The 60,948-nt window shown below is 31.9% G+C and overlaps 4 protein-coding genes across 5 annotated transcripts; 2 read left to right on the top strand and 2 right to left on the bottom strand.

Annotated features, from left to right (window-relative positions):
* Positions 1-391: 391 nt before the first annotated feature.
* LOC123661101 (heme transporter hrg1-A-like) lies at positions 392-2,436 on the bottom strand. The gene is made up of 3 exons (XM_045596101.1): positions 2,157-2,436; positions 1,716-1,889; positions 392-1,052 (listed from the first exon to the last, which is right to left on the bottom strand). Exons 1-3 carry the CDS (start codon positions 2,278-2,280, stop codon positions 895-897), a joined length of 456 nt encoding a protein of 151 aa, XP_045452057.1. The 5' UTR covers positions 2,281-2,436; the 3' UTR covers positions 392-894.
* Positions 2,437-15,110: 12,674 nt separating this feature from the next.
* Positions 15,111-17,203, top strand: LOC123661222. Its single transcript, XM_045596208.1, has 3 exons — positions 15,111-15,902; positions 16,425-17,120; positions 17,183-17,203. Exons 1-3 carry the CDS (start codon positions 15,111-15,113, stop codon positions 17,201-17,203), a joined length of 1,509 nt encoding a protein of 502 aa, XP_045452164.1.
* A 6,690-nt stretch (positions 17,204-23,893) lies between these two features.
* Positions 23,894-28,493, bottom strand: LOC123661143 (zinc finger protein 540-like). Of its 2 annotated transcripts, none has more exons than XM_045596137.1 (4): positions 28,185-28,493; positions 27,696-28,114; positions 24,831-25,303; positions 23,894-24,144 (listed from the first exon to the last, which is right to left on the bottom strand). In XM_045596137.1, exons 1-4 carry the CDS (start codon positions 28,305-28,307, stop codon positions 23,909-23,911), a joined length of 1,251 nt encoding a protein of 416 aa, XP_045452093.1. In that variant the 5' UTR covers positions 28,308-28,493; the 3' UTR covers positions 23,894-23,908. The 2 variants fall into 2 exon arrangements, with proteins under 2 accessions (XP_045452093.1, XP_045452094.1); XM_045596138.1 differs by having other exon boundaries at positions 27,699-28,114.
* Positions 28,494-32,706: 4,213 nt separating this feature from the next.
* Positions 32,707-41,444, top strand: LOC123660763 (V-type proton ATPase subunit D). Its single transcript, XM_045595797.1, has 6 exons — positions 32,707-32,844; positions 32,934-33,051; positions 34,259-34,406; positions 35,956-36,171; positions 38,187-38,317; positions 40,546-41,444. Exons 1-6 carry the CDS (start codon positions 32,804-32,806, stop codon positions 40,633-40,635), a joined length of 744 nt encoding a protein of 247 aa, XP_045451753.1. The 5' UTR covers positions 32,707-32,803; the 3' UTR covers positions 40,636-41,444.
* The last annotated feature ends 19,504 nt before the right edge of the window (positions 41,445-60,948 follow it).

The following is a 60,948-nucleotide window of genomic DNA, read 5'->3' as shown; positions in this document are numbered from 1 at the left end:
TGTATTGCAATAAGGAACCAATATACATAGTTTACTACAATTTTTTATACAATAAAAATAAAGCCTGATTTCTTACCACCACCATTATAATTTCAGTCTATTAATTACATAATATATAAATAAATTATATCACAAATTTTAATTCTAACAAAAATATTGACAAATATATAATATAAGAAATGGATATTGAAACTATTTTAAATGAACTTCACATGCATCGAAATAATAATATTTAAAAAAAAATAGTTTTAAGAGCACAGTTCATAAGAAAAAAAAGGGTAAACAGTAATTTTTTTTTTTTTAAGAAATGTAAAATAGTTTATTTCTACTCAATCAGTATCATTATTTGCTTTTTAAATCTATTAGAATTACAGAGTAAAAAGAATTTATGTAATATCATAAGAATTTATAATTTCTAAAATAATAATTGAAAATATCAATAAAATATCACTACATTAGTTAATACAATCAATAACAATATTTAATTACATCACAAAATACATACCAAGACATACATAGGTTGGTATGTATTTTAAACGCCTCAAACTCAATAGCCTAATACCTACGATAATTTCTGTGTTGAGGGTCCGCAAAAACATACAATACACAAGCACAAATGCCCAGACCAAGGCAAACATCTGTATGGTCAGTACAAGTGTGTGTCATGTGCGGGGATCGAATCTGCACCCGCCAACGCAACAACCATAAATCAGTGCTATGACCGTTGCACTAATGCATCGTCAAATGTGCACAATAATGCAACTATCATTTTTTTATTACTTTTGAACTCACATTTAAAAAAAAAATTCAAATTCTAAATACATATTTTTAAGTAGAACTTAATTATGAGTTATACATTTATAATCTTTGAAACTAAAACAGGTATTTCATTAATTATGTTTCTTCAATGTTTGGGTTTTCGGAGAACAACTGGTGGTCATTGTAAGTGCGGAGGTATTTTTTAGTGACAAGGTACAACATAAGACCCCATTTAAGCATCATAAAGGACCATATCATGCGGATGATTATACTCGTCTGTATCGGTGTAATATCTGTGGATTAAAATGCAAATGTCATTCTTATGTACTAGAAATTGGCAAGATTCTTTCTTGTGGCTGCTGTATGAGATTTTGAGATAAGTAGATTAACTTACAGCTAGTCAGCCGAAAATCATAAAAGTTGGTCAGAAATCAAATGAGAATTCTCTTTCAATAAAATTTAAGAATTTAAATTCCTTTTTAAATTACGTTAGTGTAAGCTATTATATATACGATTTTATATTTGTTTGTTGATGAAATCTATATAAATAAAAATGAATGTTGCACAACTCAAGAATGGCTCAACCGATTCGGCTAATTCATTTTTTTGTACGTTTGTTAAGGCCTTAATACAAAAAAATAAAAACAAAATCTATAATAATAAAAATCCATTAACTTTTGACAGAACGAAGTTTGTCCGAGCAGCTAGTAAACAATAAATATAACACCTATTTTATTTAGTACTAGCTGTGCCTTGCTGTTTCACATTTTCCAACCCCATAAGAATGTAAGAATAAAAAAAGAATCCGGTATTCTAAATCTCCAGCTATGTACATCCCAGTTTCATTAAAATCAGTGCAGTAATTTTTGTGTGAAAGAGTAATAAATATCCATCCATGGTAACAAACTTTTGCATTTATAATACTAGTAAAATATAAATATGCAAATATTACTTACCGGCCTTGTAGTAGATCTCTAAGAATAAATAAAACAATGTAAGAGCCACTCCAGATACAAATCCAACCATACCAAAGTCACCAATATATTGAAGGGCTTTCCGAGAAAAGTTTACATGTAAGGATTCCTTCAGATAGTGACAGTGTAGCATAAGACTCAAAGACGCATGAATGGCTGAAATATAATAAGTGATGAGACCAAACAGCTCAATAGAATTAGTGTTAAACAAATAACGAAGAAATTTTAAATTATGATTCATACATTGACATCATAGATACAGAAAAATCTTTAAATATGTAAAACAAACATTACATTTTTGTTTTGTTTTATATAGTTCTATTTAGTTTATTCTAGAGATTAGTGCGTAATTAAGATATGTGATTCAAAATCAACTTAGATTAGGAATTGCATTTGAATGTATCTTAAAGTCAAATCACTTACCGGACAATAAAGCCCACATCCCTGCCTCAATGTTTGCGTAAACAATGCAAAAACATATAAAAGCAGAAAATCCTAATACTGCACCTATAGCGCTTAGCGCTAAATGAATTTTGGTGCGCAACATACTTTCTTAATAATTGATCCTAATTATAAGCTAAATGCAAAACACAGCTTTAGGTACATTTATTGCATTAATCTAACGAAAAGTTCTAGACACAAACACTTTATGCGATAAACATTGACATTTGACAACAAAAGTGTTATTTATTGACATTTAACAGTCATAGCGTAAAAACATGAAATAGTAGTAGTAATTATCAGGGAGTTATACATCTAGGGTAGGTTCTAAACATAATTCTACTCTACATTTTATCTAACCATGTAATATAATTATTTATTTCAATAAATAGCATACAGTCTTTGCCTAAAATTCATAAAAATTATAATTTAATGTTATTAATGTTAATAAATTTGGATAGGAGAAATACCAATTCGGGGTTGTTGTAAAAGTTTAGTAGAGAGGAATAGGGCTTGGAATACCGTTAAAAATTCGGTAACGTTAATTTGCCAAGGTCGGCATAACGTTATTTTTGGAGTAACGATACTTTAGATACCGGTATTTTTCACCAATTTTACCGTTATATTTTTTACCGGTAAAAACTCAGTTAACGTTATTTTTAACGTTACTTATCTATACCGTTACTGTTAATTGCTACTGTTAACGTTATACGTAACGAAATTATTACGCTCGTACAAAGTAAGAAAGAGACAGATTAGATTTGTAATTTTCTTTATTGGTTTTTGAATTATTACAGAATACGCCGTTTGTTTAGTGTGCACATATGTGATCTATTTTTAAAACAATGATGGAATATGAAATAAGCCGTTCGTTGTGTATTATTATTTTTAATAGATATGAAAAAAAAGAAGAAATTTTCAATTCGATTGAATTCTTTGTAATGTGTGTTACGTCATAATTTACTTTTATTGGGTTGACCGATTTCGATAATTCTTTTTTTATTCAAAAGGTGGTGCTTATCATTATAGTCCCATTTGAATTTGATCAAGTACTTTTCGAGTTATATCTAATAATGCGTATTTTACTATGTTTTCGTCTATAAACGTTATTTTACTCGTCGATGTAATTAAAGTTGGTTTTTTCTTTCGTTTGCGAGTAAACACAATTTTATTTATTTTATTTTAATATCTTTGAATCAGTTGTTTTTATTACCAACTGAATTCTAGTACTACATTAATTTATTGATGAAAAAATGATACAAGTAGTTTTTCTCATTAGGTGTTCTATCCTATATTCGGTCCCGTCAAATACGTTTGCAATTATATGGGGAAGGGGATTATCGCAATCACGGAAATAGAATAGCACCCGCTGAGAGCGTCCTTTAAACTAATATGTATTTATTTAAATAAATAGAGACACGTATACTTTCGAAATAAAAATATTCTAGGAGGATGGGTGGGCTTTGGTTGTTACAGAGTAATGTCTGTTAGGGGATCATTGAACGTGTGACTTAGCGTGACAAAGGGGGAGGGAGGGGTCCCAAATGATACAAATTTGCGTGTTATATTTTATTTTAAAATTAATAAAATTAATTAACTAACAAGAAGGTACCGCGTACTTGATGTCACTGATTTTGTTGTATATTTCGCTATCGACGCTAGCGCCCTTTTTCAGCTTTGCACGTGTAACTAGCTACCTAGTATAATAATAATATTTATCTCAGCAACAACGGGGGGCGCGAAGCGAAGGTCGAGCGGGTGGTGTCGCGTCGTCGGTATCTGACCCGTCATCTATTCAAATAAATAAAATTGGTGTCTGTTTGTAATATTAAAATAACCTCTTTTTACTGAATGGGCGTATACACGGTACAAATACTAAAATAATATTTTTTGCAATTTTCGGCTGTCTGTCTGTCTGTCTATTTGTTCCGGCTAATCTCTGAAACGGCTGGAGTAGGTAAGGAGTAGGTAACTTAGGCTACTTATATTTTAGAAATTTATTTATTTTGTGTTTCTGCGAACTGAACAATAATTTTTTATAAGTTCCACGCGGACGAAGTCGCGGGCACTGCTAATTGAATAATATTTTCGCTTGCTTTTTTTAGTCTATATAAATTAATTGAGCGCTGACTTTTTAGCTACTTACCTATTTGTTCAAACGTATATACACACAAACGTATATAATAAATATGTATAATGTATAACAATAAAGTATCAAATTTTACATAAAATGTTTAAATCATTGACGTATTTTAGTCAATTATCTAATTAATTAACGCATTTAGTAAATATCATAAATATTTAATCAATTAACAAAATTAATTAAGGTTTTTGTAATTAAAACTGTATCCGTATAGCTTTAGAATTAGTGCAATATAAATTTAGAAGTTAATTACACATGCATTATTTAGAAGTTAAGTATGAATAGCTTTCTTAAAAGTCAACACGGACTGTTTTTGTAGACCAATGAAAGAAGAATAATTCTACCACACATTTTTTGTTACATCTCAAAGTGTTTAAGCAGTGTTTTAGATAAAACTTTTTTTTTATACAACTAGGTCGGCGAACAAGCACTAGCTACATATTTACCATATATGTACTAATCTTCGAATAAGCGCACGGCTCACCCGATGGTGACCCTGTTGGATATATTTATTTGGAAAAAGTATTAAAATATCTTAAGAAATCATCATACCACCTTTTAAGACAATAAGTCTTTATAACTCTGTAAAACTGAAAAGATCAAATATTCTCTAAAATTTCAGACTTTCGGACTTATCATTTTAAAACTCTTATTAAGACATGAAGATTTTTTTTCAACAAATATTGAGACCAGGTAATCGATTTCCGTAGATTACAGCCCTGCAACACTAGCAGCATCACAAGCGTTTTGTCTACCATATGTCTATTGCTTAATTTATGCATTTAAAAGTTCGCAAAACAGAACAAATCCAGTCAAGGTCAGATAATATAAAACTTGCGTAAACATTAAAAATCAATATGTGAATTAAATAGTAGGTATAATTAAAAATTGTTATGCAGAAACTAAACGTTATAAACTTTTTCTTAAATAATAGATCTAATAATTCCAATAATTGCTTTTCAATGTTAATTTTTTGTATAAACTTATAAAGTCTGATCGTCTCTTAATGAATATCATATATATTAATACCTACGCTAAGGTTTAAGATGTTTGCCTCCCTTTTTAGAAAAAAACCTCACAATCACTCAGCATAAATTATATATCATTTTATTATAGATAATTGCTTGCTCTACTGACATGAGCAACTAAAAAGTCGTTATTGCTTTTGTTTTTGTAAATTAATTAATTATTAAAATTATGTAGGTATATGACGGCTTTAATTCTGAAACAGCGTCAACATGATTGAGGGTCCGTAATTTTTTTATTGTTTAATTTCAAATCAACTCACCTATAATAATACTTTTTTTGTAATTTTGTAAAGTGATAATTATTATACTTATTGAATGCGAATTATTCGCACGGGTATAGCTAGTAAAGGGTATATACTACAACGATAAAATTTACGAGGTGACTGTCGGTACTCGAACCGAAGCAGAAATTAGTAACCAAGAGCGGATCCAGCTTTGGCGCCGGGGGAGGGGATCACATAGCCGTCACAAGAAGTTATAATTTAATTATTAATTTTAATAATAATAGATACACTTAAAAAATAGATATTTTATTAATGTAGGTATCTAAGTACTGCACTTAAAAATTAAAATAAATCCTAAAAAAAAATTAAAATAACCCTTAAAATATCTGGATCCGCCCTTGTGACTTGTATGTAACCATGTAATTGCAAAAGGAGCAAATATTTTGGAAGGTATCCCGGAAAACAGCTTATCAAAATTTCTAAATGACAGTAATTGAATCTTATATGCGTTAATCTATAAAAAACCCCTTAAATGAGTATATGTCACAGCTATGAATATACATATACATAAATAAATTAACAAGCTAAATCTAAAATATTTATTATAAATATATCTTAATATATAATTTGGATATATTATCTGTCTGATGATGATGATGATGACTGATGATATAATTTGGGTATATTATTAATATATCCGCCAACCCGCAGTGGAGCAGCGTGGTGGATTAAGCTCCAATCCTTCTTGTACGTATAGAAAGAGGCCTATGCCCGGCAGTGGGATGATACAGGCTGAATGCATGCGACATGCGAATGCATGTAAATGTAGTAAATAACTAATAAATTTACCTGTAAATATTATTTTGCTTAGTAATGCTTTGTTTTAACGGCAAATTGATTTAATTCGGTCTTTTTTATTTGTCTTAATTTTGATTAAATTTGTTTTTGTTTGTTTTGATGTTTGTCTCATTTTAATTTTATGGTATTTAAACTATTGTATTTTAATTATTTTGTTTGATATTTGTGTTTCAATTTATGAAAATTTAATTATATGTATTTACTGACTGAATTTTGATTAACTTAATTTAACTTGATTGGATTTTATACGACATAATAGGGTTATTATTATTAAATGTAATGTAAATTGATGTCATTTAATTTGTTTTGTTTGATTTATAACAACTTGTTGGTTTTACTAGTTAATTCAAATTGATGTATCTCGTCTGGGCTTAGTTTAGTTTAATTTGAGTTCATTTTATGAATTACTGGCGACCCGCCCCGGCTTCGATCAAAACAAAAGATAAACAACAATCTACTAGCCCGCTGGCGCAGTTTGTAGTGGCCCTGCTTTCTGTTCCACGGGTTGCGGGTTCGATTCCCGCCTGAGTCTGGGTGAAATATTTGTATTTTATATTTATATATGTATTATTTCTATGAATATTTATAAAATGTATTTTATGTATTTTATATTTATATATGTATTATTTCTATGAATATTTATAAAAAAAAAACAATTATCAACAACAAAAGATATGTACCTACTCTATTCAGTTCTTTTTTTGAACTTAAATACTTAACCTTAAAGTACGATTTTCGATAATTAAAAATACTTGCCCCAATGATAAATTGCTTTAACTCTAAATTCAAACTAAAAGAAATACAATTGATAAATTATGGTTTTAATCTAATCCTATCCAACCTAAGTGGGTGACCGATCTTACCTCAGTATTTTTAGTATATCATGTTTTTTGGAAATCATATTTAAATACGAATGACATATTAATAAAATATGAATAATATTTTCCGATTTTACCGAAATAATAATAAAAATACGAACTGGTTATTTAAATAAAAAATCATGAGTGAAATTAGAAATAAAAAGAAAAAACAAACAATTCTGGAGACGTGGGGATTTGAACTCTGGTCTTCTAGATTACTTCCGACCGGCCGACTTCCAACCGAGCTATTACAATTTTATTAACAACTTCGAAATTTACCTTTATATTATAACGATATTGTAGCTATTTTTTCAGAGCCTAAAAACCGGGATAAAACGATATTTTCTAAAAATGAATCTTAGCTATATCAATTTATCGCTCCCGAAATCCCCTGCATACATTTCATGAAAACTGTTGGAGCCGTTTACGAGTATCAATATTAGTAGTATTAAAATAATTGCTCGTTTAATAGTATTAGATGTACTATAACTGAGGTTTAAAAATTAACGTCATACAATTGCGAGAAAACTTGTTGCGCTGAAAACTCTTGTCTTTAAAAAAGAATTCACTTTTGGTATTTAAATACTATCATACCATTTAGAATATATATTTTTTATTTTATCTATTCTCTATCTATATATTATTATTAATTTTTTTTTTATTTTGAGTATTTGCTATTGTATAATCAAGTTTTCTTATAAGTATTGTTACACTACTTGTGCCGCGACTTCGTCTGCGTGGAATTAAAAAAAAATGTTTAGTTCGCAGAGTTACAAAATAAATAAATTTCTAAAATAAAAGGAACCTAAGTTACTCCTTATTACATCAGCTATCTGCCATTGAAAGTCCCGTCAAAATTGGTGCAGCCGTTCCAAATATTAACCGGAACAAATAGACAGATAGACAGACAAACAGACAGACCGACAAAAATTGTAAAAAAAATGTATTTTTGGTATATGTATTATATATATTTGGTATACATCCATATGAATTTAGTAAAAAGCGGTTATTTTAATATTACAAACAGACACTCCAAATTTATTTATTTGTAAAGAGTATAGATGTATAGATTAACAGCATAACTACATGTCGCGTTTGCTTCAATATGGTTATTCATTTAGAAATGTAGTCTAATAAAATAACATAACATTAAATTTTCTATGTATCGTAACATATAAAAACTGCTAGCAATTCTTAATAAATAAATTACTTGCAAGAGAAGAGTCATATACTAAGCATCATATTTTTAACCGACTTCCAAAAAAGGAGGAGGTTCTCAATTCGACTGTATTTTTTTTTTTTTTTTTTTTTTTTTTTTTTTTTTTTTTTATGTATGTTACATCAGAACTTTTGACCGTGTGGACCGATTTCGACAAATTTTGTTTTAATCGAAAGGTGGTGTGTGCCAATTGGTCCCATTTAAATTTATTTGCGATCTAACAATTACTTTTCGAGTTATATCTAATAATGCGTTTTTACTTGACGCTTTTTTCGTCGACCTACGTTGTATTATACCGCATAACTTTCTACTGGATGTACCGATTTTGATAATTCTTTTTTTGTTGGAAAGGGGATATCCCTAGTTTGGTATCGTGATAAGGACACCAGGATCTGATGATGGGATCCCAGAGAAATCGAGGGAAACTCTCGAAAATCCGTAATAACTTTTTACTGGGTGTATCGATTTTGATAATTTTTAATTTAATCGAAAGCTGATGTTTATCATATGGTCACATAAAAATTTTATTGAGATCTGATAACTACTTTTTGAGTAATCTTTGATAACGCGTAGTTGCTTGACTATTCTTTCGTCGATCTACGTTGTATTACTTGTCGATGTAATTGAAGTCGGTTTTTTTTTTCGTTTGCGAGCAAACACAATTATATCATTAAAACCCACATTAATTTTTGACTATTGAAAAAAAGTAGCAGTTAGAAATTGTCAAGAGATCAAAAAAAAATACATATTTTAAAGACGAGAGCGTTTAAATTCAGAGTGGAACAAGAATCAAAATACTTATTACTAAACTAGCTGTGCTTGCTTGACTTTGTCCGTGTGGAATAGTGACCGTCATGTTCAACGTGATTCTTTAAATTAGTATAACTTTTTTATGAATGTTAAGCTAAGCTTGCCACAATATATTAGTTAAACCGCATTTAAATCGGATAAGCCGTTTCTGAGATTAGCGTGCACAAACGCATAGACAAACAGACAAAAGTTCTGACAATGATTGTTTTGGGTGCTATTTGCGTCGATGAAGATCCAAATAATATTTTTTTCTCTTATATATTAAATGTTCAGACAGCGATCCACAGTCCAGCGATTACATTTTTATTAAAATTATGTATTAATTAAACATTTATTTATTTAACGTTAACACCAACAAGACATACACTAACAAGAACAGAAAAAGAATGAATTTTTACAAAAATATTAATCATTGGAAAAATACTTAGCAATTAATGACAAATTTACTATAATTGAAATTTATAATTGGAGTGATAATTTATTGAAAACATTGCTTTTAGGTAGTACCACAATTTCCTGACAGAAAAAAAAACAAGACAAGCTGCTATACACACATTACGCTGACGTATACGTATCTATTATTATATATCTACGTGCTAATTAATACAAATGTGAATGTAATTTTATGTACGTTCGGCTAAGTTCGGACTATTTTTCGATGACTTACAAGTTTATTAGAATATTTTTTTGAGTAATGATTCGAAAGGTAATTTTTCAATAAATTTTGTTACGTTTTTATCTTATTTCTTAACACGAAATAAATATTGTTTAATGGAAACTTAAAGCTAAGGTATGAAATAGAAAGATGTCTATGTGTGTAATATGTCACATTAAAAAAATAGTAGGTACCTCTATTATGCACAAACAGCTAAATTGAGGTAGGACACAGCAAATAACTCCAGTTAAATTATAATTGTAATATAGGTATCCTCATTCCTTAGGTAAAAAATTATAAAACATAATATATGTATTTTGAATAAATGAAATAAACAAAAACTTATTCAATAATTGTATTAAGAAATATTGTGTTATTTATTGTGTACTGTACACAAAAATATGAAACGGTACATGGATAACACAATATTTCCCGTATAAAAATAATTTTTAACAAAAAAAAAACCGACTTCAAAAAGGAAACTAAAAAGTGAAAAATAAATTTACTTAGTACAAAGTAATTCGTATTTTGATTTAGTTAATCAGAAATGATTAAATAAATATTTTATAATATTGAAGTCGGTGCCAAGTAAAACCATAACTACTCTAGTATCTACTCATAAGTTGTATTCAGTTTTCTTTCATAATTTGTTTCATTGACTATTAGGTTGAATACTGTTATTATTCTGTTATTGTTTTGACATATCTAATAATATTTTTTGTACTTGTTTGTTGTGTGTGTGCTGTTTGTATTTGTTATTGTAGCCAGGTTGTTGTAGTATTTACTTGGCACCAACTTCAAAATTATAAAATATTTATTTAATCATTTCTGATTAACTACATCAAAATACGAATTACTTTGTACTAAGTAAATTTATTTTTCACTTTTTAGTTTCCTTTTTGAAGTCGGTTTTTTTTTTGTTAAAAATTATTTTATTTTACAATTTTTAGTGATGGGTACACCTAACAAGAATGCTTTTTCTCTTATGTCGGGGGTTCGGAAACATACACAATACACAGGCACAAACACCCAGATCATGACAAACATCTATATGACCAATACAAATGTCTGTCGTGCGCGGGGATTGAACCCACTAACGCCAGCGCAACAGCCGGTGCTGTGACCGCTGCGCTAATGCGTCGACATACTATGAGTAAAGTTCGCTATCAGGTGTACGTAATAACAACCGGGACTGACAGCCTAGCGTGTTCTCCGAGGCTAGGTTGGGGGAACCACAAGGATTAACAACTAGACCAAAAATAAATATTTATATAAACATAAATATCCAATGCGAGCTGGAATAGACCCCGCGACCGTCGGTGTTTAGGCGCCGCCGCCACGGCACATGCACCATTATATCAAAGCGGTCGTCAAACAGCAAAAGGTAACTGCTGTAAATTGTTGAGAAATTCCCTCGAGTGTTTATGGGCTCCATCATCAAACCTGGTCCTGCGACACAGATGATCACACAGCAGGTAATTGCTATAAATCGTTGAAAAGTTCCCTCGACTATCTTTCGTATCCATCATCAGACTGAAATGGCACTTATAACTCATATATATGCAAAGTTCTCATCAATAGAAACGAATTAAGTTCAAACAGCAGGTAATTGCTATAAATCGTTAAAGAGTTCCCTCGACTATCTTTTGTCTCCATCATCAGACTGTAATGGCACTTATAACTCATACAGGTGCAAAGTTCTCATCAATAGAAACGAAATAAGTTCAAAAAGCAGGTAATTGCTATAAATTGTTAAAGAGTTCCCTCGACTATCTTTCGTCTCCATCATCAGACTTTAATGGCACTTGTAACTCATATAGGTGCAAAGTTCTCATCAATAGAAACGAATTAAGTTCAAACAGCAGGTAATTGCTATAAGTCGTTGAAGAGTACCCTCGACTATCTTTCGTCTCCATCATCAGACTGAAATGGCATTTATAACTCATATATATGCAAAGTTCTCATCAATAGAAACGAATTAAGTTCAAACAGCAGGTAATTGCTATAAATCGTTAAAGAGTTCCCTCGACTAACTTTTGTCTCCATCATCAGACCGTAATGGTACTTATAACTCATACAGGTGCAAATTTCTCATCAATAGAAACGAATTAAGTTCAAAAAGCAGGTAATTGCTATAAATAGTTGAAGAGTTCCCTCGACTATTTCTCTTCTCCATCATCAGATCGACTCCAGACCTTTATTAAATAGTAGTGATTTATAGTACCTAATGAAAACATGATTAAATTTACTAGTCACCCTTACGATTTTTGAAAGTTTCCCTCGATTTCTCTGGGATTCCATCATCAGATCCTGGTTTCCTTATCATGGTACCAAACTATGAATATCTCCTTTCCAACAAAAAAAGAATTATCAAAATCGGTTCATAAACAAAGAAGTTATCTCCGAACATACATAAAAAAAATATATATATATATATATATATATACGGTCGAATTGAGTAACCTCCTCCTTTTTTTGAAGTCGGTTAAAAATAAATTAATCCATTCATACACAGTATAAGATAATTATTATTACTTTTAGAAACTGATTCGCTAGCCCGGATTAATTATTTGCAATGTAATTTGATATATCGCAGAATAATTATTCCAGCGGGATTGTGAAGAAATAAGCTAGTTGGTCTTCGTGGTGTTTGTAGTGTTGGCAGTAAATATATTTTATACGTGTTCTAACAAATAGTTACATCCGATACAATGTATTAATGAATGATTAAAAAATATATACAAAATAAATCCTTTAAACGAGAAAATAATATCTTTAAACAAGCAATTTTTGTATATATATAATATCAATCTTGGCTGACGGCTCCAACTAGTTAGCTAGGATTCATTTTTAGAAAATGTCGTTTTAACATTGTTTTCTTGCAATGAAAAACTGCTATAATATCATTACAATACTAAGGTAAATTTTGCCATCCCTTAAAAGGTTATAATAGCTCAGGTGGGAAATCGGGCTATCCAGAATTTAAATGACCAAGGTTCGAGTTCAGATGTGTCCAGTCAGATTACTTTTTATTTCTTACTTTTATCTAACATATCGAGCAAACCTCGCTCATCCAGGTACCTACTATATAATTAGGTAATAAAACAAAATTTTGTTTTAGTTTATGTAGTCTCATACAGTTTAATTTAAAAATAAAAACAATTGCAAGTTCTGAAAAAGAAAACCACGAATCATTATGTACCTAAATACAAAATGAATATCTAGAAACACATATAATATGCGAAACATAAATTTTGTTTGATATATAGGCGCATATATTATTTTATTTCTTATATGTATAACATACTAAAATATTATTTTATGAATTTCAACAATAATGAAATAAAATTAAATAATAAAATGAGAGAGATATAAATCGGTCACTCGGACTGCGGACAGTACTCTACTCTTTTGAGTTCGCCATTATAATTTCGGAATACATTATACCTACCTAATGTTCGAATTAAGAGTACGTAAACGGTTGAAGTACATTGATGTTCGTACCTACAGTGTTATAATCCAATGACACGCGCTGTTGCCGCTTTTATCAATCCTAGCGCGTCGAGTTGAAGGTCACTTGCACGGAGCGGCAACGTCGTAGAAGTATCGATAAAAATTTCGTTAATTCTTGATATTAGAGGTAATGTTATCAGTATCGTTAAAATTCTATTTAACGGTAAAATTTAACGTTAAAAAACGTTTTCGTTACCGAATTACCGTTAAAAGTTTTAACGGTAAAACAGGTATCTGTTGAAATTAACGCTATTTACCGGTACTTTATAATGGTAATTGGTAACGGTAACAAGCCCTGGAGAGGAAACATTCATAGGAAGAGGGATGTTCAATTCAGGAAGAAGTTTGTATATAGTGAATGAGTTGTTACGACAGGCGAAGAAAATATGGTCGAGGGACCCCTCTTCAAAACCACACTCGCACAGAGAGGAGTCTCTTATTCTAATTTTATTTAGAAAGACTGGGGTACAGCAATGGCCTAAACGAATTCTACATAAAATAGAGACAGATTTTTTATTCAATTTTTTGAACTTTGAAAACCATGGTTTTCTTGGAATGATGGGTTGGAATGAGACATAAAACCTTCCTTTTATTTTGTTGGTCTTATCCCAGTCGTTCTGCTAAGATTGGTATGCTTGTCTCTGAGGAAGATTGAGGATGTCGTAAGTTTGATACCTGTAGTATTTATTGTCCACCTGATGGAAAGTAGCCTGCTTCGCAAGAGAATCCGCTACCTCATTACCTCTAATGCCTGAGTGTCCTGGGATCCAAACTAAAGTAATGTTTAGGCCTTTACTTGAACTTTTTGTTATATTTGTCTACAGGTAACAAAACCCAAACAATTGTTCTTTCTTGCATCAAAAACTAGTTTCCTCCTTAATTTACATAATCTCATACTTGACACTGGCAGAATGTTGAACAACGAACAGTTGCGACGCTGACATACCATAAATTAAAGAAGAAGAAGAAGAAGAAGAACATGAAATAGGTATATTAGACTTTAAGTTCTTAGACTTTGGTAATCTTATCTATGCCGTACGTCCATACATAAAGTACAAACTTTATTGTTTATTTGTTACATAGGAAATATTAGTCGTGGGTCGTAACGTCTTTTATGTGTAATCGGTTATACGTAGTTTCGTGGATACGCGTAACTAGTTTCGAAACTGCTTATTTTTCGTAACTAGTTATTTTTGTATACAGTATCAGTACGGGACGGCTGTTAGATTGTGTGTATGCCCCATAATATATACTATGATCTGTGCTATTCATTATCTATGATCGTACTCTTCCGTCTTCCCTCTCTGTGACACGACTGTAATAAAAGTGAACGTATAATATTTCTTAATTAAATAAGTTTATAATATAATAAAAGATACGCAGTGAACGTGTTCTTATTTCATAACTCAGTAGTGGTCAGTAATTCTTGATAACGCTTATAAAAATCTCAATAGGTTATGGGACCAGAATATCAAGAAGCCATTTTGAGTATAATAATTTGTAAGTAGATATTTCGAAAATAAACCAGCTTTCTTTAAAATATAGAGAAGAAAAGTAGAATCACGTTACTGCGAAACGTTCTGTGTCCGGAAGACTAAATAATTCAAGCGCATCACTCTTATTATAATGGATTCATCGCCATCGATTGCGAGTCACACGACATCGTACGCGGCGAACTTTGAAAAGTTGGAAGGCTCATCCAACTTCCATACTTGGAAATTTTCCATCAAAAATATTTTAATACTTGAAGGATTGTGGGGCGTCATTGAGGGACAGGACAACGACGTGGTACGCCAACAGCGCGCACTTGCACGTATCTGTTTGTCTGTGAAGAAGGAATTATATCAATATGTACGAAACGCAAAATCGGCAGCCGCAGCTTGGAATAATCTCTCCGAGGTATTTGAAGATAGGAGCTTATATAGACGTGTTTTGCTGTTAAGGAAGTTGCATCGTGTTGACTTTACTGTCTATAGTTCTATGAATGCATATATTGAAGATGTCACCACACTAGTTCAGCAACTCCATGACATCGGGAGAATAGTAGAAGATGCTGAAATTGCTGAAATACTCCTTAGTGGATTACCATCACAATATGACACTCTTGTATCAGGTCTATCAACGGCAACAGTGACAAATCAAGTAACAAGTGAACTTGTCAAAGCTCGTCTACTTCAGGAATATTCAAGGAAGACTTCATTGGAAGACACTGCTGTTTTCGTAACGAAGAAAGCAGCTCCTTTATTTTGTGAATTCTGTAAGAAGAAAAACCACAGAAAATCTCAGTGTTTCAAGTTGAAGCGAATGAAGAAATATCCAAGGTCTGCTGGCACAGAGACAACTAGTCTAGCATCTGCGTTAATAGCTCATTTGCCTTCACAAGTTTTTATTCTTGACAGTGGCGCTAGTAGTCACATGGTAAATGATAAAAGACTTCTTTATAATTTTGCACCTTGTAATCAGTCTATTACTATTGCGAATAATGAGGTCATGTATTGTGAAGGGCTAGGGCAAATTGATTTAAGTTTTAAACGGCAAGTAAGTCCATTGTTATTATCCAATGTTATGTTTGTTCCCCAGTTGTCTTGTAATTTAATTTCCATTTCAAAGTTAGTTAAGAGTGGCCATAAAGTTATTTTTGATAGCAAGGGCTGTCAAATTTATGACAAAAAGAGTAAAACCACTGATATTGATAACCTAATTGCATATGCTGAGTGTCGTAATGGTTTGTTTGAACTGAATGCATGTATGAATGTGAATACTAATAAATTCTCGCCAATGGATTACTCCTTGTTCCTGGAAGGTAGCCAGGAATCACCGAGAGCCACAGTAGCAGCAGGCTTGTCAGCAGAACTATGGCACCGACGTCTAGGTCACCTTAATCTCCAAGGTATGAAATGTTTGCGGGATGGGGATGGTGCATGTGGTATAATGTTTCAGGATGAAGACCTAAAAAGCTGTATGCCTTGCCTTGAGGGGAAGATGTCGGCCGCGTCTTATCCCAGAGGCCAGGCAACACGAGCTAACCAACCACTGGAACTTATACATAGCGACGTCTGTGGGCCAATGCAGGAGCCAAGCTGGGGAGGGGCGAGATACCTAGTCACATTCACAGATGACTACTCAAGAAAGACCTTCGGTTATTTAATGAAGCAAAAATCTGAGGTAATGTCAAATTTCACTACTTTTAAAGCATATGTTGTAAAACAATTAGGGCTATCAATTAAAGTTCTGAGGTCCGACAACGGTGGTGAATATATAAATAAAAATTTCTCTGATTATTTAAAAAGGGAAGGAATCGTACATCAAAGTACAGTCCCTTACTGTCCACAGCAAAACGGGGTCAGCGAACGCCTTAATAGGGTGTTGCTTGACAAGGTCAGATGTATGCTTAGTGAGTCGGGTCTCTGCCAGCGTTATTGGGGAGAAGCAGTAATGACTGCTATATATTTAAAAAATAGGTCCCCTACTACTGCTTTAGCAGGACGTATGCCTGAGGAGGTATGGACAGGGTCCAAGGTAGACCTCAGCCATCTCCGGGTATTTGGCTGTATTGCATACTGTCTGATCCCATCACAGAAACGTCGCAAGTTAGATGCCAAAGGAAAATTGGTAATCTTTGTTGGTTATAGTGAGGTAACTAAAGGCTATCGTTTAAGCGAGCCATCTAGTCCTAACACCGTGATATTGTCCCGTAGTGTGACTTTTATAGAGAATAAATTTTATTATAATAATGGACCTTATAATTGTAATAATTTGAATAATAATAATCATTACTTTATCTTGAATGATAATTCATCTAATAATAATATAATGTCAATTGATAATTGCAATGCTAATGTGGAATGTTCTGATAAAGGGGAAATTGACAATGTTTCAACTAATGTGTCAGACGGAGTCGATGGCGATGACAATCAGACACTGAGCGAGAGTGACCCTGTCTCCGGGGGTGAGTCTGTTGATGGTGGATGTAATGAACGTCTTACGCCATCTAGCTACGAGCCACATGGAGGGGAAGCTGTACCAGGCAGTGATGCTGCAATGGGTTTGTCTGGTCGTTCTATTCGTGAGCGACGTCCACCACAAAGGTATGGAGATTATGATTATTCAATGTTAACTCAGCATACCTTGTTCGAGGAACCAAAGTCATATGAAGATGCTATTGTGTCACCATATCGTGATGATTGGATGACTGCAATGCAAAGTGAACATGACTCCCTGGTTTCAAATCAGGTATGGAGATTAGTAAGTAGACCTACTAACAAAAATGTTGTTAAGTGTAAGTGGGTGTATAAGGTAAAACATGATGCTGATGGAAAATTTGATAGATTTAAGGCGAGGCTAGTGGCCAAGGGTTTCACTCAAAAGCAGGGAATAGATTATAATGAAACTTTTTCTCCTGTTGTTCGACATTCATCTATGAGAATATTATTTTCTTTGGCAAATGAATACGATTTGCATATTGATCATATTGATGTAAATGCAGCTTTTTTAAATGGCGACCTTAATGAGACCATTTATATGGAGCAACCTGAAGGGTTTTCTGATAGTAAAAATAAAGATAAGGTTTGTCTTTTGCAAAAAAGTATTTATGGCTTAAAACAAGCGAGTAAAATGTGGAATGAAAAAGTAAATGGTGTATTAGTTAATAATGGTTTCAAACAGTCTCTATGTGAACCATGTATTTATACAAAAAGGTCACAAAATGACTTTGTAATTGTTGCCTTATATGTGGACGATTTTTATGTTTTTTATTCTAAAAATAGTTGTATAAAGAACCAATTACTTACTGTTTTAGAGAAAGAATTTAATGTTAAAAACCTAGGTCCATTGAAAAACTGTTTAGGCATGAGAGTCACTAGAGACATATCTAAAGGAACTTTATGTTTAGATCAAACTGAGTATATTAAAAAATTGTTAATACGTTTTAATATGCAAAATTGTAAACCTATTGCTACACCTATGGCTTTAAATTCAAAACTGACTGTATCTAAAGATAAAAGTGCTTGTATACAGGATGAAACCTATGACTATAGGCAATTGTTGGGTGGACTTATGTATTTATCTGTATGTACCAGACCAGATATAGCGTTTGCTTGTAGTCAGTTGAGCCAGTTCAATAACAGTTTCGACAGATCCCATTGGACTGCGGCGAAACGTATACTTAGGTATTTAGCTGGTACAATTAACTACTCTTTATGTTATGTAAAAAGTGTTAATTGGGATTTAAGGGCATATACCGATGCCGATTGGGGTAGTGACGAAAATGACCGAAAATCTTATACTGGGTATGTCGTAAAGCTGGGAAATAATACTGTGAACTGGGAATCTCGTAAACAGCGATGTGTCGCACTGTCGAGTACAGAAGCAGAATACCTAGCTATAGGTGACGTTTGTAAAGAAATTTGCTTTATAAAGAATTTACTTTCTGAAATAATAAATACAAATATTCCTTGCATTGTATTTAATGACAATCAAAGCGCACAAAAACTTTTGGAATGTAAGGAATTTTGTCACAAAAGGACGAAGCACATAGATATTAGATATCATTTTGTGAAAGATTTAATTAAAGGTGACTCTATTTCAGTAAAGTATTTATCTACAGACAAGATGATGGCTGATGTATTGACAAAACCTTTGTGTGTACAGAAACATTGTAGCTTCATTGAGAATATGAATGTACGAGTGATGCCTACTATCTCTACATAGTAGATTTTTGTATTATTTATATAATAAAATGACTTGTATTGTATTCATGTAAAGCTGACGCCTACTGTCTCTACATGGTAGAGTATTAATGTGTATTACATGTTTGACATATTCTTGTATTCATTTTGTTTTGTATAGATGTTATGTTGTATGTAATATTATATGGCATAAGGGGAAGTGTTAGATTGTGTGTATGCCCCATAATATATACTATGATCTGTGCTATTCATTATCTATGATCGTACTCTTCCGTCTTCCCTCTCTGTGACACGACTGTAATAAAAGTGAACGTATAATATTTCTTAATTAAATAAGTTTATAATATAATAAAAGATACGCAGTGAACGTGTTCTTATTTCATAACTCAGTAGTGGTCAGTAATTCTTGATAACGCTTATAAAAATCTCAATAACGGCGACGTTATATTACTTTTGTTTGTATTATGGTTATGAAGTAGTTATATGTTATAACTTGTAACATATACGAATGCCGTTACGTACGTTAATATTGATGGATAGTATAATTAAATTAACTTCCCTTCATATTTTATCCAGGCTTACGACTGGCTGCAAAACATGTTATTTAAATTACTTTTTGATTTTTGTATAGACATAATAATCGATGCAGGCGTATTAAGAAGTTCATTTGATTTTATGTACAGTTTTTAATTATTTTTCGAAATACATACATACATACATATAATTAAAAATACAACAAAAAACCCATACTATTTTAGTATATACTTCAACACGAGACAATAACATTAATCGTTAATAATTAATCACTCGTCAACTGTCTTAACTTAATGCTAAATAGTAAATTCGAAAATATTTAAAAAGAAACACGACCGAAATTAAAATTTCTTTAAAAAAACTGTGCGTATTAAAATAAACTTAAGCTCATAGTCAATTGCGTACAAAATCCCATGAGCATATTCGAAAACAAAGATGCATCTATAGTACTTATAGCCATCTCTTTTTATCGTACGCGTAAGCGTATCTGCGTATTGTAATGATTAATATTAGTAACCTGTTACGTTATTAGGTAAAACGCTTATGCGCCGGTCGTTGTGTCAAGTTTTTGATAAAATTGCGTACGCAAAAAAACTGCGTACGTAAAATAATCGTTACATTCGTATCGGCGAAACTACGTATATGGTTATTAGCTTCGTAACTAGTTACTGAAACCGATTACGTTAAATAACGCCCACCGCTAGGAAATATAGATTTGCTGTTGTTACATAGGAATTTGATTTTCTTTGTGGTTACGGCAATAAAGGATATAGCCACCCCCTCTTTTCCCGTGGGTGTCGTAAGAGGCGACTAAGGGATAATACAGTTCCAGTACCATTTTGGAACTTAAAAAGCCGACCGACGCGATGGCGGTATAACCATCTAACTGTTAGCTTTGAAATAAACAGGCCGAAGACGGGCAGTAGCGTCTTCGGTGCGACAAAGCCAGTCCTGTGGTCATCAACCCGTCTGCCCAGCGTGGTGACTATGTGGTGAATTCACGCCATTTTTGGCGTAAATTTGTGGAGGCCTATGTCCAGCAGTGGTCTGTGATAGGCTGAAATGAAGGGCCGCGCGGCGCCTACTATTAACGAGTCTCTACAGCTTGATATTTCATGGTACTTGTAGTAATAGTCAATTTTCATGGTAACACGTGCGATTTTATTGTTGTCGTTTTATATATTGAGTTATTGACTTCATTGTAAAACACGTGCCATGTCATTTTTAACTGACTTCAAAAAAAGGAGGAGGTTACTCAATTCGACCTTATATACATCTGTAGAGTACACAACAACGATGAACTCGTTAGAAGATTTAAAGTCATGCATCATCATCGCAGCTGACAAAATAAGAGAACAGCTCACACGGCGAGTCACTCGATCAGACTTGGAAAAAGGGTTCGCGATTGTACTTATCAGGAACTGTGGCCGACAGTTTGAGCAAAATTTAAATTGTTTCTTTAAACTTTTACTCTGAACTCAATATCTACATCTTTACACTTATTACCTTTCACCTGTATAATCATTATGTGTAACACAGTATTAAAATAATTTTATTTTTCATACCTGTGTGATGTTCATTTGATTAAAAAAATATTCAAAAATAAAAGAAATCGAAAGTGATGATTTAATTTAATAAATAATAAACTATAGGTGAAAAATTACAAATTATGTAATGTCAAACTAGGTGGGGGCAGGGGGGGAGGAATAAATATGACCATCAGTGACCAGGACCAGGTGACCAGGAAGGGGTCAAAATCGTGAAATTCGTGTGACATTTATGGATGGTTCTAATTGATTCTTGTTTGAAAAAAATCTGAACTATATAATATTGTCTTACATGACATATTATTTTATTTTCAAAGTTGATAGAATTTAATAAGGTATGATGAACGATGCAATATTAAGGATACCCGAAAGATTCATATATAAAAGCTTTGCATGTTATGTTATAGCGTTACATAAATGTAATAAATACATAACAAAAACTTCCACTATGATTGTAACAAAAAAAAGTTATATTTAGTTCTGCCATAAGGCGTTTTATTTCCAGGATATTTTTTTGCGGTGAACAATACCTTTTTATTTATTGGAAATGACTTACAAGCTAATAAAATATTTAAACAGTAGAAATAATCTTGAAAATTAATTACAATTTGAAGAATAATATTTAAACAAACATTGTATTTTCGTACGATACAAAGCCAGAACACAAACATTAAAAAGGCAATGTATGTACACGAATTTAAATTTCTTTTTATTTACATAAAAAAATAAAAAATATATCAGTCTGTATAAGTTATAATTACAGGACCTCTAAAATTTTTCAACAGATATATCATAGAACCAAAAAACTGACAAAAAAATAAATTTCTTCAATGTTACTTAACAAACAAAACAAGTTGGGAATCATCCCACACAAAAGCAGTGGTAGGGTCAGCAATATAAACGTGCTTGTAACGTGTGGACACTTTTATGTTATAAGACACACATTTTGAGGATCTAATAGGCAAGCAAAATATGTTAATTTAACCATAGACTGTGGAGAAAAAGTTATTAAACAGTTATTAAGCCAATTAATTCCTACATGGAAGTATTTACTGATCTGGATTAATGCAGAACATGTAAATACGAAAATAAGATCATGAATGCTGGTATATGCTACGTATTAGGAAATCTTATTAAAATAGTGTTACAAACTGACGTTCTGGCTCTGTATTGAATAGAAATACTAAATTAACAAAATTACTATATTTACGTAATAATTATATTTCCATGTATAACAAACACAATGTATTCATAATAATAATATAAAATAAACTTAATTTTTTATATTTAACAATCTTTTAAATTGTGACCAATTTATAGAAATATTCACATATAACTATAAAGATAAGATATATATATATATATATATATATATATATATATATATATATATATATCTTATCTTTATAGTTATATCTATATATATTATATCTTTTAGGTATATATATATATATATATATATATATATATATATATATATATATATATATATATATATATATATATATACCTAAAACATATTTTATATATATATCTAAAACATATTTATTAGAATAATTGCACCCATCTTAATGTAACATTTATTTAGTACACCAACCAAATAAAATTTAAGGCCAGCAAGTTTTATTTCACTAAATATAAAATTTTGCGATAGTAGCGCCATTCATATTGATAAACCCACATACATAAAGATGGTTTTCCTTAATTCTATACTCAATAGCAGATTACTGATTACTCAGTTGTTGCCGAGGGGCAAGTGTAACGTCGGCGGCGGCGTCGCACGCAATAACACAACACGTAACCTATGTTACAACTTTGTAATAGATATACAGATCCGTATCTGTATATCTTTAACGGAGTTGTAACAGAGGTTAGATTTCTTGTAAAGTTCCGCATTTCGGAATCGGACGAGAACTTCCGTTAAAACTCTATTATATAATAAATATAGTGTGCAAGTTCTAAGACAGAAGAATTAGGCCTTAAATAAGGTTTGGCTGATAATATATAAATAAATTTATTACAGTTAATAATAGAACATTCATGTATAACACAATGTACCTTCTTGTAAAAAGAACAAAATAAAATATTTCCTCATATAACATTTTTAGAAAAAAACAACCCAAAACCATATGTTTGGTAGCGAGAGGAACGTGGTGTGTAGAATCACATCCGCCATTGAAAAGGGAGGATCTTCCGACCAGACGGAAGTTGTGTCTAGTGGGCTAACGCCCAAACGGTTATTGTCGGGTTCTTGTATATATACCCAATCACTCTGATAACTTTGATAGCGCGAAAGAGGATACGTCAGTTTTCTCTAGTTTATATGCCGCGTGATAGATGTCGCTACATATGTATAAAAAATTATATTGAATACTTTATTTTCTTTCAAAAAAAGAATTATAACTTTTATATTTACATACTGGCATTCTCAATTGCTTTTTTATTATTACTTAAAACAAAATATTAATTAACAATCTAACATTTTTGTTTAGAAACAAGAATAATTATTATTACATAATTCATAATAATTATTCTTGTTTATACATAATACATAAATATATAATTTATATTATTGTATATATAATAATATTTATAGCATTATAAATTGCACACTAATATAGTGTCATGATCACAATGAATAGACATTTTTTAATATTTATGGTTTAAGAAGTCTTAAGTAATTTGGTTTTAATTTTCCTAAAGTAGCTGCGTCAATTTCAGACCTTCTATGTATCCTTAAGTGGCTCTTCATATTGCACCGCTGAGCGTATCCTCGGCTGCATATTGGACATTTGAAAGGTGTTTCACCAGTATGGAGTCGCATGTGCTCTTTTAGATAATCTTCATGATAAAAACTACTGTCACATTGAGTACATGCTGCAGGTCTCAGACCTAGAAAAAAAAGTATGTATGTCAGCTTCGACATGCAACTGGATTTTACTCTTTAAGAACGATTATCGTCATATTTAAAACTATATTTATCTTTTTCTCATGCGCTACGTTGCACGGTAAAATATTACATGTCACATGCAAGTGACGCGTCAGTGTTTTCAATCTTCAAAAACATTTTTAGTATAAACAAAAAAAAAATAATGACTATGTATAACTTACTGATTAGAATGTGCTATATCCTCAGGAGTTAAAAGAGGTTTTTATGTTTGGTTTTACCTTAACTAATAAGCTTTTACAGATAATGAATATTTGACAAATAAAGTAGAGTTTGATGGTGAAATAGAAAATAGAAATAAACTTTTATCTATTGGATACCGTTATACAGCAGATTGCTTTATCAGAAACTACTGAAATAATAATAAACAATAAACGCTTCTCACTAAATGGCCGTCCGTAGGATTTTCTCCTGTGTCGGGGGGTCTCGAAACACATATAATACACAAGTACAAACGTCCAGACCACGACAAGTCCCTGTATGGTTTTTATCAATTTTTTCCACGAGCAGCGATTGAACCCACGAACGCAGTTACCAGTTCTGTGACCGTTGTGCCAATGTGTCATCAATAGACGACGGAATAGGAGAATAGGAAATTAGTAAAATAAAATACAAAAAAAAAAAAAATCACCTGTATGAGCCGATCTCTCATGTACTGTCACAGATTTATTACACATGTATGTTTTATTACAAAAACTACATTTAAACTGTTTCTTTGGTTTCAAGTGTTTGTCATGTACTTTCTTATTGTGACTACTCAGTTCCCCTTTAAAAGCGAAACCTCGCCCGCATATTGGGCAAATAAACTTTTTATCTTCACTATGTTTTCTTTTCACGTGTCTGCTTAAATAGTAATCAGATACAAATGTCCTCGAACAGTGTTCACATTTGACAGATTTTCTGAAATGTGTATTTTTCTTGTGAACGGTTAAACTATCTGCAGTCTTAAATACTTCACCACAAAGATCGCACAATTTTTTTTCCTTCGATTTTGGTTCCTTCTTTTTGGGTATTTTTATTTTAATCCTCTTTCGATTATCAGGTTTTGGTGACAGCAACACATTTGCTTTTTCTTTTATTTGTATAGTTTTTTCAGAATTATAACTGAAAGAAACAATTACTAAGATATCATAACTGTTTAGTTTCTTGCATATCATTCTCAGCACATCTTATACATTCACACAATAACTATCAACAGCTTATTTTGTGAAAACATTGAAAAAGACATTCTCCCTGTCTGAATAATTTTATAATAGATGACATACTCAGTTTTGTCCTTAATTTTACTACACTTATTCCATGTACAATAAGAATTATATTTTAATACACAAACCGGCATATTTAGCGGAACATAAAATAAAGGTTTGATATCAGTATCATATAAGGTTGCTGGCTGGTTTATACGTCATTTAGTTTAAAAAGAAATATTTTCAAATTAAGAAAACAACTGAACATTACATTTTATGCAATTGTTTTAATTTTTTTGAAATACACCTTATCTGGAGCGATCTTCGAGTATTTCTTCCTTCTGAGTCTGATTTAAAATTTCATTGAAATACTGTTTTTTGTTAGTTTTTTTTAATCGCGTATCTTTTTGGAGTTGAGGACTGAATTATGCCTGACTTAGCCCCAACGGAGATTGCCAGGGCACTAGAAATGCGAAGCAATGGTCAAACCTACAGAGTGATATCCAGAGATCTTCGTCGACCAGTTTCAACGATCCATCGCAGTATCCAACGGTTCAGGGAGACCGGTACTTATGTACAACAAGCCAGAAAAAGACGCACTTCGAGTAGGGATGATCGTTTCATTCGGCTTCGTGTACGTAGGAACCCCCGTTTGACAGCCGTCCAAGCCCGACATGAGTTAGAAGCAGTGCAGGGTGTAACCGTAGGTGAGCGTACGGTACGAAGAAGGTTCGAAGAAGCTGGTTTGGGTTCATTTGTGCCCGCCAAGGCTCCAAGGCTCGAGGTAAATCATCGTAGAAACAGGTTAACTTTTGCTCAGGAACATCGACTTTGGAACGCGGACCAATGGAATAAGGTATTGTTTAGTGATGAGTGCAGAATTCCCTTAAATCAAATTGACGGCAGGCAAATATAATACACAGACGCAAAGCAGAATGATACATTCAGACAAATTTTGAAACTACAGTTGCATACGGTGGTGGATCAATAATGGTTTGGGCGGGTATTTGTTTGGGAGCTCGCACAGACTTGGTAGTGATTGACAGAGGGAGTCTGACTGCAGACCGATATATCAGAGAAGTTTTAGAAGAAAATGTCGAACCGTTTTCCCCATATATCGGTGACGATTTTGTTTTTATGCAGGATAATGCTCGGCCGCATACCGTTCGGGTAACTCAAGCTTAATTTAATGATATGAATATCACTGTTATGGAGTGGCCGGCGAGATCACCAGATATGAACCCAATAGAGCACGTTTGGGACTTGCTGAAAAGAAAAGTTAAGTTCAGAATTCCAGCTCCTGCCAACGTGGGTGAACTGCGAATCGCCGTAGTTGAGGAATGGCGAAGACTATCCCAGGAGACCATCGATAACATCATTCTCAGTATGCCTAGACGGGTAGAAACTTTAATAAGAGCACGTGGAGGAAATACGCGATATTAATCACCATTTTTCTAATTTAACTAACTGTTATTTTAATATTAATTTTCACTTTTCCCGGTTACATGAAAAGTTCAAAAATGTACCATTTTTCACAAATAACCTTTATTCGCAAAATCTGTTCTTAATGCGATCTCATTTTAAGAAAAACAAATAAAATTTTAAATAACAATAGAAGTATAGTAAGTAGATTTTAAAATAAAACCATATTTTTTTAATTATGGACCTTTTTTTGTGTTCCGCTAAATATGCCAGTGTGTTTATTATCTTATTAATATTTATCTTTTTATTAACTTAAGTACGTAACTTCTCTATCAAATTAATATCATTTTATTTTATTACACATTATATTATTACACATTGTTCAATTAAAGAAAGTACATACTTTAAGGTTAAGCAATAAACTGTGATTAAAAAAACTATATGTATAACACTAGCTGTGCCCCACGGTGTGCATTTTTTGATTTGAACCAGTAGTTCCTGAATTTAGGGTGTTGAAACAAACAAACAAATTTTTCAGTATTATAATATATAATACTAGTGACCTGGCACTTAGAGCTTTTTAGTTTGAAAATATTTATATCTAGATCTAGCAGGCTACTAAATAATAAGTAAAATGAATGTTATTATGTGTAGTGGCAATAATATACAATGAATGTGACTACTTTAAGATAAAGCTTACTGTAAGTTAAAAATATACTTATTAAAAAATGATTTTAGCAATAGTTTATCCATATTCAGCTATAATAGCAATTTATTTTATTTACTGAAAAAAAATGCATTTTAAGTTGTGTCACTTTTTATAAAATTTGGTGAGTTAACGTCTGTGCCAAAATAAAATAATAAAATATAAAATTGATTTATATTACCACCAAGAGTCCCCATTCCATAAAAATTCACCTTCTAGTATAGATGACGCTATTTTGTTAGTGAACTGTTTACGATTTACTTTTAAAGCATGATGCCTCGTTCTTTTTGGAATTTTGGATGCATTTTCTTTCTTCATCTTAAATTTTAATTTTATAGGTTTCAAATCCTCATTTTCATCGCTTGGTGGATCATCATCGTGTATATATTCATATTTAATATTATCTAATTCAATTTCTTCTTCCGATTGCTCATTACAATTAAAACTATCAAAGTCTTCACTGTCGTGTTTCAAATTGTCCAGTCCATTTTCTAATATTTTACACGTATCTTTGTATTTATTTATGAAATTACATGTTGCATCTAGTATATCATTGCATTTTTGACATATATAACGCGGATAACCCTCAATATCTTCTATCTGTAAATAAAAATGTATATTTTTAAACTATCCTTTAGCAATATTTTTTAGTTAAAGTGTATATACTTGCCTTTTCTTTTAAACATAAGGTAAATTTATATTGTATGTCGTTACAATCATCGTCATTCTTTTCGAATATGGGCAAATTAGCCCCATTTTCTAAACATATTCTGCATAAAGTATTTTCATCCATATTACTCAAAAAAGACAACAGAATATTTATACTATGATAATGATTTTACAATAACCATATTTTATACACTTCTTTGAACTTCATTTTAGGAAAGTTTATTTATTGCAAACGTTTTCTGCCAGTTTGGCAAATACTATATCAACTTGTTTGGCAACAAAACTTAATTGCTTCGAATTTGGTTTTGACAAACAACTGTCAAACGGATGACTTTAGCCCGCGTTCCATTATGCGTCCGTAACGCCCGCAAAGCCCATTCTATCAGTCCACCTAACTCCGTGTTGCCCGTGGTCGTCGCGAGCGATCGCTCGACGTCATAGATAACTTCACTGTTCGCGACCACATCGCCCACAAAATATAGGTGGGTTGAAGTTGGCTTTCATCAAAACGTGACGGAAATTTTAAAATAAATAACTGTCAATGTCAAATTGTGTATGTTAGGTACCTATCATTCGATTCTGCAAAAATGTAACGATTTGAAGTTGGCTTCCATCAAAACGTGACGGGAAATTTAAAATAAATAACTGTCAATGTCAAATTGTGTATGTTAGGAATCCATGTTGAATTGAGTTTTACTCCAATTCTCGCGACATTTTCATTCATAAACCCCATCGCTGCATGTTTTTACGATGCCGCCATATTGCGAGCACACAGCTGACACCTGACAGCGCCCAAATATGCGTTCCACTTATAAAATTCACCTACAAGTACAACGCCCGCGACGTTTTTTATCTTAGTGGAACGGCAATTTTAGCGGTCGTGATCATTGGCGTTGTAAGCTTTAGTTGGAACGCGCTCGTTATAAAGGTCCATTTATAACAGAACAAATATGTGGTGTATGATTGATTTAAATAATTAAAACAATGGTTTGAATAAGAAATATTTCAGAAATATGAAATTGTAAATTTCTATGAAAATTTTTGCGTCTTGTTAAGTTCTTTTATAATAACTATTGGAGTTTTTTGAAGTTTACTGCTTATGAACTGATTTTCATATAAAGCCTCCGGTATGAAAAAATATGAGGAGTAAAATTTACTGATCAAACGACCTCGTTACGTTACGAAGTTTTCTACTAGCGCTATCTATCGGAACCCAACAGGGTTCGGATAGATGGCGTTATTTGATTCGATTATTGATCATTTGATATGGTATTAATCCTTTGATTATATTAGTAAGCCTTTTTTGTGCCCATTTAGACAGTCGATCTGAAGGAGTTAGCTCGAGTCGTGCATCGGAGCACACACACATACACACACATACACTTTTTTATGTTTAAAATGTTGGCATATGCAGAGTGACTATCTATTCATAACATTTGTATGTATTACTAGCTGACCCCGCAAACGTTGTTTGGCCATATATGTTATTAATCCCCTAATTCCCCCCTTTTTAATTTAGGGGTATAAAAAAATAGATGTTGGCCAATTCTCAGACCTACCCGATATGCACACAAAATTTCATAAAAATCGGTCCAGCTGTTTCGGAGGACTATTGTAACTAACTAGACGTGAGGCGTATTTATCGGAACAGATAAAAATAACAGGTATTTGAAAGTAACAAATAACAACTGTTATTCTGAATTTGAAATACCTGTTATCTAAAATAACAAACAGTAACAGATACGTAAATATCAAATACTTATACCAAATACTATTGTTACTTGTTACCGCAACTGTTATTAGCAGTCTGTTATTTCTCGAATAACATTTCTTATCTCACTCTAGCTCATAAGTATCGCTCCTTGCAAAATAGAGAAACACCTAGTATTTTATTACACAATACACATGTTTACCTCTCAGTTGCACTACAATGCCTATACCATGCCAAAAAGAGAAGCACCTAGTATTTATTACCCCAAAAATATAGTTGATAGTTTCTAAGAACAAATCTCATTGAATAATTAACTCCCAAATGTGGTCATGTTATGTATTGTCTTCATAGTCGGATACATTGTAAGAATTGTAGTGCCATATTGTGTGTTACTAATAAATAATATTTTATGAATCAAGTAGTGTAAAACCAATTTTATTATTTAAATATAAGTATTTTAATAGCTAAATATTGTTAAATAAAATATGTGTCACTCGTTTGAAATTATGCTGTGTATCCAAACGTTGGCTCATCCCGGTTTGACATGATTGGTCAATAAATTAACCTTGTAAATTCAACTTTACGACATAAAAAATAAGAATGATATTCAGTTGTGATTATGATTGATAATGTTTAAACCATGGAGCATAGTTTAAACTGTGAAATTCCCTCTTTATTAAAATTTCATAATCGAACAAATTACAAAGCGTTTTGACTTTTGAATTTTGGAAGTGATTGAAGAAATTATAAGATTTTTGTATTTCTTGTTTTTTAAATTAGTTTAATAGTTAGTTAGTCAGTGTTGTTAGTTAGTAATAGTTAGTTAGTGTTTATATTCATTGTATACAATGAATATAAACACTAACTAACTATTACTAACTATATAGTTTAGATTTCGATTAAAAATAGTGTATAGTTAGTTCTATTATTTGCTAGTTTTCTTATTATTTGTTAGGACTTAGGTTTAGGTGTACGTAAAATTTTTAACTATTTAGGCATAAAAATATCTCTTAATAAAAACATTGAGTAAATCGTCGAAATCGGTCTACCCAGTGAAGAGTTGTGAGGTAATACCTACATTAAAAAAATACAATCGAATTGAGAACCTCCTCCTTTTTTGGAAGTCGGTTGATGAAGGGAGTTGTTCAGTTTACAATTTACAAGAACAAAGTTCGTTACCCGCATAAACTTAAATAACAGGCTGTTATTTTATAACAGGTATTGGTAACTGTTATTTTTTCATAACAGTAACAGATATAACAGGTAACATGTTTCACCTGTTATAGCCCACGTCTATAACTAACATTGTGACACGAGAATTCTATATATAAGATAAAACAGAAGTAGCATTTTGTAAAAGGTAGCGTTCAAGTATCAAGTATCGGATTTTTTCTTCCTTGTAAAACGTTAAACGGGTTTTGTTTCAATTATTTAATATGTGTTCGACTCCTAACTGCGTTCCTTCAAATGGATATTTCTGTATTGTAGTGTATTTATAGTTATGAAGTAATAATGAGCTGTATTTACTGCTTCACTTTTTCACGTAAAATTTCGTTTATGGTATGCCTCCATGTATTTGGCCCGTGTATGGGCCATACAAACTTTTGTAAACTAAACTTTAATAAAATATTGTTTATTTTATTTTTTTTTGTTATACATATAAACAACATTATCTGGGAGTTTGTGCTAGTCTATTGATTAAATTACTATTTTTAACACTGTAGATTTTTTGATGTAACCAACTATTTCAGTATAATAATAATATGAAAATATGATACTTACGATTAACAAAAATTGTATAAAAAAGGTTAAAAAAAAATTATATTTTTCATTAATTTGTCATATTTATCTGAATTTAAAGAGAGTGCCACGATATATTTTCAAAAAGTACACTTCAGTTTACCGGCCTCTATCTAGGCTCTCTAGCTTAAGGGGCCTACTCAAAGCACTGCCTGCAGGGCCCTGCTTGCAGTGCCACTGCCGATCGTATTGTATGTATGCATGCAGGGCCGATATTTTAATTGTTCACCCTGTCGCAGGGCCGCAGTGTCGTTCTGCCAGCCCGACACACGATCTCCCCACTCCGTAAACTGCAATCAGGGACATGTGTAGCTCGGTCGGGCCGATTTAGACCACCATTTTGTATACGTCTGTACATTCCGACGTTTGTCTACTCTATTTGATCTGTGGTTTTTCTTACATAGTTACTGTGGAGAGGTCATTGATCTAAATTTCAAGTCTTCATAACTGGCCCAGTAGCAAGGAATCTTAAAGTAACAATTAATCTTTCTCTTGCGCTTACAGTATCTCTCATCAAAATAATTTTTTTTTTTCAATTAGTGGTGTCACCATTTGCAATAAATCTTAAAAGACTGATTCATCTATTCTAAGATAGTTCTTATAGTCATGAGGTTCTAATTCTTTCAATAAATTGGCGTGACTCAATGTCTTACGCAGTAGTAACCATTTTTTACACCAGTGCTTCCTTTTTTTCTTTTGAACGCTACAAGTACTCAATACAGCCAAACCCAATGCTATTTTTTGGTGTTTGAATAATGTAGGAGCCATTTATAAAAACTGACGAATTTAGGCAAGGACAAAGAGAACACAAGTGAACACGACAACGTATGCCGCGTAAATGATTTGCAGTGCTTTGTGGAGCAACATCCTCTGCGGCAGTAACTGCAAGCAGGCCCTGCAGGCAGTGCTTTGAGTAGGCCCCTTTAGGTATAACAAGAATGTAAATCGGATACACATACCAGCATAAAGATTAAACGAGTAAGATCACAAGACCAACCATAGACTCACATTTATCACCAACTTGTCTTCTGTCATCAGGTGATTGGGATTGGGAGTAAAAATCCTGAAAAGGGATTAAATATAAAACGCAAATATTTTTCTAAATCAATATGTCTGGAAAAGATAGACTAGCGATTTTCCCGTCTCGGGGGTAAGTTTATTGATGATATAACCACTTTAATACTTTATTTGTTACAAAACAACTTTTTGGGTAATACGGTGCTATTTTTTGCGTTTTAGGGCTCAAATGTTAATGAAAGCCCGTCTCGCAGGAGCACAGAAAGGCCACGGTCTTCTGAAAAAGAAAGCGGATGCTCTACAAGTTAGGTTCCGTATGATCCTGAGCAAAATTATTGAGGTAAGATTTTAATTATTTTGTCACTGCAGTGTAATGATAACTTTTACATAAGTGAAAAGAAGGATGTGGAATAGTTTTAAAATTATATCTTAAGATTAAAATTATTAAATAGCGATCATAAGACTGGAAAAAAAAATTGTTGATGTCAGTTTAATCAAATGTTCTAAATAAAAAAATAAAATAAAATAAAATTGTTTAACATAAGTATTTATTCTTTAGTCATTAATTTATCAGTATGATTTTATTTTGGTTTGTGTCTGTGTAGACATTATTTACAGACTTAAAATTTTGATGACTTAAAATAGTCATTATTAAAAAAGGGTTAATAAGAAACGGAATAAAAATTTGTAATTCATGTTCCATTTTAATAATTTAATATTTTTTGCGATTATCTTAAGATTAAAGAAGAATTAGTTATCTCTTATTGATTAGGAATCTACTAATATATTTTTGTGTTTGTTCCTGCTGTTTCTGTTATATGAGTTAGTAGAAATAGACAAACAAAATAAAAAATAATGATTATTGGCATAAGTACCATGTTTGAAGTAATATAGTAACAGGTTATATTTTGATATTACAATAGGACAAATGCATGTAGTTGTAATATTTTTTTTTTTGTAAAATTTTAAAATATTCATTGCCTTTTTTTAAATATTGCATCAGAATAGGTCAAGAGGCACTAGAAAACTTTAAAAATACTAGGTCTATTTTGCCTAGTTCTCAAGTTTTGCTCTTAGTAACACACTTGGTGATTTGTTTTTATTTTAGTATTACAGTAGAATTTCAAGTGTCATAAAATATCAAATTTGTTATTATTTTGTGTTTATTTATTTTTAATATTTTCAAACAGTTTATCTTTTCTTTAGTTCATTTTGTCAAACAATTGTGTCAAATTAACTATCAAACTAACCTAACCAAATTAGGGGAAATGTTAGTTTTATCGGGTTTCATTATCTGCTAATTAGTAAAATTTATTGTTTTCTTAGCTAAGAAGCTTTGATATCACTCATATATTCTTTTTTTCATATTTCTTTATACTCAGAGTTTCTTGTAAATTCTACATAGAATTGGTTATTTTTCTTCCCTTAGTAAACACCATTTCTATTTATTTGTAAATGCTTCACAGAAATAGAGAAAATGTATATCTTGTTTCGTTAGTAAAAACTTTCTTTTCTTGGTATTTACATTTATAATTTCATATTTCCAGACTAAAACCCTTATGGGTGAAGTAATGAAAGAGGCTGCATTTTCTTTAGCAGAGGCCAAGTTCACCACAGGTGATTTCAACCAAGTGGTATTGCAAAATGTCACTAAGGCTCAAATAAAAATCCGATCCAAGAAGGATAACGTTGCTGGTAAGTTCTATTCAAAAGTTCTATTCAAGTTATCAAATTATAACATTTAGGACCTGTGTCACCAGTTGCCACAAAATTTGATAAAAGAACATATCTAACAGATAAAATGTTATGATATATTTACTCTTTTTTTACCATTGAATTAATCACACTATATTTTTGCATATCTCTATTTGCAATTGTGAACTTAAAAGTTGTAGATTAATAATTGATGCAAAACAGGCCCTAATGGCCTGGCCCTACCTCCTGCTGATTAAGTCTATTCGTAACTTATGTGGAGGATAAACTTTATACATATTTTTAAGTAGCTGAGCCAGTTAACTTCGTACAGCCATATTCTTTTTGTTAATATATCAATTATTTATTATTTATTTATTTACAGAAGAAAAAAAAAGATACAATTTATGTGATAAACAGTGCAGCAAAAACAATGAATAGTTTAACAGTGCACTGTGTTTCTAAAGTTAATAATACTAAAGTACATACGATATTATATACTAACATAAAAATATGATATAAAGCTATACAAATATAGATTATTATACATGTGAATATAATTGGAAAGAAAAAAAAATAACATTAAGTGGTTAAAAAATAGTAGATAATAATCATAATAAAAATAATAAATGCGGTCATGTCAATCTCTCTAAGTTGGTCTAAAAAGAATTTTTTAAATATGTTTTTATAGTTATTTTTTTGAATTTTTTGTTTTAAATTCGATGGCAGATTATTTATTAAGAAAGGAATAATATATTCAAGCGTACGTTTTCCATAAAAATTACTATGCCTAGGTATTTTTAATGTGTGATTTGTAATATTTCTTGTTAATTTATAGTGACTCATTTTTATTTGAATCTTTGAATTAAAATATTGTTCTATTAATAATGTGTATTTTATTTTAGTGTGTATTGGCATTAATTTGCAGTAGTGAAATAATTTCAATTCCATTTTCGTTTCTACAAATTTTGTTGTACAAACAACATACACAAAAGAAATGATTATCCCATTTGGTGCAGTCATTCAAAGTTCAGTTTTGTTAATATAGATGATTGTCTTATTTATTAAGGCATGTTATGAATGTTAGGGTTGTACAAACATTTTTTTGTAACTTCATATTAATTATAATGCTTTGTTAAATAATATTATACTCTGTCAAATGACTTTGAAGCTTGAAACCTACTTGAATAAGAAAACTGACTATACGTAAACACTCCTCGGGGGAATTGAGGGTATGGTCGGTAAAGCGCTTGTGATGCTTCTGGTGTTGCACACGTCTATAAGCTACGGTAATTGCTTACCATCAGGTGAGCCGAACGCTAGTTTGCCGATCTAGTCATATATATATATATATAAGACGCTCTATATATATATATAAAAGACGCTCACGTTCTCGCAGGTGGTGCAGCAATGACAAACATTTTTGCATGGTCAAGGTCATGTCAACAATGCATTGACAAAAATTTATTTGACAAATAAATTTCTCAATTGATAAATTGTTGGTTATCGTTTTATATGATTGCCAAGAAAAACTTAATGGTTTTTTTTCTAGGTGTTACACTCCCAATTTTCGAGTCATACCAAGACGGTTCTGATACATACGAGTTGGCCGGTCTTGCTAGAGGAGGTCAACAACTCTCCAAGCTTAAGAAGAACTTCCAAAGCGCAGTGAAACTGCTCGTCGAACTAGCTTCCCTGCAGACCTCCTTCGTCACTCTGGATGAGGTCATCAAGGTCACTAACAGACGTGTTAACGCTATTGAGCATGGTAAATATAAAAATTATTAAAAAAAGTTTTTCAAATTTAATCTGTGCGTAATCCATCCAAAGCTAGGCTGTCATCATTATTAATATATTTTAACAGTAATATTTAAAAATTGTAGAATGATAAATTACTTGCTACCTTTTCTTGAACTGTTCTTGATCTATATAAAGATTATAAATATATTTCCTAATTATTATGAAGGAACTATACATTTTTTATATTTATAGTAATTTACTATTTTTTTATGGTTTGTTTCACAATGGAACATTGTGGGATCAGGAAAGGAGTGACTCAATACACAAACTATAGTCTGTTCAATGAGAAGAGATACCAAACGTAAACAAAGCCCATCATTTTTTAACCGACTTCGAAAAGGAGGAGGTTCTCAATTCGACTGTATTTTTTTTTTTTTTTTTTTTTATGTATGTTACATCAGAACTTTTGACTGGGTGGAGCCATTTCGACAAATTTTCTTTTAATCGAAAGGTGGTGTGTGCCAATTGGTCCCATTTAAATTTATTTGAGATCTAACAACTACTTTTCGAGCTATATCTAATAATGCGTTTTTACTTGACGCTTTTTTCGTCGACCTACGTTGTATTATACCACATAACTTTCTACTGGATGTACCGATTTTGATAATTCTTTTTTTGTTGGAAAGGAGATATCCCTAGTTTGGTACCATGATAAGAAAACCAGGATCTGATGATGGGATCCCAGAGAAATCGAGGGAAACTCTCGAAAATCCGCTATAACTTTTTACTGGGTGTACCGATTTTGATAATTCTTTTTTGTTGGAAAGAAGATATCCCTTGTTTAGTACCATGATAAGGAAACCAGGATCTGATGATGGGATCCCAGAGAAATCGAGGGAAACTCTTGAAAATCTGCAATAACTTTTTACTGGGTGTACCGATTTTAATAATTTTTAATTTAATCGAAAGCTGATGTTTGTCATGTGATCACATATAAATTTTATTGAGATCTGATAACTACTTTTTGAGTAATCTTTGATAACGCGCAGTTACTTGACTATTTTTTCGTCGATCTACGTTGTACTACTCGTCGATGTAATTGAAGTCGGTTTTTTTTTCGTTTGCGAGCAAACAAAATTATTCGTAGCGATGACGGAACAAACAAAATGTAGTCTCTCTTTCCATCTTGTTTATTTGCTATCTGATGCACGTCTCTTGGCAAGGTCGAACGATATTTTAATTGGCTTTGAAAACATTCGGACCGCGGACGGCCCTATCACTTTGTATTATTTATTTTTATTTCATTTCGTGTCCTGTAGCGCTCGGGGTGGTTTTTATATTATGATAATTATTATTTAAGAAGTATCAAATCTTATATACATAATTATATTTAGTTAATCATATTTAATTAAGTAATTATTAAAATATGTGAACAGTTTAACTGAGGTAGAGCACAGTAGGAATTTTCTGCTCTAAATGTGGAGCAGCCCGACTGGGGTATTACCTCGACCTTACAGAAGATCACAGCTAAATAATACTGTTTTCAAGCAGTGTTCCTGTTGGTGAGTAAGGTGACCAGAGCTCCTGGGGGGATTGGGGATAGGGTCAGCAACGCACTTGCGATGCTTCTGGTGTTGCAGGCGTCTATAAGCTATGCTAATCTTATACCATTAGCTAAGCCCTACGCTTGTTTGCCGACCTAGTGATTTATATATTATAATAATGTAATATATATATATATATATATATATTACATTTTAAAAATTTGTGTAAGTAAAAAAAAGGTTACAAAACCCTTCATAGTTGAATGACCTCGCATTTGGTTTGTTTACGTTTGGTATCTCGGCTCGTTGAACACACTTTTATATAGGATAGAGTTAAAATTACCACAAGTTTATTATTACATCTTAGGATGGGTTCCTAAGCTTAAGAAATTTTAATAAACTTGCCGATTTCCGAATTTTTCTAATTTATATAGGAAAAATCAAATTCATGTAACAATTTTATAATAATAATAATAATAATATAATAATTTGATTAAAGTGATCATCCCACGGCTGGAGCGTACTCTCGCGTACATCATCTCAGAGTTGGACGAGTTGGAGCGTGAGGAGTTCTACCGGCTGAAGAAGATTCAGGACAAGAAGAAAATTATCAAGGATAAGGCGGAAGCGGTAAGGATACCTTACTGAATTTTAAAAAAAATTATTATTATTGGACCAGGTATATTTTTTCAATTTCTTAATCCGCCAAACTGCGTCAATTCGAGTCACTAATTCCTGAGATAAGTGCGTTCAAACAAACAAACTCTTCAGCTTTATAATATAAAATATGGATTAAATAATGTCGACAGACAATACAATGTAGTATAGATTATAATAATAATAATATTCTTTATTGCACACCATTAAAATATACAAACAAAAGCAGTACAATTAGAGGAAGATGTACAAAGGCGGTCTTATCGCTAAAAGAGCGATTTCTTCCAGACAACCTTTGGGTATAGGACAGGGCATAGAATATGGTTACAAACACTGCTTGCTACTCTTGTAAAAAGTTCAGTTGTTCAAAAATGTAGGCGCGTATTGTGACATGACTTAGAATTCCTAACTATAGCTTTTCCTACGATGTTTTTCTTTACAACTAAGCAAATCGTGACTTGAATGCAAATTAAGTACTAAAAAAATAGTGGTATGTGTGCCCAACCCCCAGATATTTTAAGTGTTTTGTATAGGAGTACAGTGTTTATATCAATCACAAAAAATACTTATAAACATTTTTTTTTTTTGAATATCATATCAAAAATTGACCGCTCCAGCGGGATTCGAACCCGCGTCTCCGACTGACCGTGTCGGAAACTTATAATCCCAATGTAGTATTACAACTTAGTGGGAGACCGACCTATTGAGTTTAACCGGTATTGAGTAAGATGGTCTCAATATAAATTTTTCATAAATCACTTATAACCCAATGAATCTTGCTTTATTTCATTTTAAGAGATGAAATAAAACAAGATTCAAGATTCATTGGGTTGAAAAAACAGATAGGTCTGTTCTATTTTATGTGCCATCTTTATCATTTATCTGATACTGTATTCGCATTCTCAGTTATCAGATTTAACGCTCATTGTAATTTTGTGAGTCTGCACTACCTCTTGTGTATCCATCAGCCCCCAGTGGGATGAAATACTGTGTCGTCAGTCCGGACACACAACACAAACGCCCAGACTACGAGAAATATTTGTATCGTCTATGTGTATCTTGAGTGGAGATTGAATGGTTGTTAGTTTTTCAGCCAGTAACTGTTCAATAGAACAGTTATAAAATGACATAAATATAAATTTTATTGGTGAGGGCCTGATAGACTCTTGTTTTTTTTGAAGTGATACTTCTTTGGCGCCATAGGGTAAAATGATGAGATTAAATTTTTTCGATGCGCGCGCAAACCGTCACAAAAAACCGACACCCTGAAGTTAGCTATACCTTGTGCAAACGTTTATTTTCTTTTTGACAGTTTACGCCTATAAATTACAGTTTTATTTTTCCGGAATAATGAACTAAAAAATTCTACAGTAACGTTATATTTTATAGACGGGTAGTGAAGTGCCATTTGCATAACAAACAACCACAGACTGAAACATTTCTTGAAATATGATAAATCGATCATATGATAAATGTAATTTCACGTCATGTAATTATAGTTTCTATAAATTTAATAAAAAAGGAAATAAACATAGTATCTATGACTCCAAGATTTCTTATTTGCAACGAATTAAGTTGAAATCTTGGAATTTAATTTCAAACCAAGAGTAAAGAACAATAACTCGTTCATTCATTTATTTATTTTTTGACGGTTGTCTTAAAATGTAAATATGCACGCGTTAGTGAAATATAACTTTAAAACGCGTAGCTAATAAAGTCTAAATCAAGTTTATAACAAAATTTATGAGCAAATATACTTTGAAAATCACATACCTACCTACTTATTTCTTTAACAAACTTAGATACCTAATAAACGAATAATTAATATTTTAAACTAAAAGTATTTCATTAAATCGATTGAAAATTCTTAAATAAAATCGATTATTATTTCATATCGAATTGGTAACGTGTGAGGGAGTCACTAATTTCAAATTTTTTTGAACCGTCAAAAAAAAAAAAAACGATTGGACAGGGTATAGTCAACGAAGAAGAAGTAAGCAACGCGAAGTTAGGCTAGCCAATGAAGTATAACTTTTAACGTGCGTACCTGTGCGTAAACACACACTTTTTTTTTATTTGCGTTAACCAACAGTATTACAATCACAGTATATAAACAAAAAATGCTTAAAGCAATACCAACGCCTTTACCACGGATTACTAATTATGTTAGTGAAAATAATATTAATTAATATCTGTTTCAGAGAAAAGCGAAATTGCTCGCAATAAGCAACGACGTCCGCGACAACGTTGCAAACTTACTCGACGAAGGAGACGAAGACTTGCTCTTCTAAATTCCGTTTAGAGACCTTCTATTCTACAGACCTAATCCTCGTAGTGTTTGCAGTCAACTTGGAGCCAATTTTCGATATATTTTATTTTTCCGTGCATTATTTTGTACTGACATATTAAAGTGTTGTGCATTTTTTTTTTTACTTTAATCAATTACCAGTCTCGCACATAATTTATATTGCTTTACAGTATTATTGTTTATAGTAATTCTTGATTATATTCTTATTTTATATTAATAAGAGAAATTTTATTAAACTTTTTAATACGTTTTAAGCAATCGTAAAAAATATGGTTATTATGTAGGCTTTCCACTTTGACTGCGTAAAGAAATTAAAATGATATTACAGTGTTCATAGCTCTGTACATATATTGTTGTTATTTGCTTGAAATTATAACTTATCACCTCGTGTTACGGTTTAAAATCCGATAGTACGTAACATTGGCTAACGTGCATAAATGTAGGTTCTTGTATGTAAGCATTCCAGCAATTTTCTTTAGTTTATTTACTTGAGATTTTATTTGTCAAACTACAAAAAAAAAAAGATAATGTTCACTAATTATCTATAGCCATATTTTATCTGTCTATGAATATTTATTGTCTGTAACATCTGTAGTTTAAAATAAAACCTTAAGATCGGTATTAGATCGTTTAAGCTTCAATGTAATGCTTATAAGTATATACCTAAATCTGTTTTAAGTACACCCGAAATATTTATGGTTTTTGAATTGTTGTTTGATAATAGATCAATATATTTTAAGTAATTATGTAAATACAAAGTTGGTGAAATATTAAATATGATTATTGACGAAATTGTTTTTGATTTTACCTTATTAACGGAAGTAGGGAAAAGCAGTAAATTTCCAAGCAGAGAGCAACCCGACTGGGGTAGTACTTCTACCTTACGGAAGACCACAGCTAAATAATACCGTTTTTAAGAAGTATTGTGTTCCTGTTGGTGAGTATGATGACTAGAGCTCCTTGAGGGATTGGGGATAGGGATCGGCAACGCACTTGCGATGCTTCTGCTGTTGCAGATGTCTGTAAGCTACGGTAATCGCTTACCATCAGGTAAGCTATACGCTTGTTTGCCGACCTAATTGTCAAAAAAAAAATTATAATTAATAGTGAAATATATAATTACTAGTGGTCGCGGAGTGATCAAAAATCGACTTATAATTCATAAAAATTATAAGTTTGAGCATTACCTAAACAAAAGAGGGTACATGCGTGTGTCAAATACATGGTAGTGTGTGTAATATTTTTTTTACTGATTAATGTATTTTTTTATATAATTTTAAAAAATATATTAGCATTGTACACTATATAAACTACTAGCTGACTCGTGCGTTGGGCGTTAATTATTATTTTTGATGTAAAATATATATATAGTAAAGTTTTCATCTCGCCCGCATTTCTCCGATTTATTTTACATATACTATTATTTGTCACTGAATTTTATGTTCAATAACGATAAAGTATAGCCTATATCACTCCTGAATAGTGTAGCTTTCTGTTAGTGAAAGAATTTTCATGATCGGATCAGTATTTACGAAGAATACCCCCTACAAACAAACAAAGTTAGAAACTTTACCTTTTTATACCTAATATTAGTATAGATTTTGTTGGCCATGCATACGAGTTAAATTAAATTTTAGTCACATTTTATTAAATGTAATTTATCGAACATTACTAACGCACTACTGGGTACGCCCATCAGACCTTTGATAGTAAATTGCAAGTTAAGAGGTATTAATTGTTCGAACTTATTTAGCTATAGTACCAGTCTGTTCTAGACTTGATTTAGTCTTTATACAGATTTAGTTCTTACGACAATTCCAGAAAAAAAAAATGGTTTTTCAACCAAGAAATCCGAACTTTGATTTTTTATTAAAGTCTAAATATAGATTTTGGTTACCGTATAATGTTCGTAAGTATTCTGAAGATTGGATAAATAAGAAATCGTACTCTACTTTTTAACCGACTTCCAAACAGGAGAAGGTTCTCAATTCGATTGTATTTTTTCTTTTTTGTAAGTTACCTCAGAACTTTTGACTGGGTGAACCGATTTCGATGATTTGTTTAATCGATGTGTGTCATGTGGTCTCATTTAAATTTAATTGCGATCTAACTCGTAATCTTTGAGTTACCTATATCTAATAATGCGTATTCACTTGACTATTTTTCGTCGACATACCTTATATTATACCGCATAACTTCACTGAGTATACCGATTTTACTGATTCTTGTTTTATTCGAAAGCTGATACTTGTCTTGTATTCCAATTAAAATTTTATTGAGATCTGATTATTACTTTTTGAGTAATCTTTGATAACGTGTATTTACTTGATTATTTAGTCAGCTAATTACGTTGTATAATTGTATTACTTGTCGATGTAATTGAAAGGTTTTTTTTTCGTAAGCATACAAAAGGATTTAATAAAAAACATGTTTTTGGAATAAATATATATAGTGTTAAAAGAAAAGTATATATAAAGTTAACTATCTTTGCACATAATTGTGTTTGCTGGCAAACGAAAAAAACCAACTTCAATTACATCGACAAATAATACAACATAGGTAGACGAAAGGTAGGACGTAGGAAGGTAGACGAAAGAATAATCAAGTAAATACGCATTATCATAGATTACTCCAAAAGTTGTAATCAGATCTCGATGAAATTTAAATGTGACCACATGATAAACATCGGCTTTCGATTAAATTAAAAATCATCAAAATCGGTACACCCAGTAAAAAGTTATGCGGCTTTTCGATTTCTGTGGGTTCCCATCAGCAGATCCTGGTTTCCTTATCACGATATCACACCAGTGGTATCTCCTTTCCAACAAAAAAAGAATGATCAAAATCGGTTCATAAACGACGAAGTTATCTCCGGACATACATTAAAAAAATATATATGGTCGAATTGACTAACCTCCTCCTTTTTTGAAGTCGGTTAAAAAATCGCGTCACGACAAAACAACATCGTTGTAGTTCATACTACAATTTAAGTGTTAAAAATAGACTACCTATTTATTCTAGGAAATTAATGATATCATCAAACGTCAGAATGAAATCACTGGTCCGTACAGAACGTAGCGTAAGTAATTTTATTTAGTTGGGGATAATTGTTTACGCATTCTTGTAACATACAGATGTTTCTTTCTACTTATTTTAGCGCAGTCTTCCACTTAACAGGGCTTAACAGGTTTTGGCATTATTCTTGTTTTAAGAGCGGTATGCTAGATGGCGCCTGTGATGTCTTAATATCTTTGTTGAAAGACGAGAAGCCATACAAATTTGGAATAATATTGGTAATAATGGTAAAGTAGAATAGGTAAATTTAGATTCTTACTACATGGCCTATGAAAAAATATTACTTATTTACCACAAATTTTACTGTCTAACTTTAACTAAAAAAATTACAAACAGTTACCTATTATATTGTATTTTCTACTGAAACATTTCAGTGGAAAATACAGCGATGAGATCCTGTTAGGCACCATAATTTTGTACAATTATGTATACTTCAGTCGGGCCTACGTTTTTTGGCGGTTTGTGATAATGATGAATGATTATTAGACCAAAGAGAACAGGCATCTAATTAAATTAAGAAAGGACTGGATGTACTTAGCTCATTTTACGGTACCTAGGTACCTACCGTAAAATGAGCTACTACAGTCCCGTTTGGACGTAAAGGGTTTTAGTTTCACACTGTACTATTATATATTACATTGTACTAGTATATTAACAACACACTGCTTGCTTGTGAACGGAAAAAAATAACTTCAATTTACATCGACAAATAATAAAACTTAGTAAGTCTTAAAAATTATTAATTAAATACGTAATAAGTACTCGTCAGATCGCGGTACACTCAGTATAAAGCTATGAGTTAACACATAAAATACAAAATCAAATCAAAAATAGCTTTATTGAAATAGGTCCCGTAAGGAGCACTTTCGAATCGCCATTTTACAAATTAAAATTTTAAGGTGTTTATTATTTTTGTAAAAGTAATGCTACCACCGATTTGGAATGTAGATTCTGCATTAAAGAATCGGCAAGAAACTCCGCAGTTATTCTTTTGAAAATAATATATAAACTGCGTTTTAGTACAAAATTAGTTATTATTTTTGTAAAAGTAATGCTACCACCGATTTGGAATGTAGATTCTGCATTAAAGAATCGGCAAGAAACTCCGCAGTTATTCTTTTGAAAATAATATATAAACTGCGTTTTAGTACAAAATTAGTTATTATTTTTGTAAAAGTAATGCTACCACCGATTTGGAATGTAGATTCTGCATTAAAGAATCGGCAAGAAACTCCGCAGTTATTCTTTTGAAAATAATATATAAACTGCGTTTTAGTACAAAATTAGTTATTATTTTTGTAAAAGTAATGCTACCACCGATTTGAAATGTAGATTCTGCATTAAAGAATCGGCAAGAAACTCCGCAGTTATTCTTTTGAAAATAATATATAAACTGCGTTTTAGTACAAAATTAGTTATTATTTTTGTAAAAGTAATGCTACCACCGATTTGAAATGTAGATTCTGCATTAAAGAATCGGCAAGAAACTCCGCAGTTATTCTTTTGAAAATAATATATAAACTGCGTTTTAGTACAAAATTAGTTATTATTTTTGTAAAAGTAATGCTACCACCGATTTGGAATGTAGATTCTGCATTAAAGAATCGGCAAGAAACTCCGCAGTTATCCTTTTGAAAATAATATATAAACTGCGTTTTAGTACAAAATTAGTACCTAATATCTTGCATGAAATACAGTGTCACTAAGTCCACACATCTTTATCAAATATGTAATCCTGCACCGAACAGTACGCTTTATCTATTAATCTCTTTTTAATAAAAAACTCTAAATTTATTTTCAGTTAATTCCAAATTTTTTTGTGGGATTTTATTATACATGCGAATACCATAATCCAGAAAGGAGACGTTTTCTTTGCGCAATCGGAAACTTACATACAATTACAGAAATCGGTTCAAATATATATACATACTAACAATTCACAATTAAAATTGTTCAGAAACATTCAAATAGTTTTACGCATCCATAATTAAATGAGGACGGAGTTTGTTGTGCGTTAGAAAGCGTGTTTGAGGTGTGAGGATATTAGATATCACCACGACTTGTAGGGGCAGGGAATAACCTTTATACTTGTCAATTGCAACCAAGTGTGTCTTCTTATATATTATGTAAAGTACTAATAAGAGTTCATGCATTTGAATACAAATCCTATGTCTTTGAAAATTTGTCTTACTGTTGTATTGATTGTATCTAATAAGTTGTATCATTACATACTATAAAACAAAGTCGTTTCCTGCTGTTTGTATGTAGATCTTTAAAACTACGCAACGGATTTTTATGCGGTTTTCTTTAGTCATCATTTCAGCCTATTGCAGTCCACTGTCGGACATAGGCCGCTACAAGTTCGCGCCAAAAATGACGTGAGCTCATGTGTGTTGCCCATAGTCACCACGCAGGCAGGCGGGTTGGTGACCGCAGGGCTGGCTTTGTTGCACTGAAGACGCTGCTGCCCGTCTTCGGCCTGTGAATTTCAAAGCCAGCGGTTCGATGGTTATCCCGTCATCGGTCGGCTTTATAGGTTCCAAGGTGGTAGTAGAACTGTGTTATCCCTTAGTCGCCTCTTACGACACCCACGGGAAGAGATGGGGTGGCTATATTTTTTAATGCCGTAGCACACAGTAAGTTTTCTTTAGTAAATGGAGTGATTCCAGAGGAAGGGATATATGCATAATACATGCATGATATAGTAAAGGAGCACTGATAGTTTAAGAGGTTTTTAATGTGATGTCATAAATAAACACATTTTTTTGCGCTTACATTGCAAATACTTATTTATTTTATATTTAGTATCAGCATTGCACCCGTGCGAAGCCGGTGCGGGTCGCTAGTTAATTATAAACACAAAAAGGGAAACTTTTAAGTACTTGAAAGTAAGCTTAATATCTAGAGGTTATTACATAAACATTATTATATACGACGCGTTAGTGCAACGGTAACGGCGCTGGCTTGATACTTGCGGTGGCGGTCGCGGCTTCGATCTCCGCACATGGAAAACATTTGTATTTACATTTGTATTGACCATAAAGATGTTTGCTGTGGTCCATGCGTTTTTTTATTGTGTATTGTGTCTTTTCGGACTCCCGACACAGGTGTAAATCCTAGTGGTGACCGTTGAGTGTGAAGTTGTAACAAATTAAATGTGCAGATACATAAATAAATAAAATAAAAAAACGTTTACTTTTTAAGGTTTGTTTAATTATTATAATGATTTGGATTACGTAAATAAATATTAAAACTGACAGCACGGTTTCTTTTAACAATACACATTTTTAAACGTTTACATTTTTATTTATAGGGTTGGACCAAACTATTTATTTTTATGTGAGAAAATATCTATTACCACGTTTCTTGAGGAGGCCAAACTCGACGGCACATCTTAACATTTTACTTATAGATTTTCCCGTTCTTTGTGGGTTGTCGGCCACTTTGTAATGGCGTTTTAGAAAACCTATTACTCTTCGTGAAGTTAAACCTTCTTTTGAAGGAATCTTATGAAACGCCCATAGAACTATCGCCGCTGGTATGGATCTTTTCAGTCCGTGCCTTATTCTATTATAATTTAATTTTCCTCGAACACTCTTTCCTGAATAACACGATGCACATAAACTCAAAAACGAGTTTGAACGCATACATTTCATTTTAGTTATTTATTTTGTTACAATTAATTTTAGTATCTTTTCTTTCTATAAATAAACGTATTTTGCAATTTTTTTGGCGCAGACGTAAAAAAATAAATATGACAAAGCCGAATAATGATATCTGTCATCATTACAAATTCAGTTCGAGGTTTCATAATAAAATGAAAAAAGAGAGGTTTCATTGCGTAATACATACTTATAAATAATTTCGCATTTAATATGGTCAAAATATAAATTAGAAGCTTATCAAGGAATTACAAATAATAATTTGCTACTTATCCACTTGTATGACTTGATAAATCAATCAACAAGTTGCCCGACTAGTCGGCGTTCGTTCAACGAAAGGAACGTATCCGGTAACCGGGGGGTGAATTATTGCGACTTCATTTACTATGACGCGGGCGTATTCCGCGATGAATGTAGAACAAGCTTTTGTGCCTCTTATGGATACGTTGCGAGGGAATTTTCTTCTGTTTTAGTGAAGAACGCTAGAAATATGCACTCAGAATCTTATCACAAAATATAAAATTTTATATATAATTTATATAAAATACTTAAAATTTTATATCTTATATAAAATTTTAAGTATTTTATATAAATTATATAGCATGCATAGCTGCGAATGGATGTATTTCGAGCATTTGGTGTAATTTTTACAGTGTTTGTAATCATGTCAAAGAATAATAATAAACGATGACAGTATGACTTGTTTTTTTTTAATGCCTTGTTTTAATTTACAAGTTAGGCCAAGATGTAACAGTAGTAATTTTTTTTAAGTCTTTTTCAATTAAAATTGCAATAATACAAATACAAATACAAATACTCTTTATTGTACACTATCAGAGAAAAATTTTACACCGTAAAAGAAAATATAGACATGTACAAAAGGCGGTCTTATCGCTAAAAGAGCGATCTCTTCCAGACAACCTCTAGCATGAAAAGGACATGACTAAAGAATTAGACGGCATGGAGGTGTACATACATAATATATACATATAATACGTAAATATACATACATACATATATATATACATATACATATATACACATACACACATACATACACATATACATACACATATATATATCAAATATATATAAACATAATATATAAAGAATATGAAAATACAAATATACATACGACAGAAGAGAGGAAGGACCGGCTAAAGTCATTGTCAGTAATATTTGTAGTAAATTAAATTTATAAACTTAATAATTTTTTTTATTAATGGGATGGCAAATCGTTTTAAAATCTGTGTTTAGTAGGAATATTTTAAAATGAATAGGCACTGACAGTGTAGTTACTTTTAACAAAAATCATAAGTATTAACGCAACTAAATTTTAAAATGTATTTTAATGAAAATCTCTTTTTCTTCAATTAAAATTGGATATCTTTCTGTTAAACAAAAGGATCTGCTATTGTGATACCATTTTGAAATTGGTATTTAGTAGGCATATTTTTAAATGAAGGGGCACTGACAGCTTAGTACATTTTTTTTACAAAAATCGCTCTTGAATTAGCATGATACGTAAAAATTTGGGTTAAAAATAGAGTAAAACCAATTTTTTTCTTCAAAAGCTTTAAATTTACATTAAAAACATGTTACTTAACGATAGCTCTAATATTCAGCAGTAATTACCAGTAATCAAAATGAAAAAATAATGGTATTTGTTAAAACTACAACCAAATTTGCAACGAGGGGTCCAAATTACGGTAAAAAACAAAAAATAAAAATATTTCCGGAACCTTTGGGTAAAAATGGATAAAATTGTAATGTGTTATAGTAAATTATCTGGTTTATCGAATTCTTAACGGTGGACCACTATTTATGCCACACCCTGTATACTAGTGGTCGTCCAGTAGTCGAAATTCGAGCATAATTAAAAATTTAAATTAAAAAAAAAGAAACAAAAACTAATGAAAATAAACATTCACACTCCTTCTCTATATAAACTATAAGTTGCGAAATTTCATATTCCCCTGTCCGCGCAAATTTCGTAAAAAAGGGTACAAAGATTTTTCTTCACGTATATATAAATGATTCTCGTGTCGCAATGTTTGTTACAATACCTAAAATTTCTATATGTTTGTAACATAACAAATTAGTGGATAATACGTTCCTAGAATAACTTGTACAAGCAGTAAACAAGTAATCTAAATAAAGTGTGAATAACCTACGAGTACGTACCTTTTGCTCGGATAGAGAGAATTCGACGTAGCTGCTCGGTAGTATGAACAAAAGTAATTATGCGTACAATATATGAGTTAGGTTCTTTTAAAGACAATTTAGTCCATACTTTTCTGAAATGACTGAATCGATTTTTATGAAATTTTGTGTGCATATCGGGTAGGTCTGAGAATCGGCCAACATCTATTTTTCATACCCCTTAGTTATAAGGGTTAGGGGATTAAGTGGGTTAATAACATATATGGCAAAATGACGTTTGCGGGGTCAGCTAGTAATTATACAATATAATAATATTAATTCAAGTACGCTTCAAAAGCACTTTTGAATCATCATTTTACAAATTATGGACTACATTTTTTTAATAGTAAACATTCCCTATATAGGTGCAAAGTTATCTGAAGTGAGTATGCACGTAAAGTTTATTACATTAACACAATATAATACAAGAAGATTCTTACACGTGTAAGCGTACTAAGCCACGTGGAAATATTATTTTCAGTTTCTTGTATCCTCTATCAAGAAATCTTGTCTGCATTTGATTGTAGATAGGGATTTGCTTAAATCTATTTAATCACTAACGCAAGCAACAACAATGTTGTGTAATGACTAGTAGAACTAAAAAAACAATCGTAAACCCGCTGGCATGTACTACGATATCTTTAAATAATAGGAAACAAAATCTGAATTAGGTATACTGATGAGTGACCGCTGTTTATAAATTTGGAAGATTTTTAAATAAATTTAACAAAAAAAACAGAATCGTTTTTAATGTCGTATAAATTCATAAATAACCTTTAATTAAAAGGAGGTATTTTCGTCAGAGTATTTTTATGAAAATAAAATATGGCGGTACGATGTTCGCCAGGTCAGCTAGTATTTATATAGATTTTCAGTTGTTTTATTGTCTTATTTGCATTGTTTGATTATTGACACAGACTACAACTCTGAATATTCACTCAAGCTGTGTTCAACATAAACGACTAAATTGTCTTTAAAAGAACCTAACTCATATATTGTACGCATAATTACTTTTGTTCATACTACCGAGCAGCTACGTCGAATTCTCTCTATCCGAGCAAAAGGTACGTACTCGTAGGTTATTCACACTTTATTTAGATTACTTGTTTACTGCTTGTACAAGTTATTCTAGGAACGTATTATCCAGTAATTTGTTATGTTACAAACATATAGAAATTTTAGGTATTTCAATGATTAAAATACAAATACCGTATTAGTATACAAGTACCCCTCTCGTATACTTCTGGGTAGCGAAAAGTTTTGTTTAATTATATTGAATTTAGGTTAGTGATATCGTTGACAAAAAAAAGGACACATCTTCTACATACACATATTATTATACTTTATACATACGTATGTGGGTATTATAATGAATTATTACTAAATATAAGCAAATCTGTTTACGAGTAATAATGGATAACGTTTCTAATAAAGTTGAAAATATTGAACGAAAATTCTCTAGTAATCTGCCTCATTTCTTGGTAGCCGGTGGAGGCTGGGCGTGGCAGGCGGACGCGGGGCGGCTTGAGTGTTGTTCCCTGTAAACTTCACGAGTGATCATCGTTTGAAAGCTGATGATCTACGTTTAAGCGTTGTAAAAAATAATTTATATACCTTGATCATTTTAGAATCTTAAAATTCTAATTAATTTTTTAACTTAATGAAAGAAATTAAGTTCGTGCAGTACATATCTCTTACTTAGTACAATATTTCCATAGCTTTCCTACGAATCAGAGTATTGTATACAATTTCTATTTTTTCTATTTTTTGTAAACATAATAATAACGTAATATTATCGTATATATGTCATCCTAATATTAATACGAGAAAACGATTAGAAAAAATATTTTTATTAAAAGTTTATTGGCGAAGATTACATTGTATACATAATACAGCATGCTTACAACCGTTAGGGATGGGTAGAAATAAATGTCAATACGAATATTAGCAGGTAGGGTGTGTAGTTAATTTTGATACTGGCAGATAACTGATGTAACAAGATGTAACTCAGGCTACTTTTATTTTAGAATTTTTTTTATTTTATAATTCTGTGAACTGAACAATCACTTTTTTGTGATATTCCAGGCGGACGAAGTCGCGGGCACGGCTAGTTATAAAATAAAATATTACCTAGGTGTATACAAAATCTTGTAAAACCTGACACAACAAAATTGACACAGTTATGAGAGCGAACGATTTTTTTTAATATTTAGTTCAAAAAATATGTTTGTGATATCTTATGGTATGGGTATTACAGGAAAATAATAAAAAAATATATTAGAAGAAACGTAAAATTCTCCATTTTCTCTCTGAAGGATCCATCCTACGTTATGCATCCTGAGTGAAAAATATTTATATATAAGTAGGTATTTATTCCATTTCAGCCTATTGCAGTCCACTATGTCCTCTCTCCACTTCAGGACACATCTACTCTAGCGGTCATCGGGCCTACGACACAGATGATCAGCCCACTGCCACTTCACCTTGCTACTTCTGTGGGCTATGTCAGTTATGTATGAGCCCCATAGCATGTTCCATTGCACGTTGAGCGACTTTAAGTTTGTAGACTAGTCCCTCGCCACTTTCAACGTCTCGGCACCCTATGCTAAAAAAACAGGCAGGACGTATTGCTCGAAGGCTTTTGTGTTCAAGCATTGTGGAATCTTCGAAGTGAAGACTTGACGAAGCCTGCCAAACGCCACCCAGCCCAACCGAATCCTCCTATCAGTTTCCTTCTCGAAGTTGTTTCAGCCTAGTTGGATGGTGTGGCTAAGGTAGACATAATTCTGAAAAACTTCGAGAATGATACCGTTTACCGATACTGGCTTTGGTATAACCTGTGTGTTAAACATAACTTTCGTTTTATCCAAATTCATACCGAGACCGACTCGACGGGAGGACTCGTTTAGGCTGGCCAGCATTTGGTCTAGCTCATCCAACGTCTCCGCAAAGATTTTCGGTGAAACAAAGGATGATATATATATATGGGAGAGACGTATTCACCGTTGACGTTGATGCCTCGTTGGTCCCAATCTAAGGTCCTAAAGACATCCTCCAGCGCAGTGGTAAAAAGTTTCGGTGAATTTATATTTCCCTGTCTTTTCCTACGCCGGAGAAACATGGTTCTTGTTCTCTGGTCTTGGATATGAACGGTCATCGTCATACATACATCTCAGTACCTCGATATATCGCCAGTTGATATGGCATATATATAGGTATTTATTTGGTATAGTTTTATTTAAAATTAAAAATAGTCAGATGTAGTGAAGAAAATTTAATTTGTTTATTGTAGTATTGTCTAAAACAGTTATATTTATTATTGCAAAGCTACAAATTACAATTAGGTATGTTACAGCTGTTACTTTTGTCTCAAAACTTGGCAATGAGTTACTTGGTATCGCCTAATAACCGGATCCGGTAAAATAATGTTAAACGAGAAACAATGAGTGTATTCGTACTATCCCTAACAATCAAGTTCCGATCAAATCACACCCCAGCAACGATTCGTCTTATGTTTCTTGTTTTACCGGATCGAGATCGGGCCGAGAACAAACTGAGATCAACACTGTAATATGTATCGGGCCTTAAGGGTTAAAGGCAAGTCAAGTATGACGAAGTATGAAACTTGGTTCGGTGAAATTATTCCGAAATACAAACTTCTTGTGCTAAAAACTATTTAGTATAGTCATACTGTAAAGATTGCTAATGACTGAAGTTTAGTGAATGAGCTAGTGTTTATGTATAAAAAAATTACTTACTAGGATACGAATATTGCAAGTTTTAATTTGAAAAAATGTTTTTATTAGCTATTACTCACTTCGTTAATTTATTCCAGGATAAAATTATTATTAGTATTGTTTTATTCCAGACCATAAATTATATCCGCACCAAAATGTTATCCAGCCTACACCGGCAATCTTACGTAGATCGTCGGTCCAACGGGCCAGGGACGTCTCACACTCCGTTTGCCAAGACGCGGTCTCCACTTCAGAACCCGTCTACTCCAACGGCCATCGCTCCTGCGACACAAATGACCAGCTAACTTGCTAATTCTGTGGGCTATCTCGGTTACTTTCGTTCTCTCGCGAGTAGTCTCATTCCTAATCCAATCTTTGAGAGAAACCCAAGCATAACCCGTTCCATTGCACGTTGAGCGACTTTAAACTTATGGACCAGTCTCTTCGTCAGTATCCACGTCTCGGCTCCGTATGTTAACACAGGCAGGACGCATTGCTCGAAGACTTTTATCTTCAATACTATTACAATTAAAAATAAACAAAATATTTCATTTGAATTTGGAATCAGTCATTTCATATGATTGTTCATTGTGTTTTCTCATTTTGGCACCAATACATTGTAAAATATTTTGTGATATTGAAAGGGACCGGGGTGATAAAGAGAGCCGAATCGCTGTGACTGTATTACAAATTTTAAAACCTTCCATACGCTTGGTATGAGTCAAATGTTTGTGTTGCTGGGCTATTGGTAGGTACAAAAAAAAATGATGAAAATGGTGATCAACACAGTAAGCAAAAGAGTTCGAAGAAATCCTGTCTAAAAGCAAAAGATTTTATCTTGGGAGTTGAATATATCACCTTGAACCATATCCTGTATTTTAAATGATGACTTAGGAGTTGCAGCCTTTAAAAGATGCACTGGTTATTTCTTAACTGATAATTCAAAAAAGAATAGGGTGGTAAAATCAAAACAACTACTTAAGCGGCACGCAATGGAAGGTCACAGATATTTTTTGTTTACGGATGAAAATGTTTTTACAAATTGTGCAATATTTTAACAAATAAAATGACCGCGTGTATGCTCAAAGCAAAAACAACGTGGGCATTATCCCATTTTAGTGTGGGTTTGGTGGGGTGTTAGCTATGAAGGAGTGACTGATTCATATTTTTGTGAAAAAGGTGTCAAAATCTCGGTTCAAGTGAATCAAGAGACCATTGTTGAGAAGGTAGTTTAAGCCCCATAACAACACCACGTTCAATAACCTAGAATGGTATTTTTAGCAAGATTCGGTGGCGGGTCATAAAGCTCAATCCACCCAATCTTGGTTGGAAACCAACGTTCCGGACTTCATCAGAGATGAAATAGGAAGTAAGGAATACTCTTTACTGTATTAAGGAAAAGTGTAACTGAGTATAAAATTTCTACCAATTAACTGAATTGTGATATTTTGTCATTAACTATATTTGGACTAGGTAATACGTAAGGTATAGGTGTACTCATAAAATAAAGCTATGTAACTATATGATCATACAAAAAAGTAAATAATATAACAAACATAGTCGCTTTCCGCTGTCTGTATGCTTAGATCTTTAAAACTAGGCAACGGATTTTGATGCGATTTTATTTGGTAAATAGAGTCATTCCAGAGGAAGGTTTATATGTATAATACATGCATAATACGAGTATAGTAGAGGAACACTGGTAGTTTTTGCAACCGTTCGAAGCAGGGGTGGGTTGCTAGAGTTTATAAAAATGTTATAAGAATAAATTTACGTAAACTTAATCTTTGTCAATGTCAAAGAGTAGCTAAAACGATTCGAAAGCCAAGGTTATAGATATGAAAACTAGAAAAGTCTTAACCCACTTGTTTAAGTAATTTGAGTAGTAAAATTTGTATATTTTGAGGGTTACGTGAAACGTGAGGAGGTTCTTTTAAGTAATTGTTTGTTCACATATTTTTTTACATTTTCCATTTAAAAAATAATAATAATTGATAATTCGTAATACAAAACCTTTAAGAAATACAAAAGTTGATCTTAGAATCAAATAAATAATTTTTATTTACGTGTTTAATTTTCGTAAATTAAACACGTAAAAAAAATTTACTCTCTATACTATTTTTGATGCGTTGAAATTTACGCAAGTAGTAAGGAATACCGCGAGAGGAAAACTTTGATCCAGTAAGAGGTACTTAATGCTGCTGGGGTAACTTGAGTTTTCGTTCTAGTCTTGAAACTTTCAGATTTTTATCATATTTTCACAAGACTTAACCTTTGTTATTTATAAAATAAAATGATACAGTAAAAGTCAAATAATAATGTTAGTTTTTATTATCAACTTATTATATATGTACTTAACTTGATTATACATATATATTACTTCGTTTCCAACAGTTGAGTTCATATTGTAGTTTTCCATACCTTTCGATTGATAAGATCGAAGATTTTAATAGGATAAATGAAACTTTAAAAAAAATGTAAGTAAAAAAAAAAACAGTTATTCATTCGTTTATATGTACTTACATGTCATAGAAGAACTCTACATTCTTAATCAATTACTGGTATTTCCCTAGAGTTTCGATGGCCTTTCCTCATGATCAGTTTAAGTGAGGCACTACCATATGACCATTTTGTATATATTTTAAATACATGAACTATATTTCGGATATTTGATGTGTAGTAAAACTAAAGAGGTGTTTTACGTATATATATTATATAGCTTATAATTTTACAGTATAGTCAGGCTTTCTGAGAAAAGGTCTTCTGATCATGAAATAGCGCATTTACATATTATGCCAGTCATAAATACAGATTATATGCACGAAATTTGAATTTTCGTTTTATTCTGTTTAACCCTCGCGTTCAAGGGATTTAAAAAATATATTAATATGTGAATTTAATTTGATTGTTTTTTGCATCAAAGTGATTTTTGTTTTGACTTAAAAAGTTATAAACAAGCCTTTTCTAAAAATGTAAAAAATTGATATCAGGACTCAGGAATAAGGGTAAAATACAATCCATGTTTTAGAGATATATTATAACTACGTTACTTAGATTACTATTTTGTTACAAAAAGATATAGCGATCAGAATCTTATTCAGGGTATCTTTGTAGATTTTAGGCCAAGTAATTGATTAACTAGAGCGGCGTGGTCGGTCAGTGCGGCCTGGTATCGGTATATTTATTAATACACGATAGTTCCCTTTACGATTATAAAATTTTATGTGCTTAGATAGTTGGACAAGAGAAGATCAGAATATTTGGCAAGCTAGCTTAGACTGTAGAATATTTGTATATATATGGTTCTTTTATCTATAAACAACTATATATCCAGGAATCAAAGATCAATCCAAATCCCATTGCTGGGCAAATGTATCTTTCTCCATATAGGAGAAAGGTCGTAGCTTAGTCCATCAGTCGTCAAAACATATTTAGCCAACCGGGTCGCTCCAGATTTTGAGCAAAATATTTCTAGCTGTGCCCTACTTCGATGGCAGTTCCTTACCTTGAAACGTGGATATCGATATTTTATTTATCTCACATACACGTGGAATCATCTGTCTACAATCAAAAGTTACGACAGAAGCTATAACCATCCTTTTCTGAGTCAGTTGAAGCTTGTTTTCGAATGAAAAATGAAGTCTTTGTTTTCTAGTTCTAGTTTTTTCTTATAATTTAATTAGTAACATTGTGTTACGACCATGTATTTAGTTTTGAGACTAGTTAATTCAATTAATTATATATCTGTAATTAGAACTTATAAATATATTTTGTTTAATCTAATTGTAATTTATTATAATGTATAGACAATATAATAAATTACATTATCGTACAAAAAATAATTCAAAAAAGGATTGCCTTTTTTACATTTTCGTTAACCTAAATAAATAAAATGAAAATATAACACAATTAATAACAAATTTCGTACCACGATTACTAATTGGTAACTTACCCTATCGATCCACGTTCTGATACTATTTTATAATTACTATTAATTATAATTGTAAAATTGTTGTGACATTTTTTAGTCTTATTTGTTTTGTTGTTTGTTTTTGTGGGTCATTTGTTACGTGAAATAAAGACTTATTTAATATTACTATTGCGGAGGTATTACATATCAATCGGATTTCATTACTAAGCGACGTAAAATTGTATCGGCATATTTGATAAATTGAGTCACGTTCACCGCCCCTGAGGTTATGCACATAGTCACTGTCAAAATGGCCAGCACGAAATTAATGAATGGTGGTGCACTTTTGTAATTGGTTACAAGGGAGAGAACCTGCGACATCTGTTTTGGTTTAAGCAATAAGTGTGGGAACTTTAAAGAGATAAGCTCTATTTGGAACAGGCCCTTTTTAGGCGGAACCACTTCGTACAGCTTCTAATAAACGGTATAACTCATCCATTGGATCCTAAGGATGTGTTATACCTCATCGCAATCCTAATCACGATGTGAAAACGAGTGTGTGCTATTTCATAGAATTCTAATATTTTTTATTACTTAACCTTGAGTTTAATGGAAAAGGTCTCTTCCCAAAGTGGGAAAACAGTGGTTTCTGTCAGATTCATTAATGTACTGAGTATTTTAAGTCTTTCTATTAAAATATGTTTTATAATAGTACTTTTGCAGTTCGAAGTCTACAGCAAATATCCTGGTCCTCTGTTATTCGCATCCAGCTTTCACAAGCGATCTTGCGTAAATCGTTATCGCCTCAAATTTATTAAAAATCAAGTACCTAAATAGCTTCACATTTCACCCGTTACAACAAACACAACCGTAAATTGTTCGTAGCAATATTTTGTTTCACAATTTAATAGAGATGAATGTAAAAAGTTTTATGAGACAGAAAATGAAAATCGGCAATTTCGTATGTATGATGAGAACAGTAACACTAATGGTCAATATCCGTTGTCCCGAATGATCTGGCAAATTACCGGGACGGACCGAGTGAGTGAAAGTTTGAGCTCGAGGCAATATTCTATAGTATAATCTTTATGTCGTCAAAAGATACAAACATACATTCCAATACCTACTGACCCGACAGACGTCCTTGCCAATTGAACGCGGAAAGATTAAATAGAACAAAATTTAGACATAGGATTTCCTTAATAACCTAGTAAGTGTGAAATATACTTTACAATCTATTCTCATACCTAATATTTATAAAATATTTCATAAAAGTCTGTCAAGGTGTTTCAGAGGATCACAAACATTGTGACATGCGATCGTGGCAACAGTTTATCGTAGAGACATAAAGGAAAAAGCACCTTTCCAAAACGTTCTGTTATTCAAGATGTGTACTTGATATTTTTGTATTAAAAGTGTATATCAAAACACAGGTTATTTGGGTTTCTATAAAAGCCGAGTTTTTAAATGTAAGTAATAATGGTTTTGAATAAATTCTATTTTATTTGACCTCTAAAAAATGGGATACTTACCTACTGTGGCACTACTTGCCACATGTGAGCATAAATGCCTCCCTATGTTTTTTTTTTAGCAAATATCCAACAAGGTTCCGATAGATGGCGTTACGAGAAACGTAACGAGGTCATTCGTTCAGTAGATTTTACTACTTATAATTTTTTCATACCGGGGGCCTTATATGAAAATCGATTCTTAAAGAGTAGACTCCAATTTCTTTTGCGCGTCAAATAATTTATAGCTGTGTATAGTTGCCTCAAGAGTTGCTCTAGGAACAATTATTCGTAAAAGTCAATCGGGTATCTATCCTATTCTATTTGCGAAATAAATAAAACAGTACATTAAACCCTAACAGTATAATTTAAATCCCATTGCATGCAAAAATCACAAATTTAACTGAAATCTCTACTAATAATAAGAATATTTAACAGAATTTATTTACTGATATCATTTCAAAACTTTTTATTCTAGACATGTGTAGACATGTGTGACATATTTCATAGTCACAATTTGCGGTAAAAATTATCGAACCGCTAGTAATACCGTCAAAAATTTGATACGCTTACTATTTTCAATAAACTTTTTTTTTTTTTTTTAATTTATAAATTTTGATCCACGGGCTCAAAATGCCCGTGCCTTTGTTTATCATGCATGCATTATAATACTACAGGCGATTTTTCTACTTATTATACTACAGATCGACAGTCCTGTGACTGCCTAGTAAAACTAGGACGTGGTCCGACGCTGACGGTTTTTTTTTTTTTTTCCTTACTAAATACTGTTTATGCAGAAGTATACACATAATTGCTTCTAATTTCTAACATTATTATTTTTCTTATCTATGTCTATATTTACACTTATTTGCCTAGTTATCATATATGTACACTTATTTCCTAGTTACCATATATGTACACTTATGTTCTACTTACAATGTACACTTAACCTATGTTACTGTTAGTAAGGTTTTTTTTTTTTTTTTTCTTATATATATTTATATATATTATTTTTTATATAGTTATTATTTGTTTATCTATGTATAAGTTATCTATTTCTGTTATTTACTTAAATTTCACTACATAATTATTTATTTATCTATTTATTTATTTTATTTTATAGGTACATCCACAAAATACATATGGAACATTATATATAATTCACTATTACATTATTATCTAATATGTTCAATAAACTTATCATAGTATTTAGTTTAAAAATGCCATTTTTGCAAATTGAAATGCGGTGTGCCTTTTTGCTCATAAAAGATCTTAATAAATTTTAGTTTAAGTATATCTACTTTGTTATCCCTTAGTTGCCTCTTACGACACCCACGGGAAGAGAGGGGGTGGCTAAATTCTTTAGTGCCGTAGCCACACAGCACAGGTTCCACAACCATCTTGGAATTTAAGAAGCCGACCGAAGCCGATGGTGGGATAACCACCCAACTGCTGGCTTTGAAATACACAGGCCGAAGACGGGCATCAGCGTCTTCGGTGCAACAAAGCCAATACTGCGGTCACCAACCCGCCTGCCCAGCGTGGTGACTATGGGCAAAACACATGAGTTCACGTTATTTTTGGCGTAAACTTGTGGAGGCCTATGTCCAGCAGTGGACTGTATAGGCTGTAATGATATATCTACTAGCCTGTGTTATAGCTGCTTCAAACAAAAGTGTTAAAGTAAATCAAATTTTCAAATGTTCTAAAATAGTGCCTATTTTAAAATATTGCGTTAATTTAGGACCTATACCAAAGTCGTTTCACTTTCGACCTTTTGCGTTGGATGAAAAAAATCATGATTTTTCTAACACTACATTTAAATTAGGATAAATCAAGATTTACAAACACTCTTTCATAAATAACCGTAATCTCTAACAATGATAAAAAAAGTGCGAAAACGACGCTGTTGCACGTGCAGAACTTTAAAAAAATTGCATTTAATGAGCATTGCCGTTTTTCCCAAAGACTCCCTTTTCCCCAAACTTGTTGATAGCTTTATTAAGTAATAGAAAATACTATACTTGGATACACAATGGGACCGTGTAACAACTTTCAATCTTGTGTATGTATATACGCTGAATATTTTATCCGAGCTTACTAATATTTACTGTTTCTTAGGCGGAAACTGTGTGAATACACTCATATTGTAAATTCATGGTGTGTTAAATTCAAGTAAGGATACTGCTACGTAACTATAAC

This window comes from Melitaea cinxia, chromosome 16 (assembly GCF_905220565.1).
Source record: "Melitaea cinxia chromosome 16, ilMelCinx1.1, whole genome shotgun sequence".
NCBI lineage: Eukaryota > Metazoa > Arthropoda > Insecta > Lepidoptera > Nymphalidae > Melitaea > Melitaea cinxia.
The sequence above is the reverse complement of the archived record's forward strand: the minus strand, read 5'-3'. Positions and strand labels throughout refer to the sequence as shown.

Coding starts and splice junctions, on each gene's coding strand:
- LOC123661101 (XM_045596101.1), bottom strand. CDS start 2,280: ATGTTGCGCACCAAAATTCATTTAGCGCTAAGCGCTATAGGTGCAGTA. Junction 1,890..2,156: donor GATGTGGGCTTTATTGTCCG/GTAAGTGATTTG, acceptor ATTATATTTCAG/CCATTCATGCGTCTTTGAGT. Junction 1,053..1,715: donor AGAGATCTACTACAAGGCCG/GTAAGTAATATT, acceptor TTTAATCCACAG/ATATTACACCGATACAGACG.
- LOC123660763 (XM_045595797.1), top strand. CDS start 32,804: ATGTCTGGAAAAGATAGACTAGCGATTTTCCCGTCTCGGGG. Junction 32,845..32,933: donor GCGATTTTCCCGTCTCGGGG/GTAAGTTTATTG, acceptor TTTGCGTTTTAG/GGCTCAAATGTTAATGAAAG. Junction 38,318..40,545: donor TCAAGGATAAGGCGGAAGCG/GTAAGGATACCT, acceptor TATCTGTTTCAG/AGAAAAGCGAAATTGCTCGC.
- LOC123661222 (XM_045596208.1), top strand. CDS start 15,111: ATGGATTCATCGCCATCGATTGCGAGTCACACGACATCGTACGCGGCG. Junction 15,903..16,424: donor GTGGCGCTAGTAGTCACATG/GTAAATGATAAA, acceptor ATAATGTTTCAG/GATGAAGACCTAAAAAGCTG. Junction 17,121..17,182: donor TCTTTGTTGGTTATAGTGAG/GTAACTAAAGGC, acceptor ATTGTCCCGTAG/TGTGACTTTTATAGAGAATA.
- LOC123661143 (XM_045596137.1), bottom strand. CDS start 28,307: ATGGATGAAAATACTTTATGCAGAATATGTTTAGAAAATGGGGCTAAT. Junction 25,304..27,695: donor TGGAATGGGGACTCTTGGTG/GTAATATAAATC, acceptor TGTTTCTTTCAG/TTATAATTCTGAAAAAACTA. Junction 24,145..24,830: donor TGAGAGATCGGCTCATACAG/GTGATTTTTTTT, acceptor TTTTTTTTCTAG/GTCTGAGACCTGCAGCATGT.